Here is a 72089-nt window from a genome sequence, read left to right as displayed (position 1 = left end):
TTAAATTTTATTGGTCTCAAAAAGTTCTTCAAAGCCTTTTTATTCATCTATTAGCTTCTATTGCAACTTTTCTGCTAACCAAATTTAAGACATTTTAGAGGGTTTTTCCTCTTGCCTCTTTTCTCTTATATAGAGCTAAAAATTTAAGTCAAATTGCAAAAAAAAAAAAAAAAAAGGTGAAATTATGAACTCTTTGTTAAAATACTTTTGTACTACAACTTCTGCTGTTTTTATAACATGGGCAACCTATATTCTACTCATGTGGTTTTCAAAGAGGAAACGTTTAGTTTCCTCATTTGGTATGAAAACAGTATCAAAGTGAACAGGGTTTGTTCTCAATTTCTTTGCACTATCTGATCTTTGTAAGTAATCTATAAAGACTTAAAGCCATAGGACATGCAGGATACTCAAGTTACAAGTGCCCTGAGGTCTTAAGAGATCTTGTCTGTGTCATACTTTAGAGTTAGAAGGAGTTATTGCCCTAAATAGGGAGCATGTGAAGCTCAGTGATTTAAGTCTTTAAATTCTGGCATTTTAAAGGTAACCATGTCACTATGAGTAGGACCAACATTTCATCTGTCTTCTTCCATTCAGATTTATTTGCCATCTCTATAAGTAACCTTCATTTCTGGTCATACTTAGAATACCCAAAATAGAGAGAATTCCATGTAATTCAAAGCCTGATGGAGTTCTATCTTTTTTAACATTAAAACATGATGCCAACAATCAAGAACAAGGTTAAAATATTTTTTAAAGTATAAATAAAAGAAAATACATCAGCAGGGATAGAAAGTTGTTCTGAAAGAAGCAGCAAGTAAAACTTTATTTTAAAATACCTTGTAAATATGTTTATTTGTTTCAATGGAAGAAAATCAGAAGCTCAACCATTTTTCCAGTTATAGATGTATATATGTGAGAATCTTGAAAATGTAAGTTGCAGAGCAAAAGCTCAGCTGGTATAGATCAGCATGGTTATTGAAGTCAGTCGAATGATAGGAGGGTTTCACCTTTTCAGCACCTGGCCCTCACACAATTGTGAAAGGTAAAGTACGTATGTACAGGTAAAAGAGACATGCTGAACCTTCTGTGTATGCCTTGTTAAAAGTTTGTGGCTTTGATTAAAGTGAATGCAGTGTCTGCTTGAGAAGCAAGATTGACAGAACAGGAAACCGATGTCTTCCATTAGCTGCAGCTAAAGGCAAAGGCAGGCAGATGCAGCTCCCTCCACTCAGGAAGGGTTTCCTTTAGGACAGAGTGAGCCCATTAGCTTTCAAAGGCTTTCACTCCTTGTGATGAGAACGCTCAATATCAGACCAGTCATACATGAATGTCTGTTTATCCCAGTATGCTTCTTTTTCTTGTTAGTAGGAAATGTTTAAATAAAGAGGCAAGGAATGCAAGTAGAGAGAAAGCCTTCCCCTTGTGCCTTCCTGGCTTGTGGCAATCAGCAGTTTACAGACTTGCTTTGCTAGACACAGCATCTATGATGCCAGTAATGTATGGGACTACCCTGCATTTGAAACATATTCATCTTGTAAACTTGTGAATTCAGAATATTTCAGAGCATAAACAAACACAATTGAACCAACCACCACTTCATAGCATATGAATGATTCAACATTTTAGCCAGATTTTATTTCCTGATCAGTATTATTCAATTCTGTACCCATCAAAACTGTCTCTTGCAAAGTCTATTCTTGTCAGTAAGGAACTCTTGTTATCTAGGGGCTTTGGGGATATAAAAGTCCTCTATAAATAGAAGACTTATTGGTCTTCAAATGAGGAGAGGACCCAGTTCTGCCTGATTTCTTAAATCCAGCTTTCCAGAGCACATATAAGATAGCACAGGTAAGCCAAACTCTTCTTAAAAAATTGGTGTGTGAGATAATTTTTCATTTGAAATGCTGTTTACCATTGCTTCTGGGTTTTTCTATGCATAACAAGAATTCTGCAATCGCTTAGGAGAAAAATGTGAAACCCTGTTAACAGCAATAAAAGCCTATTACCTTTTAAAGATTTAGAAGAAAACAAACCTAATTTTAATTGGATCTTTTCTACACACTCCCATGGGCTAGGTTGTTCGTTCGTTTTTTTCTACATGTTTAATGGGTTAAAGGATAGCACATGCCATTCTAAGGAGGCTTTATGAATGTGAAACCCAATAGATTTAAAAAAGGAGTTTAACCATCATTTTAGTGACTATCTTCATCTGAGTCCTTTAGCCAGTTTTCATGGTTTTACTGCTGCTTCATCTAGACTGTTCTCTGTGGGTTTGTTTTCCCTGTTCTTTGCCATCATACGCCAGACTAGCACAAACAATCACAGCAAAGAAACAAAGACTTTTGCCCATGAAATGCTGTATAAGTTAGACACAATATCATAAATAAATAGAGCAGGACCAGTAAATGAGGAACAGAGGAAATCAATGACAGAAAAGGGAAAACAGTCCTTTTCTTTTTACGTGTACACTGTAAATATTTATTTTGGTCTTTTTTCCAATACAATCACAGGTGTAAGGAAAGGTGGTTTGTGCCAACCTAGAGCATATTGACAAAAAGCTAGCTGCTGAAAGTGAAAGTGGGGGTTTAAGGAGGAATCTTAAGGAGGTGAGCCAACACTGTGGGGGCTGTTTACTGAGCCAGATTTTATTTGCAACATTAACCACAAGAGTTAAACTAATGACGGTATCACTGTGGTTGAAGCTGTGCTGAAGCTATTGGGCCAGGAAGTGAAATTTTGTGCCATCAGACTGCCCACTGCCATGCGCACACTGTTGCACTGGCCACTTCCCAGCATATAGTCACCTGAACCACAATGCCTCAGAGGAGGAAATAGTAAAGGTACAAGAAAGAAAAAGCCTCCTCTGTGGGTCTTAGAGATGATATCCAGAGGGGTGGAGGGCAGGGTAGAGAAAGGCTGAAACGGAGGAGGGTGTGTGATGACTCAGAACCTACCAGTAGAGACCCTAGTGAAAACAAAAGTTGCCTTCTTCTGATGTGGCTATAAATAAGCTCGCTTTTGGGCATAATTGGATGCCTACTTCTCAATGCAGACCAGAGGATATTCCTGAGGGAAGGAAGGAGCTTAATATGTCTGGCCTAGCACCTCTATAATACTTGGATGTCTCAGACATGCATTTTTAGGATGCTATGTTGCTAATAATACAATGTTGCTAACAATATATTATTATTCAAAAAACCCTCAAACATAAAAACCCTCACAACCAAAAAACAAAACCTCTGGAAGGTTCATATTCTTGCTGATACGTGAGAGCTGTAAAAGTCATAATTGTAAGACATAAGTGTCAATGCCAAAATACAAATCTGGAAGATTGTAAAGTATGGATGTGGGAAGCCTTCCAAGGATTTCAGCTGATGAAAAGGGAGTAGGTGGTAAGAGTAGGTTAATTGTCCTTGGTTTCTTTTGAAGAGCTTTTTATAAAATAAAATTATTAATAATATTGCTCCAACCAAAGCATTAAATAAAAAACATTTATAGCCATCTGAACTTCAAGTTGATCACCAGCAATGTGGGACATAATAATTCTTTTCTATGGTAGATTATACATTCTGTTTTATTTTCATAAATATGCATGCATACACCACCACATTCACATGCTCTTAAAATAGCAATACTACTTGTGTATAGTATGCACCTGCTTGTCAAAACAGTAGTTCTCACAAAAGGAACTGAAACTAGGACTCTTCACATCCTAATTCTTAGCTCTTTCTAGCTTATTTCATTTATATATTTATATTATACATTTATATATATATATATATATTTATATATATATAAATGCAACTTACATACCACACAAATGTAGGACTTCCTCTGCTTATTTTAATACCAGTGTAAGACATAGATTTCCTTGCAGTCACTGAGTAATTTCTGTTTGACACTGGGCTATGTCAGTGAAGCTAAAAGAGCTTCTTTCTCTGCATTCTTCCCTTTAAAAAATCCCAGATGACATCCCATACTACACTTTTGCCTCTATAAACAAATCATGCATTCACATATATTCATAGATCTCTGTTGAAGGAAAATGCTGTCTCACTGATGGAAGAATGTGCCATCAGACTTCCTTCTAGTATTTCAAGTACATTACCAATCCAACCAATTACTCTGCATGTAAACCATAACAGGCACCTGATTAGATCTTAAGTCTCACTTATTTCTTATTTTTACAGTGCCTTTTGCATAAGAAATAAGACATTCCCCTAAATGAACCTTTTATTTGTTCTTAATGGAAAAACAAGAGAAGTCAAAGTGATTTGGGTTCATTTGACCAAATATAGACATCAGCATCTTAATCACCATAAATCATAGCGTAGAGGTAGTTAACATCTGAAGAAGTTTCCCTGTGCCCTCATTTATGTTCAATGAAATAAAATAAGCACTTCTAGAGTATGATTCATCTCATCCTAAAATAGATGATGAAAATAGGTCAAATGGCTCTTATCCTTAATGGACCTATTTCTCTCTGTTGGTTTTATGGGAATCTTCTGTAACTTCCTCAGATACAGACACCTGAAGTCTGTGAATCCCACACTGTCAAGCTTACCAGTGATGTTTATGGCTCTGAATAAGGTTCATTAATTTAGAACCTGAAAACTGTGAAAAGTGTCATATTTCTTTAAGACACCTAGGTACACACATATCTGGGTCTTTGAGTATAATTCATTTATGATCTTCATGTCATGCCTCTGTTCCTTTAGTTCATTGTGATTACAGCTCTGTTGTAAAAAAGAAAAGAAGTAGGCCTGTGGTAAATCTCCTATTACATCTCAAACTGAGTATTTGAGAAGTAATTTAGGTAAATTAATCTGAGGCGCAATCCTTTTGCTTTCATATGAGGATTATACAACATTTCTCCAAACTCTATGACCCAAGAGCTGTTTTACACTGTCAGGGGCAAAGAATTAATATCTTTAACAACGTTGTGATGTGCTTTTCTACAATGCCAGTGAGGTTACACAAATGGCTAACATCGCTTTAGCAAAGGATTAGCTCTCTTAATAATGTTCGGTGCCTGATTACCTCTGCCCTCCCAAGCCACACCCTTAATTGTATGTAGATGTTAGAATATCTGTCCAGCCAGGGGCTGATACTTACATTTCATATTGCGTTTGTTTGTCCCAGCATGTTCCTGGGACAAGTTTAGGAAAAAGGCTCTGCGTCTTCTGCAACAGATGAACCTGAATTCCTCTGCAAAATTGTGAGGTTCAGCCCATTTTTGTGTTCAGAAGGCTGGCCATCTGGAAGTGCTTTACAGCTTTCATTAATAGAGAGATTTATTGAATGCAGTAATATAAAATACGAATAACAGAATCAGAGAAGCATTTTCTATGTTACTAACACTGACATTAAACTCAAACAACCGTATATTTTCATACTTTACATCTGACTTTCCATAGTTTTGCAGTGACAACACATTTATCACCCTGTTTTGCTTGATGCATGAGGTTCCATGCAATGTGCTGTGTGAAGGGCAAGTATGGACACCCCTTGTAGGGTGTCAAAGGAGGTGGATATCTCCACTGGAACTGACTGTGGAGGGGCAACACCATAGGACAGAGCTGTTTTACAACACACTCTATACATGGTGGCCGATGCAATCCTTCTCTGGAATGCGTCTCAGAGAGAAAATCAATGTGTCTCAGGAGCAAAAGAGAAACCTTGTCACCCCTAGCAAGTAATTGTGCAAGACATAGTAGTACAACTATGTTTGCAAGCCTGGCAGTTGACAAGCCTGACAATAGCTGCCCTGGAGAGGTTGTTGGGGAAAGTTGGTGGGTTTTGGGAGCTAGACCATGGGCACTTGGAGCTTTTAGCATTTTTGAAAAGGATTTTGTTTTTTCTGTCATCTATGGGAAGGACTTCAAACAATTTGAAAGTCTATATAGCTCTTTGCATCCACATCCTTGACAAAACTCCTTTTTAGATGTTTTTACCTCATTATCTGCTGCCTGATGCAGCTATGATTGATAAGGACTTCATTTTTTCACACTTGGCAAAATGATAAGTGACATGAGATCCCATCCACAGAACTGGCGGGGCCTAGTTCAAGCCAAGCATTAGATCCCCAGGGATGGATTGCCCCTAATGCCCAGGCTCCCTGTATCAGAGAGAATCACTGCCTGTAAAAGGGCTTTGAAGATGCTTAAACTGTAGGTAGAAATTTGGAATCAAAATTAGGTGGACTGGACTGTAGGCTATATTCATATTTATACTGCTGTCTTTACAGTTCTGTAAAAATTGTTAGAACCGCATCAGCAGGGGACTATATCTGCCTGGCTGTAATGTGTACTTTAGATGTGGGAAAACAAAACCTTAGTGGTTTACATACATTTCAGTTTGGAAGCTTTCTCCCTGCTGTAAAATGATGAGTCCAACGGATACAAGTGCAGTTCACAAAGTAACGCATGAATAAAATAGCATTTTTTTTTGATGTACAATGTAATTATTTCAGAGATCAATAAAGCAGCTAAAGGAAATTTAAAAGAAGGCCAATGGCATCCTGGCTTGTGTCAGCAATAGCGTGGCCAGCAGGGACAGGGAAGGGATCTGACCCCTGTCCTCGGCACTGGTGAGGCCGCCCCTCGATTCCTGTGTTCAGTTTTGGGCCCCTCACTACAAAAAGGACATTGAATGACTCGAGCGTGTCCAGAGAAGGGCAACGGAGCTGGTGCAGGGTCTGGAGCACAGGTCGTACGAGGAGCAGCTGAGGGAACTGGAGGGGTTTAGTCTGGAGAAGAGGAGGCTGAGGGGAGACCCCACTGACCTCTACAACTACCTGAAAGAGGTTTCAGAGAACTGGGGATGAGTCTAACAAAGTAACAAGAGATAGGACAAGAGAGAATGGCCTCAAGTTCCACCAGGGAAGGTTTAGACTGGATATTAGGAAGCATTTCTTTCCAGAACAGGTTGTTAGGTGTTGGAATGGGCTGCCCAGGGAGGTGGTGGAGTCCCCATCCCTGGAGGTGTTTAAGAGTCGGGTTGACATAGTGCTGAGGGATCTGGTGTAGTTGGGAACTGTCAGTGCTAGGTTAATGGTTGGACTGGATGATCTATAAGGTCTTTTCCAACCTCGATGATTCTGTGATTCTGTGAAATTTGCCTTCTATGTTAGCACTGAGATATTATTCACTCTTTTGACTATTGATCTCTAATAGATGTGATTTTTTTTCTCCTTTTGATTCTTTTGGACACTGTTATAACTTTGCCTACTCTGAAACATATTATCTGAGACATGTGAGTACCAGTGTCTGTTATCATTAGTAACAGTAACCAGATGAAAATTCTTATGATTATTTTTTATTCCGTTAATTTTGAATCAAATCCCTCAGTTGCTTTGGACTATGAGAGACATTTCTCATTCCATTTGCATATACTACATGAAATCTCTGGTACTCTTCTTCAACCTACTATGAATTCTTTACATTTAAAATGTGAGGATTATGAAGAAATACACCTGTAGAAGAGCCCCGAGGATCAGGTCCAAACTGATTCATTTTTATTTACATTTTCTCATTTTTTCTGGGTTTCTGTCCTACAGTTAGTTTTCATGGAGTTCCATATCAAACCATTCCAGTTTTGAGACTATCTGTGGGAAGCTTGAATGATTTTAATGTATCCTACCTAAAAGTTACAAATGTACAGCCTTTGATACTTGATATATTGCTCTGTTCACTACAGCTACTGTTGAAGCTAGGTTCAAGAGAGCAAAGAGGGAGTCAGTACTTGTATTGTCCACATCTGCCTTATTTTGGATCCCATCTTTGGAGAGACATAATCACAATGCCTTTATTAGGTGCATCTAGCAGGTCAACTGAATGTAACACACCTAAGCTTGACAGAAATCAGTGCAGAATAAGGCACTGCATAATGTAAACCAGTATGCCTGTGCTCCCTGTGTAGTAAAGCAAATATGTTGCTCAGGAGAAAAATCTCACTCTCTGAATCGGGTTATATTCATTTCCACATTCTCATAGCATGCTGTCATTCCTAAGAAAAAAATGGCATTCTAAGTTTGTGCTAAAGCAGGGAGTGTCTGAACTCTCACACCAAGCCTAGTTTTAACCTGCTGTCCCAATTGCCTGAACATCCTCTCCTTCTGATCATGTGGCACTGAGTGCCCAAGCATCATTTTTATGCAGATGTCAGAGATTTTTATGTTGTGGCCCAAGAGCAAATTAGACTGATAACCATGCATGACTGTCTGGCCCTGTAATGCTAAACATGATAGATGTTTTCTTTAGCATTGCTCTTCTGTATTGTAACATTCCACATTTTACTTGATTCACAAGTGTAAGCTAAAGAAGTGCAGGAATGATCAATAACAGATGCTAAAGGATCTAATTACAGAAACTGACATAGTCACATTTTTAAATAGAAACACACTAGTTTATTTAGAGACACACATGCGCTTTATATTCATTAGTCTTGAATATGCACCAACATGGATTAGAAAAATAAAACAGTGTGTCCCTTGTGATCTGATTTCACTGGTACTGTCTTATATCATGTTTTGGCCAGACAACTCCATATGGAATTTTTTTGTAGGAATACTTTGTGCATGTCCACTTGGTAAAGTTTTCTGCTTTATATGTGGATTCAGTTTTGTAAAGCCATAAACTGAACTTATATTTAAGTCTTCTATGCGCCTTTTGCTTACCACTTAGAGGAGAAAAACTAAAAAAAATGTATTTCTGGCCTCACAACACGTTTAGCAGGTTTTAAAAGAATTCCTTATGATGTCATTTTAAAAACTTGTCATTCAGATAGTTCAGGAGAGGTTCCAGTTTATCTAATGCAGGCATGCAACTGATCATTTTAGCTGCTGGAGCAGACAGTATACTCAAAAAAGTAAGTAAGTGTTAAAGTCTCTATGTGGTATATTTGAAGACATCCAGATTGAGAATCTGAGTGCCCCTACATTAAGGTCCCAAACTGGATACCTAAGCCTCAGCAGCTAAAATCTTTCATAGGTGCTCAAAGCCACCCATTCTTTTTTGTTGACAGTGTCCTCACAGAGTACATATTAACTTTTGTGGAACTGCTTCACTGGTTACCTAAAGTAGAGAGAAAAATCAGTTGTCCCATTGCATAGTTAGGATGTCACCACGTACTTCTAGCCTGGGAATTCCAACATATTTTACAACTGGATTTTAATATGTATTTTATATTGCACATATGTACATATATATATAGATATATATTTTTTATTTTTTTTTTTTTTAAATGCTGCAGGCCAACACTTACAAAGAAACTAGTGATTTTGGACTGTACTTGGGTTTTGATGCACAATTTTGATGCACTTTAAAGGGGCTGAACTTTCCTGGGGTGGATTGTCACTTCTATATTCAGACCTTTACAGTTTCTCAAGCTTAACACTGTAATGCTGACACCCACTGAAAGCAGAGGCCAAAATCAATGTCTTCTCTTACCTGGTCTTGCCTCATGTCTCTTTTCATATGAACATCTTAATCAATATTAATCACATTTTATTAAACTAAAAGTAGGAATTTGTTTCTGTGTATATTATAGGCAGTCAATGAGTTCATCATAAGCTACTAAATGGACAGAAACAGCCCTGTCCACTGTGGTCATAAAACATGCATTCTTATGAAGCATCCTTTTAATTCAAGTGAAAGGCTTTAATATTTTTGGGGTAGGAGAAACTTGAGTTCCCTCCTGCTGTCATTGTAAAAGTCCTACTGGGAAGAGGGAAAATTAAACCCACCATAAAATTCCACAGAGTTTACAGAAATATTTTTACCTTCCTAGGCACCTCCTCTAATTTTCATATTCTTTAACTGATTCAAACTCAGTCTTTCCAAGAACACATTTTGATACAAATTACTAGTAGAACCTTTTTAGTGGTGATCAGCCTCTCTCCATCCCATTGCCTTACAAAGAAGATATAATATTGTTTGTCAAACCGAAATGTCTTCTGTTTTCTCCAGTCAAGCTCTCCCTGCTTTTAAACTTTCTGTTGTTAATAATAATTACAATTATAGGATCAAATGCTGCTATACCTATGATATTTAAACTTCTGTGTGATGAAAATCAGCAAAAAGCAACACATAACATATTAAGTGGATGAGATGATAACTTGGTACAGAGTTTTTGGATGTGGATTCAGTAATATACCTACTGTAACAAAAGATGTTTCCTGGAAATATTTTAGCAAAGGATGTCTCCTGAAAGATTCCATCTTCTTGTAAAGTCTCAGTATTTCTTTGCTGATACATCAATAATTTTGCTAACACATTTACTTATACTACCACTAAAAAAAAAAAAAAAAAAAGTAAAAGTAAAAAAGTTTACTCTCTATTTAATTCCCCCTTGCACAGATTCTTTTTCCCAAAGGGAATGAATTTGCAATGTAATTATGGTGAAGTTACACTTTCTGTTCAGAAAAAAAATGTGTTCTGCAGCAGAAACAGGATATTCCAAGGTGTCCTGCCCCTCAAATGCTTGCAAAGATGCTTGTTCTTAAGCAGATGTAGACAGGAAACAAAAATAGTTGGCTTTGCAGAACATTAATTTATAAGTGTTGACCATACTTCAAATGCATTTTTTTCCTACCATCTAGATTAGATTCGTCAGTAACTAATCTAAATGTCTAATTGAAGAGTAGCTTTGTGAAGAGTCTGTAACTGTCACTTGGCTTCATCCTTCTCTGTTTGTTCCTAAGGTTTCTTTCCTCTCTTGTTTTCCTTCTGATACAACAATGCACTCTATTTTGGGGTTGCTAGTCATGATTCCAGGAATGGGAATCCAACTCTTGAGTACAACAGGCTTTACATAGTAACTTCTTGGCAGAAATTCAGAAATCCTTTGACCAAAGGGAAGAAAAAAAGGACCCAGAATAAGGGTAACTTGAAATGAAAGACACACACAAAAAAAAAAAAAGTGGAAAAAAACCCCAACATAAAAAATACCTTCAGAACGTGAAAGACTGAAGAACTGAGATAAACTGTGTTATTTGTTTTTCATGCTTAATTGAAAGCTTTTTGCTACTCTGTCATCAAGTATCATGAATACTAAGACACTTCTCTTCTAAATGTGTATGTGTATATGGGAACATTCTAACCCCAAGCTTGCCAAACATCAAGTCCTTCTGTTTGCTCTCTTTTTAAAATTAACTCTTGATGGAGGAATGGTTCCATTCAGCAAGGGAAGGAGTTTAAGGTTTTCCTAAGTCTGGGGAATTAGCATAAGAATGGTCCTGGAAATTATGAACTGTCTAAAAGATTATTGTGCTCACAAACAAGTAGTCCACTGTTTGAGGATACCTGCATGGACCCTGGTTCTCTCTCCTATCCCCCACCTCCACCCCCCGCAACACTGGAGAGATGTCTTTGGAGGCAGAGCAACAGGAGATTTTGGATTTTAGCACCTGAATACGTCTCTTTATATGTTTTCCCTTTCAAATTCCTTTCCCTCTTTCTAGTTATTTCTGACTATGCTGTGCCCCACTAACCATGTCCTCTTATTGAAATGACTGTCTCAGCTGGCAGGATGTGGACAACTAATACGGTGCTTATCTCACACCTCACAAGGCTTCACGAAGTAGGTACTCTTTCCAGTTCCGTACTGTAACAGTACTTTTGGGGTTTTAGAAACCCCAGATCCCTGTGATATGTCGATCTACCTTTCCACTTTCATCTTTACCTTGCTTCCCTCCATCCTCAAACCAGTTAAGGGAAAGAAAAGAAACACACGGGTAACAACAAAATACACTTTTCCAAAGAAATGACACACCCTGCTATTGCCAAGGTGAACTGCCTCTCTTCTTTCAATGTTTATTTATCTGTTGCTAAACACACCAAAGCATCTATCATATTTTAAACGTAGTCTTTTTCAAGCTATTTAATAAAGTGTACTGTGTATTTATGACTCCTTAACCAGAAAACCATACCCTAATGGATATATTTCAAGTTCCTGACCCAAAACCCTTAATTAACTGTAAAACCAACATTCTTATTCTTCTTCAGAGGAGTATTATGTTAGCAGATTTGGAAGTTAGTTCTGAAGGGGACTGTTTTTATAGTACCACAGATCCTGAGGGGGGGAAGTCATTTTCTATTCCAAGAAAACATCAACCACTAGCACCACTGAGAAGCAGAACTCTGTGTTGGTTTTTTTTTTTTTTTTTAAGCCCTAATGACTAGTTTTTATTCCATAATCACAGAGCGCCCCTTTCACCTGATGATTTTTGTTCAGTCTTCAGTGCACTTCCTTTCCTCCTTCATCATTCATCAGCTATGAGGTCATTAATTTTAAATGGGAGACTCTCAGTAACCAACAGAGAATTTCATTGTAAATCAAAACTTCTCCAGCTGATAAGTTAATTTGTCAGTAAGGCGGCTCAGCAGCCCTTTTGTTTTGTATGGAATTTTCCAGACAGTCCTCTGGGCTGACACCACAGACATCAGGATCGCCATTTACTATGGGCCTTCAGTCTTGAGGGAGGTCCTAAAAGAAAACAGAGATGACATATTTTCCCCTGTGCTCCCAAGGTCTCTATACCTACAACTATCTCTGTTCTACTGTCTGCTGGGATATGTTTGATCATACTGCCAGTGTATGGATACATGCCAAAAAAATGTGTATGGCCATTAAGGAACACTTGTTCTCTGGCTGAAAGGGCCCCTTTACACATGTCTGTCCTGAAAAAAACTTGCACAAAGCTTAATCTCCAAGATATGACAGCTAACAAACTCATTATAATCCATATGGGGGAGGGAACAAGGGAGATGCAACAAGGAGACCAAGTAGCTCAGATGTCTACTAAGTCTTCACATCAAAACAGCAATCAGAAAAAAGCTTTGGAGTCAGTAATGGAACCAGCTTTTTATCAGACTAGGTGTAGATAGCTGTCCTAAGGAAACTCCACAGCACAAAGCAGGATCTGGTATGTGGAGCTTCTGCTAAAAATCATGTGGAGCCTGGTGAAGCTCAGCAAATTGAAACATGCTGAATTAGCACAAAGTCCTCTGTCCAAAGCAGTTTTACAGGCCAGATCATCTTCTCTGTTATGACCTGGGTTTGCCCTGTGTGAATTGTAAGGTCAAGGAAAGGGAGAGGAGCAAGCATGTGCTTGCTTCGTCAGTGCTCTAACCACATATAAGCTATGCCAGTTAGGGCAGCCGAGCTTCAGTTTCAGTTGTTCTGGATCTGGCCAGAGAAATTGGGAGAATGATGCTTTCTTCATTCCTCCTGTGCTATGCAGAGCTTTGCTATAGAGAGATGCTTCGCTTAGCACACAGGCTCCAGAAACAAGATTTTTTTTAGTGAGGGTCACCTCTCATACCAGCGTATGTGGACAAGTGATGTCAAATAGCTTTTCTATTTGGGACACTATATTATGACAGCTGTCCTGTACAGCATTCTCCAGAGTTGCTCTAACAGTCTTAAAACCAATCCTTGCTCTAATTTGTGCTGCTTTATATGCAGAAGGGACTAACAGGACTTGCCAGGAGGAAGAATGGATGGAGGTAGAAGTTTGGAGAGCTGCTGCATGTTTGGGTTTTCACTTTGAATTTCCAAGAAGAAGGAAAAGCAGAGCATGTGCCTGTGCATTAATTCCTGGGAGACGTCACTAGTGATGGTAATGTGTTTCGAAGAGCAGCAGTGACTATTTTGCAAACGTGCATCTGCTTCCACTACTGCTCCCTCACTGCTGCTCACTCTTTACTTTTGATCATGGCATCCTCACAGCTGTCCTTTTTCTTTCTCTTTTTCACCTTGCAAACAATTCAGTTCCCTTTTCCAGGTGATGTTTGAGGCCATCGCTTTGATTCTGACAAGCTACAGAAGTGAGAGAACCAGACTTCCATTCTGACAGCCCTGCCTCTGCTTCCTCTTGGCCTGGACCATCAGGATTAGAGCCGAAGCAGCCAAGCATTAATTACAGAGCTGTGCAAGACAGCAGACCCTTGGTACTGGAATTACTGCTCATATCACAAAATATTTTGACTGCTTTTACCCACAGGGCCCAATCCTGTCAGCAAGCCACATGTGGACCTCCCATTAGTTCTATGGGTGTTCCACAGGCAGTCAGCTGGGGACTTCCAGCCCCTCTCAGAAGCGTCTAACAGATCTGCATAGGACTATGAATGACACATACCAACATGAGATTCTCCACATGTAACAGAAATTCAGCCTTACTGCTGAAGTGTTGCAGTAGTTGGAGGAACACTCTTCTCAGATCCTTTCCCAGACTTTTATGATTCAGAGTAGTTAACTGGAAATGTAAAAGCCAGTCAAGTCGCTGGGTGGCTGCTCATATGGAATTTTGATGCATCTGTAAAGGGGAGACAAGTTGGTGCGTAGCATAGCTTCTGCTTTCAAAGGCATGCTGGGCAGTAAAGCTAATTGCATTACACTGTGTTCAAACAAAAACGTTTGAAAGCAGTTCTGTCTAGCTATGTGAATATGTGCACAGACCTTGTGTATGTGACTGTTGCACTAAAGTGAAAATGTCTGTCAACTGGAAAAAAAAAAAAAAAGAGAAAAAAAAAATGCCAGTACTACCTCATGGGGAATTTTCCACAGTTTCTAACCAGTAATATCCTCCACTCATTAGCCCTTTAAGACATTTACAGAGAAATGGTTTCTTGATCATAAAAAAAATCACAACACAAAAAGCCCCTACCAGAACAAGACACTCCATTGCACATGTTACATCTCAAGGGAAAGGATGAGACAATAAACAGCACATAACAGATGTTATTCACGTTGCTTCATGCACTGTTGGAAGGCTCTCAGACACGACAGTTCTGAGCATGGTGAAAGAGTCCATAGATGTAGAGTAGGCTCATTAATGATGTATCTTATTTAGGACAAGTTTAAAAAAAATATTATTTGTGTATTCATAGACAAGGTATTAACAAAAGTAATAATCCTGAATCCTTTCTACCCCACTACAGCCCTTACAGTAAGATATTAATACAATCTTTCAAGAATCTGGAAATTAATAAAGATTTCAGATTATTTAAAATCTCTGAAGTAAAATACATATGCAAAATAACAACCTTGGTAACAGCTTATAAGGAGTATCTGGAGCCATGATAGCTTTGAATCATGGAGTTTCAAGGGAATTTTTTATTATAGTTTTGGCTCCCGTACACTCACACCATGTGGGTTTTTGCTTTGAGTTTTAAGTTTGAATGGACCAAGTACTTCAAAGCAAGACTCTAAATCAGGAAAATGCACTGAGTTTCATATGCTTTCCACTCAAAACCATACCTTGGCCCAGATTCCCTCACAATGGAGCCCAGCCTCACTTGAAACTCAGCCCACATTTGTTGAAACCGTTTACAAATCCCATCAAAACTGGCCTGAGTTTCAAGTTTGTAATAAAATCCAAACCCAAGAGTTCTGCTTGGCTTCAAATGTCTCTCTGTTCTAGTAATTTCCACTTGTTTCTGTTAAAAAGAAAAAAAAAAAAAGTCTAATTTGTGATGATTTGTGCCTATTGCACAGGCAAACCTGGAATAACTCCATTAACTCATCAAGGTTGTTTCAGATTTGCACCAGGGTAGGTGTGAGCAGGTTGAGCAGAGGTTTTATTAAGATGAAGGTGGGAAACTGCGTATACTCCAAGGCCAAAATTCCAAAATGCAATGTGTGTCTTTCTGTCGAAGTTAACAAAATGCAACTACAGCCTGTAAGCTTTTTTTGAGTATAAGCAAATCTTTCTGGTTCTGAATGTGGCATTCAAAGTGTCTCAGCATGGTGCTGTGCCAAAGACCAGCGTCCACCTTGCCGAGCCCACGCTGCGGCAGCTCCACTGTGCCCCACCACACCATTTAGCTCCCTCCCACCCTTTCTGTCAAAACAGGCCTCTGCATGATGACCAGGTGAGCAGGCTCAGGGACTGTCATTTGTTTCCAGCTGCGCCCAGACTTGTGACCAAGCAAGACTTGAAGCAATAAGGTTGACTAAGAGGATGGATGAGGAGCACACAGCTGGGGACACCAGCATGGGTGGGAGCACCAGAGTCTGGATTTAATTGGTTTAAAGCACCACAAAACCAGCCCCAGGCTTGCAGAAACAGGATTGCATGAATACTAAAGCCTCTGCATTTGCCAGAGTTTAGTATCTTGCTGTACATTGCAGATTTGCCAGTGTGTAATCTATTACGCAACATTAAGAATTACATCACTGACACACCTATTACCTGATCTGCCACCGGATTGTATTGTCTGAGGAAAGCCTGCCACGATGAAACAAAAGAAGCCTGCAGCTATGACACACAGCAAACCCAGCCACCAAACCACAGTAGGGGGCTATCCCATGGACAGATCTTAGTAAGAGCTAGAGAGACGGCATCACAAAATCCACATAGTGACTTTATGGCTGCAACCTGATTTTAGACTGGAAGTACTGAGACGTTGCAGGGGTGTAATACAGCAAGTAAAATGCAATGGCAGACAGATTTTTGCTCTGGATGCTCTTAGACTAGTTATTGCTTTTGCCTCCATCATGAATCCTCAGGAAGAGAACTCACCCTTTTCCCATGGCGTTACTACAAGCAGGGCCCAGGCTTGCAGCAGCCTTCCTTGCAAAGCCAGTCCCTTTGCCTCTGCTTTTCACCCTCTCCTTTTCTCTGGGAAAACTTTGGGAAAACTACGCTAGAGACTGAGGAATCAGAAATGCGTGTTGTATTTGCATTCTTCTTAAATGAACCTGTTTCAAAAGATAGGTTTGCTCTGTCTGTCCCACACCCTTTTCCACCTCACTCTTCGTTACCCCGAATGATAAATTAAATAGCTCACAGCTTCGAATAGTGCCTTCTGATCATCACAGAACTATTTCCTAGCATTGGAAGGACTCTTCACTATCTCCTGCAGCTTGATTGCTCCTGCACTTTCTTTTCATCCAGTGACAGTTCAGACGCAATTTTGAGCTGCTGCAACCCACCCGGGGCTACTCTTGACCCTCCCTTTGCCAACCCTTTTCCCCTGGAGAAACACCGCGGGCTGGAAAATGGCTACCTGAGGCCCCAAGCCGTGAAAAGATGTGGTTGGAGTGCAGGGAAAACAAAGTAAATGCCATGAGAAGGCAGTCCCCTGCTGCCCCCCCTCCCCGCCCCGGGCCCACCAGAAGAGGCCGGAGCGGGAGCCGGCAGCCGGGCCACAGGGCTGTTTGATTGCCTAAGCCTGGTGGCCAGACAATAGGACCAGAAAGAATGGCTGCTTCCTTCCTTCCTGTCGAGTGTTCTGCCTGAGTGAGCAAATTCAATAGCACTTCGCTTCGCAGCAACACCAGGCTCTCTCGCACAGGCGAAAATCAACAAAGAGCCATTCTCGGGCATTTCCAACTGCACCTAAGCCAAGGCACTGAGCTGTGGAGCCATCCGGCCAGGGGAGGGGGGCGGCCCAGGCGTCGCTCGAGGGTGTGCGGCCAAGCACAGTAAACATCCAGGTTATTGTTTATGGCGAAGGACTGCCTTATTACTTTTTTTTTTTTTTAATGTCAGGCACCGGGCGGTTTGTTTCCCTATCCCACCCCCAATCCTGCCACTTATTTGTTTTTTTTTTTTTGAAGTGCTCCTGCTGAATTCGTTTTTAAACCCCTCCATACAGGCTGGCTGAAGGGTGCTATGAGCTACTCAGGCGTAACTAAACTAGGAGAAGGTGACACAAGGGTTGCCGTGTGGAAAACATAAGCCTGCTGGTTTCTTCAGATTCAAGCAGTCACACATTTAAATCACAGGATGACTGAAAATAAAATAGGTGCCAGTCAAGGAAAATATCTGAGAAAAGCAGGTAAGCAGATGAGCAGGACTGTGCTCAAGTGGGTATAAATTGAAACATCATTCCCTATAAATTCCATAAATAAGAAGGTAATATAATAATTATGGATTGCAATTTTTATTGCTATCAGGCTCTTTTCTGTCTTGCAGATCCCTTTAGTTCAGGGTGGTGCCAGATTAAGAAGGAACAGCGTGTTGTTAAAAAAAAAAGGACCTGGGATGCACATGCCCAGAGCTGCCAGTCAGAAGTCACACTCTTTGTAAACACCGAGTTTCTAGATCTTCAGGGCTCCTGAAGAGGGTTCAGTCCATGAAGCTTTCCCTGTGCGGAAATAAAAAGTACACTCAGTTTCCTTGCTGTCTGTGCAGTGCAGTTTGTACCTCACTTTGCAGTGCAACAATCGGTCCCGTGGGATTCCTGTACATCTGCAGTGAGGCATCTCCTTTTCTTGTACATGTATGGCATAGGACATGGCTGTACCAAGGGATGTATTCTTGTGAACATCTGGGCTTGTTGATTCAGTGTGTGTGGGAAGAGGAAGGGGGAAGAGCAGAAAGTATCTCAAAAAAGAAAAGTTTACATGGGATCTTGGGAGTGATCTCTCTCTCTCTCTCCCCTAAAAAGCTAGATTTTTGCTTTTTGTCTTTGAAACAAGCAAAGTAAGATTTTGCACTTGCCTGCTGCATCTGTTTTCTCAAGCAAAGACCTGTTTGTTTTTCCTATTGTGTCTGAACCATATTTGAAACAGACCACTGAGCCAAATTACATCAAGCCTGTTTCTTTTCTTTGCTACTTCTGAACTATGACAGATTATCCTAACCCATCTGCAGTCATGATTAAAAATATGAAAATAATTTTTACTTTTCTTTTGAACTGTCTTTGATATAGTATTTGCTGTCAGATAATCTATAGAGTTTTAACATCTGGTAACATAAAATGGTATGTTATTGCAGCTGAAGAAAGAACCATTTAGATATTTTTATAGTGAGTTTTTTGTGGCATCCAAGATCGCAATTGTGGCTTCAGTTTACAATAAAATTGTGGTGGTACAGTTATAACTAAATTATTCATTTTTATGCATCAGAACATAGTTTATAACCCGGGGGGGGGGGGGGGGGGGGGGAAGTAGCACAGAAGATCTTTATTAAGATATACATACTGCTTACACGATTACGATAAGTGACGTTCAGATATGTCATCACGTAATCTGAGGAAACTAGCTCGGACAACTTTCTATTAAGTAATAACCTGTAAATGACAAAACAATATCTGTTTCAGTCATTGCACAGTGAAGGCTAGATTATTGTAGTTGAAAGATTTTTCTCTTTCTTCAAGAGCCTTCAGAAGAAGAGAAAAATTAACAATCAAAGTAGGACAGCTATACAGACTTTCATCTTTGAGAATATGACATCAATGAAAATTTGTAGGATTTATAGATACAGCTGATCTAGCTGTACCTGTTAATGTTTACGGTCTGCTTCCCTACAGGAAGATAGTAGCTGTTAACTTAACATGAGGCCTACTCCTGGTTCGGTTTGCTTTTGTTTGCCCTGGTTGTTTTAACCACTGGAAGAAGCTCTTGGTATCATGCAGTTGGTTTACTGATAGCAAAAGTAATAACCTAAGAGGATAGGGTGTGCATCCCCATTACGTTTTATCCAAATTCCGGCAAAGTTTCCCTAAGGAAGCATTACATTATTGCTGTCCTGTGGAAAAAAAAAAAAATTGCGACTAAGGGTGAAGAAAGTGATTTAGATCAAAGAACACCACTGGCACTTTGTATTCTGATTGTCCAAAATCTGGTATTGTAAGAATTTTGTTCATGCTGTTCCTTACTTGATATCCTCTAGAAGTGACATGCAGGTACCTTCCCCACTCACTTCAACCAGAAGTGTTCATCATCATAAGATTTCAGCCTCAAGTTTGAAGATTCCACATGTTCAGGTACCTCACATTCACTCTGAGGGCAAAACCAAACAAATTGTCAGATTATGGCATCTGGGAAGGTGGCTCTTGGCAATCAGCCACTTGTTATAATCCAATCCCCTTCCTTTTAGCACCTTCTGTTCTTTTAAAATGGTCTGGTGCCTTTTTTTTTTTTTTTTAATCTCCACTGTAGTCAGGCTAGAGAGAGGTCAGATGAGTCAGACATTGGTTAAACCAATAGAACCGAGATAATTTTTGACAGTTATATAACCTCCCACCTTCATTTTAGTGGTTTGCTCATTCCTCTAGCCATACCCACTAGGGCTTCCCACAAGGTCCCAGGGAAAGTTGGGAAGATAACTATTCAGTGTATTTTAGACTATAGTCTTTAGATACATTTATGTTCAGATTGCACCTGTGAGGTAGACAAATACTTCTACAGGTGAGGAGCTGAGACACAGTATACACTGCAGTTGGGAAATGTGGCAGCAGCGAGGACACGCGTAGAAGAGATAGTGGTAGCCAGACTAGCTCTGACACTCACAGAAGTGTAGACAAAGGAGCTCAGGATGCACAAATCTGCCTGGGACCCTCAGCATTTAACCCACATTGAAGCCATGCCATTGGAGTGATTCTCATCTGCAGTTCCCAATTTATAGTAAGTGGTTTGTTGAATCATATAAAACAAAGTTGTCACAATGGTGCTTTTGATTAAAAATTTTTATAGGGGGCCACAGTGGCCTTTGAAAACAGTGGGGGTTGACAGTGGTCTGCTGGTGCTGCTAAAAAGTTCAGGAATGCTGAACTTTAAGGTTAGGTTGTCTGATTGCAGTGCAAATATATGCTAAGTGACTTGCCCAAGGTCATTTGTATTATGATATCTATAGTAGAGCAGGCACTGAACACTGATTTTCCATAGCTGTGGTTAGTGCTCTAATCTCTGCTATGAAAAGAAAAAATATTTTCTAATCTGACTAAGTATGTTGAATTGTATTTTAGGCAAAGTTTAACTGGCAATACAATATACATAAGTAGACTAATAAGCATATCAGGAATCTCCATCTTCTTCCCTATGTGAACACTTGAATTGAAATAGCAATTCATTTTAATTTACACCTTCTGATATTTTGGGGGCAGACCCTAACCCAAGAACCAAAATGGGACCCACTTGTTCTCAAGTAAGAGGAATTGCAAACAGGTTTGATCAGAAACAATGAGTGATCTGACTTGAAACCACTTTTCTTTCTCTCTACAGAAGAAAGTTGCACTGGTTAACTAAAGGTTTAAACTAATCTAGTTAAACTACATTAAATGGTGGGTGGAGGTCTGTTATGCATATCCAGACTAAACAGAGTTTACAGCAGTTTAACTGGGTCACTCTTGAAAAACTGTGCGTGACTGTTCTATAGACAAAGACTGCCATTATTAGGGTGCACATTTCTGTATAAACCCAATGTCAGACCTGGGAGGAAGCTCTTCTCCTTCAGGTTTATTTGCTGCTGTAGCTCATGAAATTTCACTCTCTTGCTTTCAATAGACTAATAAACCATGGAGCAGACTGCCCTTCTCAGAGGCCTGTCCATATTGATAATACACTAATATTGCAAAATGACTTATGATTACTGAAATAAATATTCAGTCTCTTCTCCAAAACAAGCTGATCTTATTGATTGCAAAGGATTTCCAGTATCTGAGAAATTGTAAGAATATATATATATATATATATATTATTTTTTTCAATTGGAAGGGAAGAAAGTCTACTTTAGGATGATTTCATTTTGAGTGGGTCTTGCTGAAACAGAATTTGAACATTTAGAATAAATTAAAAGTCTGGGATTTGTAAGTAAAGAAAGTAAAAGGTAATAAGAGCAGAAACAGCAGTGGTGTGTGGAAGTTCACTCAGGAGATGTAAGAGTCTAAAGGAGGAGCCTTTTTCATAGCCAAGAGACTGCTGTGCAGTCACTAGTGGAAGCCTACACAGAACGAATGGATACTATATAGACCGCAGTACCATTCTGTAAAATGTGTCATAAGCGAAACATTAGCGGGTAGGTTCCCTTTCATTTTTGCTCACAAAATGAATCATGGGCATGAATTTGAAGATCTAACACTTATGTGCTTAATTGTATTACAAGCAACTTACACCTGCTAAAGGAAAATGTCCCTTTTGCAAATTCTTGGGTGTGGAGTTGTGTGAACTACTGTCGTGCAATAATCCATTAAATAGAAAATGACTGCCTACATGCTTTGTTGCATCAGGTACTTTAAGCAGTTGTCTGGTTTACCATGTGACAAAGCACAACAAGCTGATATACCCAGCAGCATGAAATGAAAGTGCTTCGTATTAAAAAGTGCAAACAACCAAACCATTTTTAAATATAGACAGAATCTATAATAAGTAGTAAAACACCCATGCCTCTCACGGCTAATGAGTATTCCCATCTGTAATGGTCTGCCACATCCCTGGTTAATTAGAAACTAAATTACTAACATCTCTAATTATTCATAATGACATTCTTTTACGTCTGTTAAATTAGTTATAAAATGATTAGCATAAGAAATGCTCAGCTTTGAAATACTAGTCAATAAGTCAAAAAGCCTCTGTTTGCCTATTTAATCTAATGAAAGGTATTTTATCTCACATGGCATCTAAGAGCACAGGCAAAATTAACCCTGTGAAAGAAAATGGGTTTATCAAACAAAGCTGAGCTGGGTTGCACTGCTATTATTTACATATACAGACTGTTTCCCCTAATAGACGTATTTCAGAATAGTATAGTCACTTTGAATAAGCTACATCATTTTCAGGGACATTAAAAAAAAAAAAAAAAAAAGGCTTTGAAAAATGTATGTCCTGTTTTAATATATTAATAAAAAGATGACCCAACTGTCTCCCAGGCCTTCCAGACACTTGACTAACCTATTTGCTTAAAAGGTGTGTATGAACAGGCAAGTTTTCACAGGGTGTCATTTTCCATATAATCAGGAGGGCTTTGTGTTAAATTGTATAAGAAAGCATTCAGGGTTAAAATTCAGCATGACTCTCCCCCAAACAACCCTTCCTGCACCTTCACCCCCACTCCCACTTAAACCCTTTTGGAGGTTCCTGCCCTCCCCTCCCTGTTCTCCTCTTAGAAGCAAACTCATCACCATTAGCACACAAATGCAAAATAACCAGCCTAGGCCTCTTCCCAGGAATACAAATTAGGGGCAGGTAGTTGAAGAGCTTAGAAAGCTGAAATAGCGAAGTTCACAATGAAAAGGATGAATAGATGAGAGACTGAAAGTGGGGTAAAGTGTTCAGCTTTTGTCATTTAAAGTGACGTCTTTAACTCTTTGCCTTCATGAGGCTGCTCTTCACAAAAATAATAATGAATTGCAATTAAGACCTGAAGGACAAAAGGGAATTATATGGGAGGAAAAAAGAAAAGGAAAAGAAGAAAAGAAAAATTATGATGACAAGAAGAAGAAATTTTTTTTCCTTCTACAGCTTATGAATATCTGTCAGGAAAGTAGAGGGGATAGTTTTAGAACTGTCATTGTTTAATGTGACAATGGTGCCACTGTAGATAGCGAAACCAATGATGTCATCAAAGCAGCTGGAGAAAAGTTTGAGATGGCTCATCAGATCTTCTAAATTTATATCCACTCATGAAGCCCTGTAGCTACTTCACAATCTGTTCTACTTTTGGGGACATAATACTGTTTCTTACTGAACTAAGGGATATTTTAGGTATGAAGTGCTGCTATGTTTGAAGTTATTTGTCTTTCAATTATGCAAAGCCTTTGGGAAATTAAATCTTTATCTTCTCAGATTCAGCTGCACCTCTGGACTTGGCTGCCACCTGTTTGTCCCCTGCTAGCACAAAGTTCCATTTTATAGCATAGACCTATGCTCAAATCATCGTGAGAGTACGGGCTTTAAAAGACTTCTTTAAAACGTATTATTTGTGGATATGGTATCCTGCTGTCAGTGTAAAATGGAATGGCTCTTTGATCACACTGAGGACAAACATTTCTTTAAAGCAGTCCTCTGGTCCATCTGAATGTAGAGTTTGGATATAGACCAAGTTAGGTGCAAAAACTTTGGTCCATATTTTTTCTTACTTCTCAAGTTATTAGAGCTCCTTGGAAAACTTGGGAAAGACCTTTGGAAGAGTTCCATAAATCCCCTCCCATTTATTACTGCTGCAGTATTTCCGAACAAAATGTGGTCATCAGTCCTCTGTATTCCCCCACAAAAAGCACAAAACCAAAGGTAAGCCAGCACTGTGACAGCATGCAGCAGACTACGTAGGATGGATCCGCAGACTAGGGACTGCAATATTTGACACAGGGGTGCATCAGTACTTAAACAGCAATTGTTACCAGTAGAATGTGGAAAAGATGGCTTTTAAACATGGAAAAGGAAGAACCAAACTGCAAAAATAAAAAGAAATAATGAACCCTCAAATATTTATGATAAAAATCTAAGTGAATAATATTGGACAGCACTACTCTAAATGACTACTGAGGATTATACATCCATCTTCTGTTTTTACCTGGGGTGTTCTTTTTTATTATCAAATAAATCAATGCTTTTTAATACACTGTAATGGCCATTTTTACTTTGCTGTATTACTGAATTCAGTAAGAAGTATACTTTGGGAAAATTTTGCCAACAGACACATTCATGCAACACTTACGACTCTGAAGTATGGAATCTTATCCAAAGTTTACCAGGACCTTTAATTTCATGAAAGAAAATTGAAAATTTCACAGGCTCTCTTGTACTCCTTGTACCAATAGCCAGTATTTCTTGTTCACATTTTAGAAATATTGACATAATGAACAAAATAAAAGGTGACGGCACACGGCTGAAATAAGCTTTTCAAGAAGAGTTTACGTCAATTCCAGCTATTGCACTTGCATGACAGTTTATGGGTGTGGGAGGAAAAAATTCTTATTTATTTGCATTGTTTTACCTGTTCTCTTTGTTGAGGATTTTTTAGGTCCATGATGATTGCTTGACATTCCATATTCATTGTTTACTGTGACATAAATAAAAAAATCAACTATTTAGCAGCTTTAGGGTATGTCTACAGGGACAGGTACAGACAGATGCAAGCTTGTCTGTCTGTTCTTCAAAATGGCCAGACATGAACCAGCTCTGATCCAAAGTCATATATAGACACATTCACATGGATGGCACTTGTGTTTTGAGGTAACAAGCCGGGTTGAGCAATCCAACTGCAATTACTTGATTTTGAAGAGGAGCTCATTCTGACTGACCAGGTCAGGGCATAGCCAGAGGATCTTGGGTCATCTTCAGCTTGTCTAAGTAGTCACGCTGCAAAAACCTTCCAGAACAAATAGAGGCACAACAGTGATAGTTGAAAACACTCAATGTCCTTATAATGTAAAGGATAAAATCTTAAGACCTATTTTCTTTATGGTAATATGAATTTGGATGCTTTTCAACAATCTCACTGAAGTAAAAAAATGAGTTAAAGCTTTATCCTTTATTTACATCTTAGAGATGGTACATCTATTGAGAGATGTTGTGATAAATATAATTTAAAAAAACCTCCTGAGAAGAAGTTTTTATGGCTTTCTTCATTTCACCATTCCTTTGATTTCTTAAGCATATTTTAGTGATTTGTCTCTTTCTTGCATTAAAAAAAAAAAAGAAAAAAAATCAAACCAAGATGCTTAAATTTTGTTGTAGCTGATGGAAACATTAACATTTATTCAGAACGACTCATTTTCCTTAGTGTGCCTAAATAAATGTTTCCAACACTGTGGTCTATTCCGGCCTGAAATTCCCCACCGAAGTCAATAGAAACTGAACACACATATCAGAAGACAAACTTTGCCTCTTTATGATTTCTAGAGCATCTTTAAGAGTCTCTGAAGGAACACCCATATAAAATATATTCTGAGGTAAGCCCCATAAGAAGAACAAAAGTGGGTATTATTTAACAGCCTCACCAAAACGCAGCAGATCTGGAATAAATCAGGAAGAGTTTGGAATGGATTTATTGGAAGGGTGATGCTTCTGTTTAGCTTTCCATTTTTTACGGGAAGAATTAGAAATGTCATTTGGCAGATGTCTGTAATGTTTTTGGAACTGGAAGGAAATTTGGCTTTTCCATTTGGTGTGGGTGGATGTTCCTCTAGGCCACATTTAACATGTAAAATGAGAGAGGTGGGTTTGAAACCCTTCCTAAAGGGAGACCTGTAGCTGCATGTTTTGCAGACTTACCTTAGAAAATCCTCTGCCAGCAACCTGCATACCTGATCCACGTATTACCCCTAGGGAGATGGCCCCAAGCATCAGTTTCACCCTTTTTGCAGAATAAAGATTCAAGCCAAAAAAATCAAAGTATCAGGATTCAGAGCAACAAGAAATCAATAGACCAGATAAACTGGTTTATCCTCCTGTGCAAAGGAGTTATAAATATGGTCTAACCAACTAGATTCCACCAGTGCATCTAACCTTATCTGCGTGTTTTGTACCACTAAGTACATCTTGGATTTATGCTTGACATTATATTTAATGGCTGTCCTGTCTGTCCCTCTGTCCCTCCCTGAGCAGGATGCAATTCTAATTCTGGATTTGGGGGGGGGGGGGGGGGGGGGGGGGGGGGGCTGCTGCTGTAACGTTAATAATAATAACTGACACAGAAAAAGGGAAAACTCTTACACGTTGCAAGAGACCATAGGGAGCTTCAAACCATACCACACAGTGCTAGATGTAAAACAAAACTGCAAAACTGCAAAACTGAATAAGGTACAGAAGGACTTGAACATTTCAGCAAACATTGATCAAAAATCTAAATTTATCATGTCCCAATACTGAGGTTGGTCCCCCTCCCCATGAGAAGAAACTGTAAAAGGGTAACTGCTGCTACTCATACATTTGCCCTACAACAAAAAGATGACACTGCCATGATTGTTGTACCCTGCATCATTCTTGAAAATTATTGCAGGAATTTGAACTGCAAAGACAAGGAAACCAATCTGGTAATATTTCTTTTCCACAACTTGACAAAAGCATTAGCAGCAACAGCAGCATAATAAATGTCTACAGAAAACAGTGAAGCTCGGTGCCGAGACCCTAGAAGCGTATGTACTCAGTTAGATGAATTCACTTTGTGCTGCACCTGAGCTAATAACCCCTGCTGAGAGGTTCATAGTACAGGTTAAGTGCTGCAACACAATCAAGGAATTACAGATCAAAGTATAGACCAGGCAGGGTACCTTCAATCCTCATAAAGATACTAAAATACATCTATAACAATCAGTTTGCAAGTTTTTAGGGTGAAATTAATCTTGCCTTCTTTGGCCAGCTAAAAGCTAGATTTCCAGGCTAACGATGGAACTCCTTGCTGAAGGATAGTATGGAAAATAATTTTAGAGTGACTTAAGAAAGTAGGCTTTAGAAATTAACAGAAAGGTCATTAAAGGCCATTAAAACACTAGATTGGATGCAGGAAGTTTCTGGATTTATCAATTATGGGAGAGTGTTCCCAGGGTAGTATCAATACCAGCTAGTATATTTTTATATATCTCCTACTTCTGTAAGGAGTAGGATAAAGGGTGATATGGATTTTTGTCTGACCAAAGGTGGCTGCTCTTACACTTTTGTGGTGAGACGAGGTCATGATGTTCCACTACAATCAATGCAGACATAAGGACTTCCACAGGATGTTCTAGATGTAATCACCATAAAATGTATGTACAGCTGATTGAAAGATATTTTTTTTCTTTTTTTTCAAGAATCAGAAGCTTGTAGAGAGAGGCAATAACAATCTTCCTGTACATAGTAGGTAAAATATTAGAACAGGGACTCAGCAGGAAACCCTTTATTATGATTGTTTAGGAACAGATTAGGTAAATAGCTGCAAGGAATGGTTGCAATACATTTACTCTTTCTTACTGTACATAATTACACTAAATGATCTTAAGTAATTCTGTACAGTCCTGCCTTTTTCTACATGCCTGGAAAAATGTCACCAACACTGTTACTGGACAGTGTATTTTATAAGCCATGAAACAACTTTTTACTGAAGCTCCATGTTATGCTCCATGTTATACTCCATGAAAACTGTGCTCAGGGAATTATTTTTGGCAATAACAGAACTGTTCAGCCCCAGAGATACAACTGTGAGAAGTGGGATGTGAAGTTTTCATCTATATTTAGTATATTACAGTAAATATAATGACCATGGAAATCTGTCATAATCATCAGAACCATAAACTGATTATACATATATATTATATATATATACACATATATGTTATATAACAGTTTAAAAAATGGCAATGCCATTAAAATGGATAAAATAAGGATTTCACATTCTATTTCTGAATTAATATGCCATATAGTCACTTGAAATGATTATGCAGTGGTTAACCAAGTAAGAACAGGATGCAGTAATTCAGTAACAAGGAGCGGGATTCTGTTCATGATCCAAACATCTAAATTTAGGAAGCAATAAATGTAAGTGTCTAAGCTAAGTCAATGAAGACCTGGTCAATCCTGTCAAAGGAGTCTAGAGTGCTACTCATCTAATCAAATTTAGAGATTTTCTTCAAGATGATTTAAAAGGTATACTGAACCTCCTGACTCTGTTGATCCTCTGACTACTTAGTTGCCTGTGTACAGGTACCTAGTGCAATACCTGGACTTCACCTGCCACTCCTGACGGTCACGCCAGACTCATGCAAATATCATGCTTGTACAACAAATGGCACAAAGCATTCAGCTGTGAAAACTGAGTAGAACTCCCATTGACTGTAATGGAATCTTAGACATCTCTTTAATGTATAGACATATGCATTTAATATAGAAACTTGCCCTGAATTAAATTAAATCAGAATTTAGAAATATTCATATTTTCATTTTTGCATCTAAAAGGCCCAGAATTTAAACATGTTTCTTAGATTTGGTTATGGAATTATGTGACATATCAAATAGATAAACAATGTAAAAAAAGACAGGGCTTACATATCCAAATAATGTACAGATTAAGAGTTAGTAAAATAGTTTCAGTACAACATCTTATTTATATGAATATGGAGAAAAAAAAATCTTATTGTAAAAAGAAGTATAGCATCAGATTAATTTTAATAAATCTTTAAAAGTATAGATGTCTCCATCTGGACTGGTCACATACACTCCCTTCTTAATCAATTAAGTTCATCCTAATGTAAATCAATAAAAATTAGACTGAATGGGCCATACAGCTTATACACTCCAAGTTCATCTACACTAGTTATTCAGTGCATTGGAGGGGTGTTTTTTGATGCAAATTTGTCCTGAATCTATATTTGGAGTCTTCTGATTTACACAGTTGGTGTGCTTGAAGCACTTTTGCTCCTGATGGAGCCAAGGGGGACATTATGCCATGGGGTGCCATTCACAACACCCCACTTGCAAAATGGATCTAGGGTCATTCAGCAGTTACTGTTCTACATAGGGTAGGGGGTGCTGGGAGAGGAGAGGAGAGGAGAGGAGAGGAGAGGAGAGGAGAGGAGAGGAGAGGAGAGGAGAGGAGAGGAGAGGAGAGGAGAGGAGAGGAGAGGAGAGGAGAGGAGAGGAGAGGAGAGGAGAGGAGAGGAGAGGAGAGGAGAGGAGAGGAGAGGAGAGGAGAGGGAGAAGGAGAGGAGAGGGAGAAGGAGAGCCTCAATTTACACTTACAATTCCTTTATCAAGTAATTAATATTTCAAAAAGGTCTAACTTTAGAAGAAATCTGCTTCTAAAATGTAATTTCTTAATGGAGGTGTGGGAAGCAAAAATTTGGGCTATAACGATTTTAGTTTTTGTCAGTTCAGCCAATGGTCTGAGGACTAGGTATTTACTCATTAAAATACTATTGCTGAAACGGAAGAGTAGGCTTAGGGCCAGTCTTTCAGACAGGAAGGCACTGGGTGATCAAATCAAAGTCCATCGTGGATCTCAGTGTTCCTTTTACAACACACGTGATTCTGACCTGAACAAAACTAGACCTTGAGAAACCATAATTTTCTCTCTTGCTATGTCTGCACATTAACTTTGTCTCACATCACCACTTTTCTGCCCAGGGAAGCTAATGTGTAGAAGTTTAGCCTTTAAACAACTAGGACTGTGCTAAAATATTTTCCGATATCTTACTTCTATATTTCAACAATATCACCCCACTAAACAGGTGTTTATATTAAAATTGTGACCAATAGGATGTGTTTTTATCCATTCAGCAAAGCTGCAAAGTACTGTACTATTCCTTAAATATTGACGTATCAGAGTTTATATCTTTTCTGGATGTCCCAAGTCTGATGTTCTGGGCATCAATGCTTACTGTCACCTAGCCAACTTGCTAACCTTGCAGAACCATCCATAAACTACAGTTAAATAGTTGTGTTCATGTTGCTGGGCTTTCTGAGGGACACCAGTTGCAATGTCTCATTGACTTAACTGTTTGAAAAGCTGAATTTTAGTGAAAAATCCTCCCTTAGACCATTTATCAATATATTTAGCAGAAGAATTTTCATCTTTGCCCACTGTCAGCTATGTTCATTCACAGTGGAAAAAAATCATAGATCTAGCACAACTCCATGAGTTGTTTTTCATTACTTCTACACAAGTTTTCCAGGAGAACCAGATGGAGATGATGGACAAGGATGGACAGCCATCTGAGCCTCAAGACACTGTAGTAAACTGCATCTGAGTGACACACAGGCAGTCACTGTAATTCCCCTACAACTCCTTTAGTATAGCCCAAGATAATTCAGTCTTGCTATGAAATTCTGTGTCTTCAAAATGTCTTAAGAACATAGGGACTTCCTATGACCTCAGAAAAGTAGTGCATATAGCCCAGGATGTTGTTTCTAATGGTGACAAGTGATTCTATTTAGGGAAAACATGCAGACATGGTCACTGTCTGCAGTTCATTCCCTTCCTACCTCTCCCACATCCACCACTGTTGTACTGGAATATTAGACAGTACACCGCCCCACCACTTGTTTTAATTTCTGTTCAAGGATCTATTGTCTATAAAGCAAACATTTCATAGATACATGAAAGGTGCTTGTCTCACTTTTTAACACAAAATTTACAAAAATGAAGGTTTTTCGTCCCTGGAGATTGCCTTATGCATCTTCTCGACTAACTCCTAATTACGGATGCATCTCAGTTTGGCTGCCACTTCTTGAAAGTCTCCTGAGAGGTTTCTAAATAAATCTATCGGCAGGCTCTTCCCTTACTGGATGTCTTCTCCTTTCTAGTCTTTAGCTAGCAGGGAAATACAGAATATTAGTTTACTATAGTCCTTACAAATGTATAATCCCAAAAAAACTGTTGGTACAGTCCCTATAAATTGACGGAAGTTGAATCCAGGGTTTAACCATGGTCAAGATTCCGTTCTGTGCAGGGCAACGAGGATCTGAAAGCAGAGATGGCTCTGTCACAATCACACTAAAAAGTAAGGATCAAAAAATGTAATTACCTAAAATATTTACAGTCCTGTGGCAAAGTTACATTGCTTACCAAAAGGATGTTTACGCATCAGGTCCTCTACAATGTGCAGTGAAGTGTGCTCCTGCTACTTCTTCCTCTCTGCAGCCGGGAGGGAGGTTCTCCCTGTCCCTTCCTGCTTCTAGGCCAAAAATCAAGTGGATCCTGCTTGGGCAATGAAGTGGTGAGTACCTGGACAAACTCCTTGTAGCTGGTCAGATGGGAAAGAAATGTTGGGAAATATAAAAGCAAAGTCTCTTTCTTTTTAAGACATATATGTAAAATGCAAGATGGCTAGTAACATCTTCGAAGGTGTTAACCAGAAGCTCAGGTCTTAACTTCTCTAAGAAAATTGGTTGGGCAATGGTACTTATATGCTTGTGTTTTTTTAAACAAATATTTTCTACTAATCAGATGGTAAAATCACAGTGCTAAGAGCATGACTGTAGCTTTTAACTCATATTGGTAGAGATGGTAAACATTTTCTTGGTAGTGCAAGTGACCAAACCACATGCACTGAAATTCCAGCAGCTTTAACCACATTAACATTTTACCTTATGCTAATGATCATGTGTGAGCAAGCAGTTGGTAAAAAACATACACTTATTTTTTCCTTACCGGTGTGGACACAAAGACAACAGCCTTCTTCACCCAAGATAAATTAATTGAGCTAACAGAATTAAACCATCTACTTCTGCTCTCTTTTGGCATGCTAAAAAAGGGGACAAAATGTGGACTTCTGAGGCATCACATATATGAAGGAGGAACTAATTTTCCTCCATCGAAGAAATCCACAAATTATTTTAAAATCTTTTTAAAGTTGTGGAAACGTGGTGACAACCTAAAGCGGAGAAGGTCAGTACCCTCTCTGACTGGAATGGTAAAAGCTTGGTGGTGAACAGTGACCAAAGCCCATCAATTATCTGAAAGCCCTAATATTCTGTGGAAACCAGGATCTCAGTCAAGGTTTAGGAGCCAGTCCTTGTCCTTAAAATGAACTGAACTTTGGGTATGAGCTAGAAACTCTCCTGTTTTTTAAACTGTTATATTCTTATTTTCCATTTTATCTCCTTGTAAAATTATAAACCAAATGTAAGTAAGGGCACCTGGATATTAAGCACTGCTGCTTCATCTTATCTCTAATGCAATTAGGGTGTATTATGGAAAAAAAGTGAGAAGTTTGTGTATAGGCCAATGACATTATATAGGCATCAGATTCTTATTTTTTTGTAATATATTCTGTGGTGGGTGAGTTAGTCTGTCCACTCTTACACCAAATAATGGCTTTCATAACTCCAGATACAATCATTCATGTCACCTAACTTAACTGAGGAGACTAGTCAAGAGGTTCTGTAATGTGTGAGATTGACAGAGTGATTCTCTGTAATTAACTACATGTGCTCAAGACCTATAGATGGCTTTCTACCATGATTAATCCATTAACTCTCACTAAACAGAGCTGATAGTTCCCTAAATTACAGACCTTTCCTACCTCTGAATCTTGCAGAAATGGCAGAATTATTCCCAAACAGCCCAACTCAACAAACAAGCAAAAACCATATCATGCCAAAACACAGGATCCCATATCAGAAGAGCAGTTGTAGTGGTTGTGTGGTCGTAAAGTCACAGCTTTCCAGAGATGCTGGCTCTCTCATGTATCACAGCTATGTGAGATTGCCCACAAACCTCCTTCCTCAATGCCCTAGGGCTCAGGTATTTCTGTCTCTTTTTTTCATCTTGGATTTGTCAACATCCCACCATCCCAGTCTAGGAGGTATAGGAGCTCCCTTTTGTTTGATGTGAGCTGAACGCCCAAGGGCACAGAAGGGGTTAAGTGGAGGAAATTCTTGTCAACTTCAATAGAGAATCAGGCATTTTAAAGGATTTTCTGTAAGAAGAACCCAATATGTCTGACATCAGAGCCACAGCACATCATAGCGAAAGAGTAAAGTTTTTACTTAAAGGGTTTTTTATACTTTCAGAGTGGAAAATATTCATATTGTGGTTTCACACTAAAAATAAATTCTTCCATTCACAGCCAGCAACAGGTAGCTGAGGTTAGATCAAACCACTAGCTTACTAATGACTATGAATTGCAGCATCTATAGAAATGACCAGAATTCAAGGCAGCCTCTAAAATAAGCCAGATGAATCATTCTTGAAAAATATTATTCACTCCATAATAAATAGGCTCAGCATAAATGTCTGCCACACAAAGCATGCTTTAAGTATTTTTTAAAATGTAAAACACTCTTGTGTGTAAATTGAAATGATCCGTTTTCTTCCTTTTGTAGGGGTTCTGCTTTTTTCATAACGAGTCTGGGAACACTCAAGTGATTCCAGGATCCTAAAGTTAAGTGACTGAACTGAAAGCATTCTTTTTGCGCAAGCATCTTGAACATAATAAATAATAGCTCTTAAAGTATTAAGGAATCTGAACTGTCTTGAGTTATAGTGAAAGCTATTGTTCAACAAAGATTCAGTAAGAAACAAAAGCTGATAAAATCTTTAGATTCTTATTCTACTTCATAACACATTTTTTTGGTAGCAATTTACTAGGTCAGACGCTCTGGTAGTGCAAATCACCAAAACATCACAACCACTAGTGAAGCTTGGTTGATTTAACCAACTTGAGAATCGGGGCCCCAGTTAAATTATTAAAAAACAAAAACCAAAAATCACAAAAAAAAAACCCACAGTGACAGCAACCACTTGTCCTGCAATACTATTACGTAAGTTTCTACTGGGGTATATTTTCATATTTGATATCAAGTGTTATCTCATTAAGGCAAGGGGGTGATCTATGCCCACAGGACTGGCAGACCCTGAAGAGAGCTGAAGGAGACTAGAACCTTTAAGAAAGAAAGACCAAAACAAACAAACAGTGGAAAAAAATCACCACTAACAACAGAAAACACCCACCCTACCAAGGAAGCAAACACCAAAACAGCAAAAACTTTCACTTTGATAGTTATTTTTGGTCTTGGGTGTTTCCTTGTCACAGTAAGCCTTATTGCACGTCTCTGAAATGGGTACCAAGGATGGCAGTTTTTTCATTGCCATGCATGCTGTAGCCTGCCTTCACCAGAACAAAACCTCAACAAAAAAACACTGACGGAAAACAGTTCTTTTCATGCTGTCAACATTACATGTCTAAATCACATGTGGACAATTCAGGTTTGAGTCACTAAATTCAGAAATGAATGTTTTTTGTGCCTACTTAGTGTCTGTAGTACTGCGGAACTAAATCTCTCAGTAAAGCCAAACCAACAGTAAACCCAACAGTCATTATTTCATGGCCATTGCTGTTCATGGCTGTTGCTACTACAGCTCTCATGTGTTTAGCCAAGATACGTTTTTTTTTTTCCCCCTCTGAAAACCAGAATACAACTTACTTATAACCCCAACTACTTTATTTGTAGCACAGTTGAGGCCATAGAGGGAAACTGGTAAATTGTGTGCCCATACAGAAAAAACCATTAATCACTGGGTTCTTCTGCTTCTCTGCATACACTAAAAATTTTCAACATTTCAAAAGCTCCTATACTTTTAAAGAATATTTACAAGATTTGGCATGATCAAGATACCAAGCACATACTTGGTTATTTAACCATATCACATCTGTGCACTCATCCTCCCTTTTGCCATGCACCCTCTGATGATGTCCTCTCCCAAAGCAGTTTATAAGTTGTAAGAGGCTGGGAATCTTCCTTTCTGTGTGTTTGTGTGAGTGCTTATATCGGTGCTGTTTGGGGGTTGACAAAGCCTTTGAAAATTGGCATATTATGTATGATCAGCATTAAGAAAACTAACATCTTCATCACTCATTTCTCACTGAAAGTACAGAGGGGAAAAAAGCTGTTCTGTTTACTGGACCAACATACCACGCCTGGGAGATTTCAATATACAAAGTACAGAGTACAAGGTAGATGCACTCCACTCTGCAGATGTACTCTCTCAGGGGTGGGGGAAAGGAGTGCCTTTCATGGTCTCATTTGGAAACTAGGGGAGAATGTTACAGCAAAAGCTGATACTTTGAAAGAAGAATATTAGTAACAGTGAAACATGATAATAGGAAGTAGTTTATTTCCTTCCATTCCTCATATCCCCTAAAGAAGATGTAATTCCGATGTGCATATATATATATACACAGGGAATACAACGTGCAATACAGAAATACATACAACTGTAAAAATATTTTGCCCATCTTAATGGGCATTTTAGATAAAAGCAATGGTAGTGCATATAGACACTTCTGACTGAGAGGAGCTTGCTGGAATTTATTTTAAGCATGCTTTTGCTCATTTAACTTCAGGTAGTGCTTACAGCTGATTTAGTAATACTGTCACAAAACACTGTGCAGATACTCTTAGTATGAATGAGCCTATGCCAATTAACCAGACCGTCAGCTAAACCAAATTAATACTTTCCCTAGACTTTCTTGCAATAGTTGAGCTAAACTGAATTCACCCAAACTGTTGCAGCTTCAGTATACAAGAAAGGTTTGATAACAGTAAGCTGAAATAAGGGGAGAAGAGTCTACACACAAGCTTGTTTTGGCACAAGTCTGTCAGTAAAAAGCTTAACAGGCATCTGCAGCACCATTAACGAAATTAAATCCCAAACAGAATCTCTCAGCAAAATCTCAAAGACTGGTGCCTAAAGAAAGCAACTGCATATATACTACAGCAGTGGTAGGAATAAATTATCTTAGTCATAGAGTAAGTTAAGTAGGATCAGAATGAAGGTTAAAAATCCTAAAGTAAGGTGCTATTCCTTGATTCAAAAGTGTGTCTCATGCAATTATAAACTTTTTTTATTCCCCTAGGCAGCTGGGATTTTCCCAGGATACCCATTCAAGTGTATGTTCAATCAGTACATATTCAGGAATTCACCTCTTGTCTATACAAAGTTTCAAGGAGGTCAAGGAGAATTTTGTCATTGCCTCCAGTGAGGCCAGGCATTTCACCCACCAGTCTTGCAGCTGAAGTGAGGTCTTTGGATAAAAACTATGTGAAATGTAAACAGCACAAATCCTGGCCACATTTAATAAACTGAACGCCTATCCACCTAATATTTTGCTTAGCTTAATTTATCAATTAAAAAAAAAAAAAAAAAAAAAAAAAAAGCAACAAACCACAAAAAAACCCAAACCAAAACAAAAAAGTTGACATTGTCTCATTTTTATAAAGCAAAGATTTTAAGGGGTAGATTCTGAAAGTCCTTTTCTCTCCAGCCATGTCTATCAGACTGTGTGTATATAGAAATATATTTTGCATACACTTAAAATACTTTAGTGAGATCTGTTCTCTCAGATGCCAAGCTCAATTGCAATACTTTACACACCTTTTTTTCTCTATGAAAGTCTGCAAAATCACTCAGCAATCACAAGGTTCCATAAGCCACCTACTCTATAACCTGGGGGCTAAGGGAGCATGGGGCTGAAAGGAAAAAGAGAGAACACTTTCCATATCTTGTGGAAAGATGAGAATACAGTGATTATCATGGGAGGAAACTATTTTTAGTGACTGCTTTCTTCAAGATGTAGGTAACTTCCAAAAGTAAGATATACTTTATATATTCTTAAAAATTAAGTAAGTGCTGTGACCTATGAAAGCATGCTCGTTAACGAAAGATAAATATAGGAAAAAGTCTATTTTTATAACTTGTCAGTAGATACTTAAGGAATAATTTTGTAAAAACAAAAAATGCCATTCCCCAAATCAAACAAAAAATTACAGATTGAGGTTTGATACAAAATATCGATATATAATTTTAGGTAGCTACTCTAAATTGGAGCAAGAGCCCCTATCACCTAAGCTTTGCAAAATTCTAACAAGCTACATTGCCAACTGCCTTACTCCTTTGACAAAAACTGAAATATGCTAGTACTGTGCAATTAAATTACTACTTGGGGATTAGATTGTGTCATCCTAACTCATGAGAATGTCTGTCTTTGTGAGTGAATTTCCCTTGAGATGAGATTTGTGGGAGGGATCTCCTTCCTCCTGAGTGGCAAATAAATGTGCGCAAGAACGTTTCTGGGCATCACGTGCCAGCTGGCCCTGAAAGGACAGCAACCAAGCTGGACAAGTCTTCAACCTCTAAAAGAGGGGAGCTGCTGGCAAGCGGACTTTTGGGAACAGCCCTGGAACATTTTAGCTCCTGAAATGTGCAGAGGACGATCTTGGGAGAGTCCTTTTTGGTGTATGGTTAACTCACAGCAGGGAAAGTCTTAATGCTTCACTAGTGTGGGCAATTGAAATCCACTGTCCAGGAACACTTCCACCTACTGTCTGATTTACTAGTACAGGGGTGGCCAGGGACACTATCGCACTGTCAGACTTTGTACTGTGATTGTATGCATGTGGGAGAGAACTGTTCAGGCACAGTCCTGATGTAAAGTTCACTTTTCATACCATTACTTGCCCCGCCCATAGAGATTTCAGAATAATTTAGACAGTCTTTTTCTTCCAGTTGAGATGGAGGGGTCTGAGGAATGCCTTGCTCCCCAAGAACAGTATTGAGAGTAGTAGGCAGTGTGCAGTTAGATAGCTTTCACATGTAGATGCAGTATTATGGGATCCTCATGCACTGGTTTTAAAGTATGGACACAGTGTTTCTCCCACAAAAAAGTCATTTAGGGATAAGAATATACACATGATAAACAACCACATAATCTCCATCTGTAGAGGTAGAAGACAGTAAACCTGTTGCTAAAAGGTACATTGTATTCAATGAGTTCTGCAAGAAGGCATTGATGCTCTTGCTTTTCTATACTACTCAATGTAGCTGCAGTTAGGTGAAGTTTCCAAAGTGCATTCTTGGTCCCTTAACTGTTCTACTTACATACCTCATGGTGCCAAATACACCAGGAAAAAAAATCATAAAACTAACACTCCATTAAATTATCACTCTGGCTACAATAATTAAACAAAATGCATAAACAAAATTACCCAAAGCAAACAAAACAATTTTCTCTTCTTGCAAGAGCTTATGCAAGAGAAACGAGAGGCAAGAATAACTTTGTTCTCTTTGTGCATTTGACAGCATTTGTGGTACACCAACTTTTACATGTCTTACATGGTAACAAGAAATAACATCAATGCCTTAAGAAAAAGAGTAATTGATAAACACTGCACTACAATGGAAGCTGACAAAGGTCTGAATTGGTTTTTACACCTGAAGTAGAACTGTCTGCCTCTAATTAAAGTAAGTTTTAAGTATAACCAATTAGTGCATTTTACTTACAGTGCAACTAATTTTGAAACATGGATTGCTATAGCCCTGATGTTTGACTTCATTTCTGAAGATGACGTTACGTTTGACTGGTCATTTAGAAATTTTCCATTTCGGCGTGTTTTTTGAGACACACTGAAAGAGCATCCAGATATTCTTTTCTCAGTAAACATATTGACAACCACATAATTTATGATTGGTTCATATACACTGCTTCTTGACCAAAATAAAAGTAGGGTGAAAAAAAAAATTAACACCCCCACTCCCTCCTCCCACCTCCCCCCCCCCCCCCTTTGTTCAATGTGCTCTCTATGTCCACAAACTGGTGATTCATCCTGATACAGTCTTGTGTACTGGCTCAGACTCTCCAAGTTAAACCTGTGCCTGCGACACCCGATTTACATCAAGTGACTTCTCTTGTAACATATCTCAGGTGCCTGAATGCTTTTGTAATTATATGGCAGGCTTTCAGGAAAGCAGAGCTACTCTGATTATACAGTTTCTTACGTTTTTGAAACAGATTATCTCCTTTGGCAAGATTGTTTTAATATGTAACTCAAACTCCTAAGTATTAAAATATCCATAAATTATCCTATATAATAGTAGACTACATTGTCAAAGCTTGTGATTATTGGTAACTTCTACTGAAATGGGAACCAATCCATTTTAGTCAAAAAGTTTGAACATTTTAGCCATAAGCCTCTCTAATCAGCGTGCAGGATTTGAGTCAGGGCAAAGAGAAAAAAAAAAAAAAAACAACCCCACAAAAAACCAAACACCTTTCCTACACCACAGGCAAACAGAAACTTCGGATACATAGCACAACGTCTGTTACCTGTCTGTTACCTGTTCCCAAGGTTGAAAACACTGAACTTCCACCCTGTTTCAAGAGAAATTGTTGCTACTCATGCCCAAAGGTAACAGCATCAGCTCTCTTCTGAACAATCCCTGTGACAGAGGAATAGCAGATTATGCTTTTATAGTAGTAAGACTTCTGTCTCTGTCATTTGAAATACAGTGCCCATAGGTTAAAACAAAGGGGAACTCTAAAGACACATAACGCCTTCTCGAGTAATAAAAATCACACCAAAGATGTGAAAATAAAATGTTTTCTGGAACTGTGGATTTCAATGTCACATGAATGGAAAAACACTTTATATCTCTCTGAAATGCAGGATAAGTACAGCAAGGTAATAATTTTTTCCACCTTGTCTTAAACTTTCAGAGACACAGAATACTAATGAGAAAAGCATGTTTCATCCTCCTCTTTCACCTTTTGTCCTAAAAGTGGCACTAAACCTTTATGTATTATAGCTAGGAAAGGTCAAGGGGGGGACAGGGACCAGAAAGAAATATAAAGAGAAATAAATAAGATTACTGCATAGGGGGTCTCCTCAGATTAAAACAGTATTTTTGAAAGAAAACGATACTATATATATACACAGTTTCTGTGTCAAACTCTCCTGATTTCAAAGAGATATCAATTTTTATTTCTAAATTTCCAGTTTAAAATCGGATTGTGTAAACAGAAGAAAAACTGAGTATTTTCATTGGTAAGGATTTGGTGTGCTTTGTCACAATGTAGTCTACCTGCAACCCCAACCTGTAATTGATTTATTTAAGATGATTCAATACATTGCTGACATTTTCAGAAAGAAATCTATCCAGTACTATTCATACAGACATTACTCAGTCAAGCGTGCTCTCATAGTCAGCCAATTTCTTTCTGTGTCTCTGCTCCAGTGACTGATTGAGAAATTAGTCTCAGCAAATGAAATCATTATTACTTACTGTACTTGCACCCATCCAGGAACATCTGAGACAAGACAGACTGTTCAAACCCATCTTCCCCAACAGTTGATTCCTAAAAATAATTTAATGTTCTACTGCGGCACAGAAATGCATTCTATTCTCTCCCTGACATTTCAGAATAAGCCTTAGGATTTCACTTATCACAAAAAAGAATTATTTTATATTTTGCCAAAAGTGAAAAAGGTAATACAGGTAATTCTGTACGTTTAAAAGAAAAAAAAATAAAAGCAAGTTATGCATGCTGCTGTCAAGTCATTTCCACCTCACACACGCTGACAGTTTTGTAAGAAAATGTAAAAAAGCTGTTAATCATCATGACCACTTAACTATAGCACTTCCTCATTTGGAGAATTTTGTCTTTTAAAGACTGATTTGGTAACTTGCTTGAATATGTTAATACTCACCTGAGTATGATCTCAAATCCTTTAAGAACACATTTTATTTCCATCTAAAGTACTATACTTTTTTATTCTCCACTTGAATCCAAATTTTCCTTTTTTTTTTTACTGCTATAATCATATCTCAAAAAAAGAAATTATAATCAAGCCTCAAACCATTAAAGAGCAAAATAAAAAATTTGATTGAGGATATTAATAGAGACATTTCTAAGTTACTGTACAAGCAGATTTGATGTATTTATTTGTAGCTCACATCATATGGAAAAATAATTGGAATATTTGCTTCCATTGTTACAACAGTCAACTGTCAGTCCAATCCTGCAGGTCTCTAACTTGAAGCAAACCTTACATCAGAATTTCTAGGAGGTTAACAGATCAACACACTAAAGCAACAACACAACAAATGGAGCAATCATAGCTTAATAGCTGTCTAAAATCAAAGTCCTCTATGGTGCATATCTGGCATGACTTTCACAGTTATCCTCAAAACCTGTGTATGGAAAATTTTCCTTTCTTAGACCTCCACTTTCCTATCTCAAAGGACAAAGTAGGCATGCCTAATAACATTATCTCAATCTACTTGAAAAGCCCTTAATTCTTACTAAAACAATATAATCTGTTTGAGGCAAGATTTTGGTTTTATTTAGAATAGTAAACCTTATCTAATTAAGGGTAACATTAGGATGTTAACTAACACACACAAGCTAACTTTTAAGTGTCCACTGCACACACACACTAATTCATACTAAGTGAAGCATAGACCCCAGCACCACAGTGAGCCCAACAGGCAGTGCCCAATGCCATCTTCAATCACAAGTGCCACATGTGCAACGCAGTTCACTGGTAGTGAGCTTACCTGGTGTGCGGGGCATCCACTATTTATTCTCATTAAAAACCATGTAGAAGATGACAACCAGTGTTTAATGATAAGAACAGCTTCAAATTTCAGTATCAACAAGAAGGTTTTCCTTTTCCCTGAGAATCTAGGTAGTCAAAGAATTTGCTATAGTGCAAAATAAAACACACCCACAATTTTAGTATTGGACTTTACCTAGTAGAACTTAAAGAGTTGCACCCTCCTTGACTGCTACACTGCTTAGTCATACTGCAGTTTCACCTTCAGATTACCTTAGAGGTATCTTCGTTGACTGAAACATAAATCACTGAAAAGACAGGGCTCACCTTCAGTATTGTCAAGTTTGTCAGTACAGTGAATAGACTGGATTTACTGCCTACTGAAATCAGTGGGTTTATGGTTTTTCGAAATATAGCCTAAAGGTCAAAGATTCTCCCAATAAATGAACTATTTGATGATTCCCATGTTTGTTCTCAATCAGCAAGACTAACCCAGGACAGTTTAGGCAATAAGCACCTAATCAAATTCAAGAATTACATTCAGTGAATGGAAACACATGACGGTTACCAACCAAGAACAAGATTTATATTAAAAAAAAAAAAATAAAAATCTCTGTTTATCAGCAGCCAAATACAATCTCACATATATGTTCCAACACTCGGTCACAATATACTGATGAGCTTTAAATATGGACAAATTACTCATGTAACATAAGCCACCTTCTTCCTGGCAAATTCCACTCATAAGGCTAAATATATGCTGCATGTATTTGTATACCAAAGTATCCAGCCAGCTGGTGCAGAGAGGAAAACAAACCAGCTTACATTTTTCACCAGAGAGGTAAGTTAAAAAAAAAGAGAACAAGGCCCATGTATCAGCTATTTTTGTTTTGCAAACTAGCTCGGGCTTGCATGTTTTAATTTCACTTGATGATTGATAACCAATACACACTAACACACGGTGTAAGATTTTTGAGTACTACAGACCTATGTAAAATAGCCCAACCAGCAGATCAGAGATGAAAATTAGGGGCAAAAAGATGTAACATTTACTCAATGCTCTGGTTTTCAACTTTTAGTGAGTTCTTAATTTATTAGTTATAACTTGTTTTTGTTGGAGAGAGTTCAGAAAAGGCTGTGAGATTTTTCTAAGCGTCAGCTTAAAAAATACTTACAACTGTTTCTTAAATGCCAGCTTAAGAAATGTATAAATAAAATCCAACATTAAGACCTCTAAACTTGGAGAGACATGCTCAGAACAGGAAATGATAGTTTGTTAATAAAGAAAGGTAAATCATTCTCCAGGCTTCCGGTGGGAAACTTGGCAGCGAAAGGATTTTGACCTCAGTGGAAGGTAACTGCCACAAATGACAGATCAAGCAACTTTCTTCTTACAAGTGAGGCAAATGTTTGACATAAGGCTGGACTGCATTCAGATCTATCATTCCCTGTGGCATATTCTTCGACTTTTAACAAATAATACTGCAAGCTTTTTGCACTGACTGTATTAATTTTCTTTTTTTTTTTTTTTTCTCTTTCTCTCTGAGTAAAGCTGTGCAAGCCTAACAATTTTTGTCAATGATTACTTATTTCCTATTTGAGGCACAAAAGCTCATCACTTATAGAATAGGTCAAGCTTTCAGTGCCTATTAGCCCTAGTCTGGAACAAATTAATGCATTTTCCTATGTTCATTTTCCTTTTCTGTTGTAGGGACAGCATATGGGACATTTGTGCAAAGGAAGGAAGCACAAAATCCCACATTTTTTTCAGGTAAAGTAGTAAACAACAAAAAAATACACTTAAAAATTCTGGCTTCGTTTTCATATTAGACTCACTGTGACCATATCACTGTGAAATCTGCAATTAGAAGTACCAGTTTTCCCAACTCAAAACAATAAATGGGGGGAAAAAATGACAAGTAGCCCAGTTTAATTTCAAACGTTAATATATTTTCTATTTTATAGTGAACATATGCATCGTTCACCCCTTATTTGCAGCAACTATGACGTCCTCATAAAAAGGGGTGACATTTGTAAGATGCCTCTTAAAATAAATATTTCTTTTTATAAAATAATAAAACTTCAAATAAATATTCTTTACACTAAACAATATGTTGAAAAAATTAGAAAATAAAGGCTGAATTTTACTGTAACTGTACAATATACATGAAGTCCAAAGGGAAATCAGAGTCTTGTAATAGAAGGTTTCCGTAAGACAAAATACAATCTAAAAACATACTGATTGATTCACATTCTTCCGAATGTACAACATATTAGTATAATATTTTGTGACTGTGCCATGTCTTATGACACCACTTATTTTTCACAGTTGAAAATATTATTGTATATACAAAAATATAGCACATTATCTCTGGCAGAAAACAATGAAAAAAAGGAGTCATTTGCTAATTTACAAACTTTGCAAGTACTATTCACAAACAATACAGTTGTCTAGGAGTGTCTGTGTTGCTTTAGCTTATGCAATATGTGGGTCACAATGTACTGCATCCCTTTTTTTTTTTTTCTGTATGCCACTAGCTGGATTCTAACAAGCGTATCAGTTAAGATGGCACACACAGAGAAAAGCATTTCACTGCAAACAGCAAAGTAGATCCCCAACCCTTCTACTACAGTGCCAAGACCATAGCTGCTTAGTTGGTTGCATACGTAGGTTTAAGTAATCCTTGTTACTTTAGTATTTCTGACTAGTGATGCTATGTTGGCTTTTCAAAGTTCCTGGGGGGGACACTGGGAACTTTGCAGCAAACGGTGTTGGTGTGTTTACAGCGGCACCCAGGCCGATTTACCCGGTCATAACAGCCCTGGCACAACTTAAGGCAACCCTTGGCTGGTAGATAACACCACAAGCAAGGCAGAAAGAGGGACACCACGCCCATGGCGGACCATCTAGTGCAGCAATGCGACTGGCTGCAGGAGCAGGGGTTGTCAGCACAGTTGTCCTCATCATCGTTAGAGCAGTGATAGAAGAGGCCCTTCACACAGCAAACGCAAGTCCCGTAATCAACCACGTTCTGGGCTGAGCAAAGACACTGCTTGTCACAGATCCAACATGATGGGAGGGTCCTTGGATAAGTGCACTCCTTACACTTACACTTCCCGCAGTCCTCACACCTGTAGCTGTGCGCTCCCAAGTCTTCCTTGCTCAGTGGCTTCAGCTCGCTTGACTTGAGCTCAGACTTGGGCTGCATTCGGACTATCCCGTCGGCAACTGGCCCCGAAGATGATCCTAGAAGTCTCTGTTCAGATGAATTACTGCTCGTACTTGTCCTTGTACTGCTCCGTGAACCTGTGCTGACTGTGCTGATGGATCGGGACAGAGGCGCCCGAGAAGAGGCATGTGTTTGCGTGTGCTGAATCCGGCTAAAATGACGATGCTCAGGCAAGCCATGGGGCCTTTCATTTTTGGGTTGGGTTGCTAGCCGAGGAGCAGACTTGATCCCTGGCCGTGGAGCCACCGTAGGTCCCTCTGTGTACTCATTCGTGTTTCGGATGGCTCTGATCTGGTCCAATGACAAGACGTGAACCTGCTGCATCAGGACATCCCGCAGGTCGGGCTCCCCGTGCGGTCTCCCACTGTCACGCCGAGCCTGTAGCAAGGCCTGCGACCCGCTGCCGTGCTGAGCTCTCGTCTCCATCAGTGCCCAGAAGCGTGCTCACCCCGGCAGGCTTAGAACACATCTGAAATCCTGGAGCAACAAAGAGAGGATTCACTATTGCAACACATCTCATGCTCTCTCCAGCAGCTTTTCAAGCCTGCAGGATCCCACAGCACCGCACACAATCAAGTAATGCATCAGCCATTAAAAAAAAGGAGTCACATCTGGGGCGGAGCGCAGGTGCCGGTCAGCTGAATGCACTTCCCTTGGCCTGTCCTGCCTACTCCTGTGGAGAGCTTAAAGAGATTCTGTTCTAGGTCCATGCGTCTTAACTTGTGGCTCTAGAAAGTCTAGGTATTGCGCCTGCTAACCAAGGCTTCCCAGGCCACCTTCTGGTTAGACCATGGCCTTTAAAGTGATTACATTTCAGCCACTTGGAGTAACTCTTCTTTTCACATCAGACTACTGAAAAGTTTATATTTAAAAAAAAAAAAAAAAAAAAGCCTGCAAGTATTTAGCAAGTGTAATGTGACCTGCTGATGACAGACATATAATTCTCCAATTTTGTTTAAAACTGGATAATATTTTGGTAGGCTAGTCTCTTTACACATTAAACTTTACATGATGTAAATAGGAAATTTTAGTTTAATACCAATGGTCCCAAGAAAAACACTAAATAGCAATAAAATGTTTGAGGTTAGACATTAAATGAGTTAGTGCTACCAAAAACTTCAACAGCACAAGTAAAAATATCTCTCTCCAGTATTTTAGTGTGTGTCATACTTGTGTACACCGCTGCGATTGTTATTTTAAGGCTCAATACTACAAAAGCAATGCTACCACAGTTTTATTTTTTTAAAACGTGTAAAAAATTCCATAGACTACATTTCAAATTGTAAATATTGCCAAGAGTGGCTTGTGGGACAGAGGCATGCATAATATAATCAAACAATGCCAGAATCCAAGAGTTTACTTGATTGCGAATATTACTTTAAAGGATCATTAACTACAAAGTAGAAACAGGGACTTTAAGAATTTAAATGGAAACCCAGTGAAAGACTCAGAAGATGAGAACTTGTAAATAACTAACTTCCACACTCAGATATGCAAAAGTTTCAAGTACTGCCCTCTAAATTAGTTAATATTTGTTTTGCCTTTATCATATCTTAAAGTGGTTCCAAAATCCAATTACCTACACAAAAATCCAGAACAGTATTTTACAATTAGAACGCAAGCAGGAACCAAGCTTCTTACAGGGACCACACAATGTCTCCAATTATACCTAGAAAGAGCACCATAGTGTTACTCTGTACACATCAGTTACCAACAATAATACTATACTGCAGTATAATAAAATATAGCCAAACAGTTTAACAATGAATATCTCAAGACACTGTCTTTATTCTAACAGCAGTGGAAAATATTTAACCTTTTAACTCTTGGCTCCCTCCTCTCAAGGGCTTTTTCTTTAAAAAAAGAATAAAAATCTAACTTTTAAGAGGGACCACCTATTTTAAATATTGCCATATCCTGGCTTTGGACACAGAGTGTATACCGTGGTATATATCCCCCCGCCCCCCCCCCCAGCAAAAAAAAAAAAAAAAAAAAAGGTCTTGCAAACTTTGCTTGAAACATTGCTTACGTTTTCTTCAAGTTAAAACCTTTGCCATATGAAAAGTTTCAACCAACAGCCTAAGTAGACGTTTCCTCATCTGAAACTGTCTGGAGATAGAAAAAAAAAGAATAGAAAATAAAATACTTTCCCCACTCTTGAGAAGAGCTAGCAGCCCTAGGTGCCCTCCACGTCCAGCTTCTGGCCAGACCGAGCCAGCCGAGGTCCGCCGGCTCACCCCCTGCCTCTCCAGAGATGACAACCCAGCGCAAAAGCAAAGCTGACCCTGACCTGCAGGCGCTGAAGACGACACCGGTCTCGGTGTGGCGGAGCCCCCCTCAGACGCCGAGGCGGCAGCTGGAGGAGAAGCCTCCGCGGTTTGCCCCCTTCCCCTTGCCCGGCTCCATCCCGGCGCGGCGCGGAGCGGAGCGGAGCGGGCGCGCAGCAGGTGGGAGGCGGCAGCCCCCGGCCCGCAGAGGCGCGGCCGCAGGCGCCGCCGGCAGCCCCGCAAGTGCAGACAACCTGGAGATAACCGGGAGACATCCTCTGGGCTGGGAGGTGGGTGGGAGGGGGCTGCTGCAGCCGCCTTATCAGGAAAGTCAAACCCATGTTTCCTTTTCAACTCTTCCCCCCCCTTCCCCCCCCCCCCCCCCCCCGAGAGATGCTCAAGGAGCCTTCCCCTCCCGGGTAAGGCAAGGCGCCCTGCAGACCGTCTGAGACAGCACCTCCGGGACAGCCGGGCAAAAGGCAGATTACCCCCTCTCGCCCTGCCATAAGTACCCATTCAGCTTCACAAAGCCAACCGCTGGAAAAGCTCCTCTTATTTTACGCATATTCTGCAAATTGCCTCAACTTCAGTCCGCTCCCCTCCGCCCCAGCCTGAAGGGACCCAGAAGGCATTTTCAGCGGGACACCGGTCCGAGCAAGGCGATCCTCCTTTTTTCTCCCCTCGACAGGTCCGCTAACAGGACCAGAGGCACACCTCCAGCACATTTACTTGCAAACATACATAGTTGCCTGAAAATTCTTACGGGAAAGCACGTCTCTCCCTCCTCTGATCTAGCACTTCTCCCCTTTCCATCCACCAAGAGCAGAGAAGCAGCATTTGCCTTTTCGTGTGTGATAAAACGATTCCCCACTTCCAAAAGCCAAAGTCCACTCTCGCGGAGCTCAAGTGCCATGATTGTTAACTTTTCCTAGCTGGGATTGGCAAAAGGGCGAGCAAGGGGGCCGGGTTTCGCGTTCGGCACATTTGGGAAGTTTAAAACGCAAGGGGCTTCTTGCGTGCCGTGGAAAAAACCCGTGTCTCGCTGGCTGGGAGAAGGCGAGCCTAAGGGGGAGAAGTCCTCCGCCCGTGAATTTCTGTTTTGTGTCCGGAGCCTGTGCAAGGCACCCCCACCCCCATCCCCACCGCACACACACCAACCACCTCCTCTTCTTTCAAAGTGCTTTGAAACCCCCATTAAGGGCCGAGTGTGTGATCAGACTATGGATTAGGGCAAAAGGGACTTTACCATCGGGGTGGGGCAAACTGACACACAAATAGCTTGCTGAAAACACCAGCAGCTTTTTTTTTTTTTTTTTTTTTTTTTTTGGTGGGGGGGAGGGAGGGGGGTTGTTACAAAGTAAACCCATCAAAGGGGGGGGGGGGGAAGTAAAAGCAGAAATTAAGTCCTTCCTTCCCTTCCACACATGCCCTCTGCATGGAAGAACCTGGGGAAGAACTTTCCTCGTCTTATGGATCGAATTAATTTCATCACACGCGAAATACATGTGTGCATACACACACGCACACATATATATATATACTTGTGCCAGACGTGCACTCACTTCCGAATTGTACGGATCTCCCGACGCCACTACAGACGGGCGTAAATCACGCACTGAAAGGCGGGTTGCTCGCTCTCCCCCAAGACGGGGGGGGGACAAACAGCCCCGGCGCTCGCCAACCCCGCAGCGCCCTCCTTTCACCTCCTCCCGGGGCTTGTCGGAAACCCACGCGTGCCCGGCGAGGCAGCAGAGCGCAGGACCGCCCGTGCCCAGCTCCCCGCAGCAGGGAGAACACGCCGAAGTGCGTGTGTGTGTGTGTCCCGCTCGCAGCCCCCGCAGGCATGCCTGCGCGCCCGCGCAGCCCTCCGCCCCCCCCCCCCCCCCCGCAGCCTTCCGCCCCCCGCGCCCCCGAGGCACCCCAGCGGGGCGCAAACGCGGTGCAGCCCGCAAACCCCAGCGGAGCTCCCCCCCCCCTCCCTGGAGAAAAACCGCTCCGAAATCCCACCTCCGGCTCCTCTCTGGGAAAGGAAGAAGAGGGGAAGGGGGGAGAGGGAGAACCTGTGCGAATGGAAAAGGGATCGGCCTCAAACATTTCCACGAGTTTTCTTGGAGCAACCAAGGGGGGGGGGGGGGGGGGGAGTGTTACTGAAAAGCTTGTTTTGCAAAGAAGGAAAAGGCTCTCACCGTGATCGCGGCGCTGCACCAAACCCCTCTCTCTCTTGTATTTTCTTCTTCCTGCGGTTTGCAAATAAATCCAGCCCTAAAGCAAAAAAAAATTCTTTTCCAAACTCTGCTTTAGTCCAACTTGCAAATTAGAGTAAGAATGATCACCATGTAAAAAAAGTCCAGAGCAAAGTTAGGTCCCTCTCCCCAGACCGATTATAAATACGTGTGTGCGCGTATATACTACAATAATAATAAAAACACCTCTCCGGATCGGGGTGGGTTTTCTTTGCTCCTAAAAAGAAATTACTCAGTCTCTCACACACACACTTTCCTTTTTTTTTTCCTCAATGAACAGGAGGCCGAATCGCCAATAACAAGTCACTTTTTTTGTTGTTGTTGCAAATGATCAAGAGGAAGGGGAAAGCCAAAGAAAACAAAATAAAGTGGATCTAAAATAAAATCCCAGAGCTTTCTTCCACTGAGCTCCTCCAAAAAAGCAGCTTGTGCAATGTAGCCGTTCTGCTGAGAAGCTGCTTGCTGCAAGCTCCTCTCCCCTCTCTCCCTCTAGCTTTCTCGCTCCCTCTGCGAGCGTGTGTGTGTTGCAGGCAGCTCTGTGGTTTGCAATCGGGGGGGGTGGGGGGGGTGGGGGGGTGTTTTGGGAGCGCAGCGGATTTGTGGTGGTGGTTGTTGTTGTGTGTTTGGAGGAGGTGGAGGAGGAGGAGGAGGAAGATTTGAGATCTGAGCTGTAGGGGCTCGGCGTTTTTCTGCTCGCTCGCTCTCTCCCTCTCTCTCTTTTTCTTTCCGGAGGAGGTAGGGTGATCTCTCTGCAAAAGCAGCAGTAAATGGCGTCATGTGGATCTGAGGAGGAACAGAGCAGTTGTTGTCCCAGAGGATATATCGCATCCGGTCCCAGCTCATTGGCTCTGCGGGGCTACATTCACTGCCGCTCCCAGCGCCCTGCCAGCACTCCGAGCTGCGGGAGGCATCCAAAAGGGCAGCGCCGCCGACACGGCCCCGGCCCGGGCCCCGGCCCCGGCCCCGGCCCCGGCCCCGGCCCCGCTCCGCGGCCCGTCCGCGGCGTTGCGCTGCGCTGCGCGGGGCGGCGGGGAGCCCCGCGGCCGCGGCCTCGCCGCAGCCTGTTTTCACAGGAGGCTCCTCCGTGCGCGGTCACACGGCGCTGGGGGTTGCTTTTGTGCTCCTGTATTTATTCAGAGGCGGGCAGCGACAGCTCTGCCGGGGAGCCGAGGGCAGCTCGCCTCTCCCGGGGAGGAAGGCACGCTCGCCTCGCCGCTGCGGGCTTTCGGGAGACCCCTTTCCAGGTGCTTCCCTGCCCGGGCCCCCCACCCCCGTGGTTTCTTTAACCGAGTGGAATAAAAGTTTACACTTTCCCCCCCGCCCTTTTCAGCAATCTGTTCCCCGGCCGCGCAGGGAGAGGGAAGGGTGATTACTTGGGGCATTGTCCCACGGATTAGCGCGATTAGGCGGCGCGAGTGGGGGGAACGGGGGGGGGGACGGGACGGGACACGACCGTGGCCGGGCGGGAGCGCGGAGCGGGGCCCGCGGGGCGCGGAGCGGCGTGACAGGCCGCTGACAGCGCGCCGCGGTGCTTTCCGCGCCTCGGGCGGCTGTGGGGTTCGCGGTGTCCCGGCCAGCAGCGGGGTGTCCTCGCCTGTGCGCAGGGGTGGGTTTTTTTAGGAGAAAAAAAAGAAAAAAAAAAAAAAAGAAAAAAACTTTGCTTTAATTAATTCCGTTCGTGTGGGGGACACGGTCTGCGAGCAGCTCACAAACGTGACTGTTTGTCTTCTGGGCGGTTCCTGACACGGCCACAGCTCGGTCCCTTTTGTACGACGGGGCCACTGTCGCTGGGCTCGGGCATCTTGAGCCTACATGTATCTTTAAGCGCGCAAAGCAGCGTATCCACGTAGGCATGCACTGAGCACGAATATACCCGTATCACGTGTGGCACTGCTTAAAATACCCACGATGTGTAAGGCAGCAATGCATTACGTTATTTACATGAACGATCCTCAGCGCAAAAACCCCACCAGCCCTTTTTACTACTTGAGGCGATTTTGCAGGCACTTCCTCTTCTACACCTGCTAGTCACTGCTCTTTGGAGGGGGTGGTCATTCTCAGTAAAAACATGGCAATAAAAAGGGCACCGTCTTACACGGGCGGCCTTCAGGTTTTCGTATTTTTATACGCAAATACCCATTCTTCCACGATAATGTTCTGAACCTGCATGTTATTTTCCACGGTTGCTCGGCAGTACGGTTCGCCCGAGTTACACGGGTCTAACATCTTCTGCCCCTTCCCGAGGGCTTCCCCAGCCCCTACCCTCCCCACAACCGCCGCCGCCTCGGCGGGAACGGTGCTGGGGGCCCAGGCGCCCGTCCCGCCCCTCCCCTCCCCGCCCCGCAGCGGCCGCAGACGGTGCAAAATGACCGTCGGGGCGGGGGCAGCCCCGCTGCGGGAGCCGCAGCCCCGCGGCGCTGGGTTTCATTCAGGGCTCCCGGTGAATGGACGCGGGCGGCGGCGCGGCCGCTCTCCCCGCCAGAGGGAGCGCGGCGCCGGGCGGGGGGCGGCGGCGGCGGCGGCACCGGCCGGCGGCTCAGCGGGGCAGCGGCGGCTCCGCGGGTCAGTGGCCCCCGGCGCCCAGGGCAGCGCCCTGTGCGAGCAGGGGAAGGGCGGCAGGAAGGCCACGGGCCTTCCCCCGGGCTCCCCCCACGGGAGGGGGCACCTGGCACCGCGGCGTGGCGCGGCGCGGCGTGGCGCTGCGGAGCGCGCCGGTGGATGCGCGGAGGGCCGGCCTGGGCATCCTCGGGGTGTGCCTGCCCTTGGGTGCAGGCTGAGGGCACCCGCGGGGTTCGGCTGCAAGGGAAAGAGAAGGCGCGAACTTAATTTCACTTCACGGTGAAAGGAGAAAAATCACTTCCACATAGCAAAGTCAAACATAGGTGAAGAAGCCTTGATGCAAGCCTATACACATGGGGAAGGTCTGTTAGATTATTTATCAGTGTTTATACTGAGCACACGAACGGTGCTTAAAATGGAAAATTCATAATACCATTTTAAAATCTGTCGGTTGAAAGTGCAATTGGCAATTTATATGCCAGTTCTCACGTACAGGTGTATACACTTAATATAGTGAAAGTGTCCCAAAGACAGATATGAAAATAGTGAACCTATTTTTATTCACAGTGCCAGTAATGTGTGCAAAAGGGTGAAATGTCAATGTCTTATAGCAAAAAAACCCAAAACAAAACAACCAACAAACCAACCAACAAAAACTCCCAAGCATACAGCATCCTAGTACTGCCGAGTTTGAAAGAGAAGAACCAAACCTGCCAAAGATTTGTGCACTAATTTAACTGGCGCACAGGTAATAAGTAAATAGTGCACAAATATGCAAAATTAAGAGCACTCTTTTTCGGTTTGTTTGTTTTCGGGTTTGAACCTCGAAGCTGAATTCTCAGGCCTTTAATTTGGTGATAACCTTGGAACCGGCTTTTGCAGGATTACATGTCTCACAGATTTCTTGTCGTGGACGGTGGCTTTAATGCATGTGACTATGTTTCCCCTAGTGGTTTGCTCTAACCACTGCATCGGGGTTTTGCCTTTAACCCAAGCAGACTTTTTTTTTTTTTTTTTTGAGATTAAGGTCTTTATTTGTTCATTCTCAGCATAGGAATGTAGCTGTTGTATATATATATTATACGTATAGGGGTGTGTGTGTGTGTTCGTGATATATTAGAGTAGTAGCAATTCCAGTGACTTCAGGTAAAGAGTTAGGCAGAGTGAGATCTGTGACATGACAGACACTCATCTGAAATAGTTGAAACTTTTCTGCATCATCCGGGTGTTGTCCCACAAGATTTTACTTGATTCGATTTTCAGACCCAGGACCTGAAAACAAGCAGTATCTCCCCTTTTGTAAAAGAGAAGGAAGTTCATTCATAAGGAAGTTCTTCTTGCAAGGGAATGAAAGTGAAGTAAATTTGCTGACTTTCAGAACGTTTAGTGCATTATCTCATGAGTTAATGCAGTGATATGAGGATATTGATTCTGCACATCCTGAAAGGACTAAGTTGGCTGCACACTGCTTCTAATGCCCGGTATTTCCTTAGAAACGTAAACCTTTAATTGATGGTCTTTCATGTTTGTAACTCTGAAAAAGGTAATGTACATAAAAGATAAAAGAATTATAGTATTTTTTAAAAGTGATTAGCTGTAAAGCTTTTTGCCCACCGATACTTCATTGAGATTTTCAGTGCAGGCAAGGACACGTAGATAGATCGTAGAGAGAAACAGAAGTCAAACTGTACTGTAAACAGTTGGACATTTTTTATTAAGAAAATAAGGTCCTGACTCAGTACCATTAGTTTTGCTTTTGTAATTTGCATTATAGGTTATCTGAAGGAAATCCCAGAATTCCTTAAGAGGGGAAAATGAGCAAAGCTACTGGGAACCTGCTGTGGTAGGACAAGGAGCAGCACCGATAAATGTGAAAAATAGAATAAATACCTGCTGCTCTGTCTGGGAATACACATGCTCTACAGCTGCTGCAATTTGGTCTCCTGATTTTAGTGATTCCTAGATCTCCTGGGATTAAACTACTGTTATTCAGATCTAGCTAATGATCACCACCTTCCTTAAAGGTGATATAAGCCAGATCCTGTGTAAATTTATCCCATCTGATGATTGCCCCAGTATATGGAGGGACAGTTGCCAGGAGTATTTTCTTGTTGAATAGTAAATATACTTATGTAAACTTAAAAAATAAACAAATCCCTTTCCTGATCCTTCTGAAATTATTCTGAAGAATACATACATTTAGTACTTAGAATATAATGTGGAGCTTTTGCATATAAATTGTTCTAATGAAGCTAGTATGCTCTTTGATGTGCCATTCAATATTATTTGGTTATATTTGTGTCCTTGATAAAATCAGCATTGGTTTTTTGGAATCCAACTTTATAAGCCTTTCCAGCTTATACAATACACTTTATAATGAGTTCTCTCTTCTCAAATACCTTGAGACCAAATGTTCGAAAGTGGGACAATTTGGCATGGACGGGACTAAGTGCAGTTTGTTTGCTAAACTGGTATTATAGCAGGCTTTTTATGGTGTGTTTGTTTGTCCTAGAATATTCCTCTTAACATTTTCAACTGCTTTGGTAGAAGTAATCATGAGAATGACAGCACAGACAAGGCATGTCTGTCAGTGTTTGAAATGCTGCACTCTCGAGCCTCATTCAATTAGAGGCTAGGTAACACTGGGCTTGACTATACTAGAATTTTATGCAAAATTAACTGTTTGCCTATTAAAATTTTAGTAAGTGCATGCTAGTTTGGAAATTCCCAAAATACTCTGTAGCAGGATGCAGGCATTTGTGTGTTGATCTGGGATTAAAGTGACTCAGAAGAAATGGAAGAGATCAATGTTAGCAGTTACGGGAAACTTGGGAACAAGAAGTTTTTATTAAGAGACTTATCACATCTCTGCTGTGGTTTGCAGCAGTAGTTTTCAAATTTCTTCAGTCTGCAGACTTGTTCATGCTTTAGAAGAGATTAAAAAATCATAAAGGTAGTGCAGACTTTTGGAAAAGTATAAGACCTCCCATTTAGAAGTAGTCCATAGGAATCCACAGATAGGATTTCTATGGAAGCCACTGATGTAGAGATACCCAAACTAGCTCTAAACTACAGTGTAGTGGAAAGGTAAATGAGTATCTTTGGGTACTGTAAACAATGGAGCTGGAAGAGTGAGGATGCCTGCTCCTCTAGGAATTACAAGGTAGTTTGCATGAACCTCCATGCTATGACAGCTACTCTGCTCCCAGAATGTAAGGTTGTTTTGCTGATTAAGGATACCAATTAAACTCAGACACCAGAGTGAAAAGAGTAGGTGTATTTTACTAGTGATAACCAAATAATGTAACAGTGTAATACAGAAAACATGCAGTAAGGAAAGGCAGAATAGTTCACCTAAAGCAACAAATAGGAAAATACGTGGTAATGCATCAAATCATTACTACACAAGAGAAAGAATAGTGATTAAGAAAGCTCCATCACCACTTGCACACGTTACCATCACCCAGACCCACAGTGGCTGGGCAGCCCCGGTTACAGCGAGGGTTTGTGGAGCCTGTCCCGGCAAGGGGGAAATCCTATGTGGTGCCTCCACCCGTAGGTGAGGCTTCCAAAGTCCCTGTGAGCGGGCCCAGCCTTATATACCAGAGATGGACAAGCCAGAATAGCTGGCACCTTTGTTTTGAGCGGAAAATTTCTGGTTTCATTCTCCTGCTGGATTCCACCCAAAGCCTGGCCAGGGCTTGGGGGGAGAAACCAAGAGAATTTCTAACAAGGCCAAATACTTGGGTTCTCAGCCTTGAACAAGGCTAAACAAGGGAAGTTGGACACATTCTCTCAGCATTTCGTCCTCACTACTGATTATATTCTAGGCTGCATCTTTCACTAGCGAGTTTACATGCTTTGTCAATGATTACAGACTAAGTTAGCAGCTTCGGCTCAGGGCCTGTCATTCAGGCTGCAGTATTTCAGTGCTTTAGCACTTTTTACATCAGCACAAGTGGTTTGTTATAACTTAGTACAATACCTACTAGCACAATGGTTATCAGTTATAAAATATACAGGATTCATCTATAATAGGTCAACTCTGGCTTGGGCCTGTTGTCCAAGCCTTATAATTTCAAAGGAACCTTTCTTCACTGGAAGCTGGAGTTAGACAAATATCTCTGAGAAATTAACAACTGGTAGCATATGGCTTGCTAGCCAGCCAAGGCATGTGTACAAGCAAGACTTACAGATTTTGCTGCAAACCAAAGCAAGCAGATTGAGCAATTGTTAAAAATTGTATCATCTTTCTCCCATGTGCTGAGATTTTGCTTTGCTTAGTTGTGAAAGGCTTGTATTCATTTGAGTGGCACACAACCACGTCCTGAAAGCAGAGGTGACATGTGCAGAACAGAATCGTTTCCTAGGGATGAGTGTATTCTGCACAAAAAGGAAAATAAAAACTGGTGTTTCCCCATCATTTGTCTGAAAACCAGAGCACACAAAAAATACTGTGTCTATAGCTGTGTCAATCAAAAAAAAAATTAAAAGACCCTGATCCTGTTGTCAGATCTGCATAGGACCGATGATTTCTTCATTCTCCTGATTATAGGGGCAATATCAATTATAATAATTAAAATGCTGGATATTCTATCACAGTTTTCTGCACAGATCTCAATATAGTTTTTGAGATGTTGCCATGTCCATTTCATAGCTGAGAAAACCCAGGGGTGAATGAACGAAGTAACTTATCTGAGAAAAGTAAGAACTAGGAGTCTCAGGTCCCAGTCCCGTCTCTCTGCTGTGTACATGTTGCTTGTCATGGAGACCTATGACATTGTATTTCCTTCTGGGCTCCAGGGTCTTTCTGCACAAATAAAATTTCAGGATCTGTATCTAATAGAATCGAAGCACCTTAAAAGGGAGTAGGAACTGTTAGATAATTATACTTATCTTACTTAGAGAGGGAAGAGGACAAAATGTTTGGTTATCTAAACAAGGTTATCTCTGCAGGAACATCCACTCCCACCACTTGATTAAAGAGTTCCTCTAAACTTCCATCTCTGCATCTGGTGTAGTTACTCCTATCTTATTTGTGGTTTTGTAATCATCTTTTCCTGTATTTTAAGCAGGCCTATTCCTTTCAAAAGCCCCACAGAGGCAAAGGCAGAAATTAACTGGGAAGCCAAATCTCTGAGCTGTTCCTCCTAAGCAGGCTCCTGACACCTTCTGGAGCCCAAGTGAAAGTCTGCAGTGCTCCAGGTCACAGAGGGAATCCAGCTGCCCAGAGCGACTCCCAGGATGGTGTTCTGATTAATGAAAGCTAAAGGAAGCACTGGAAATGGCATTACAAACATATGCAATAAATCCACCTAATCTGACAGAACAAGCTTGCAAAATAAGCCCACTGGAAAACATCCTTCATTCTTGAGGTTAAATGTTTAAGCCGTTTAACATATTTTGAGTTTTCTTATTGTTGCTTTCTTGCAACACAATTCAAACTGACATAAATTATATCAACTTCGGATGGTTTACGTTGTGTCAAAGCAATTATGTTTTCCAAACTATGTGCTGTTCAATTTTTATTTTCTTTCTCAGCTCTGTAGGGGTTTTTTTCTCCACAGGGACACAGATTACAGTTCTATAAAATCCATTGTAGCTAAGGAAATGCCTGTTAAAGCATTATTCAAAGTCCTATGGCAGACAATAGAAATAAAGGTAACAACCTTCATTTCACTGGATAGATTTTGCATCAGGTTTGAGAAGACATAGTCTTTGCAGAGTTAGGGAATATGCATATTTGGACAGTCAATGTGTAAAATTATAGATATGTACGGATGGTACATGCTGGGCCGCAGCCTGGGCTAGCTTTAGTACTTTCGTGTTTTGTCAAAGCTGGAGCTTAAGCACCAAAGGCAAAATTCAGCACAACTTCAAACCCAAGGGTTTTTTTTTTTTTTTGTAGTAAAAAGGGAATAGGAGAGCTATTTTCTCTGCGGTGAGGGGGTGGCAGGAGGAAAGACAGCTTCCTTTTGCAGAGACCTTCCCGGCTTTAGCCTTGCAGAAGCCGATTCTGAAGGCGAGTTAATGAAATACAAACGGGAATTTCCTCAGCTCTCCTTCCTGCTTCTATCTTTGCCTGTCTCACCTTTTGAGAACCTGATTTGTATTTGTATATATGTGTGTGATCCCGATTTCATTGTTTGCCTTTTCACACAGGCACTTTCACCTACATCTCCCCCCCTCCCCTTCCCTCCCTTCCTCTCATTTGGCAGCCAGTTGGGCTTCTTCCTGCCTTGAATACCACATTCCCTGGTTATTCAAGCTCAGTCATTAGCACCCTGTCCCCCTACTGAAATTATGAATGAAAAGCCTTGTTGTTCTTTACAAATAACTCGGGCTTCCTCAGTCAGTCAAATTCAAATGGAAGTGACTGCCAGACAAAGCGCCTGTATGATGGACAGTCCTCTCAGCAAGTGATCAAGGCATACAGGAAGTTTTTAAAGGCACAATATAGGTAGCGCAGCCCGGGCGTCCCCCCCCCCTCCCGCCCCGATATCCCGGGTGCGGGTTTGGGGGGGGACACACGGGACACAGCAGCCCCTCTCCGGAGCGCCGTTGAGGACGGCGGGGCTCTCCCGGCGCGGAGCCCCCGCCGCCCCCTCGGAGCTCGCCATGGAGGCACCGACACCTTCGCCCGGCGGAGCCGGGGCCGGGGCCGGGGCCGTCGCGTCCCGGTGCTGAATGCCGCGGGGGTCGCGGGCCCCGAGCGGCACAACCCCCCGCCGCCGGGGCGCATTGTCCGCGTCCCCCTTTTCACAACGGGGGAAAAGGTAATTGACAGCCCCATTGTCCGCCCCGGCCCCCCGCGGCTTTAAAACACTCCGGGGCCCCAGTCACACGTTGTCAATAAGAGCTGTCGGAGGTGACGAGTGAAGAAGGGCTGTTCAGGAAACAGTTTGAGCCCTTCAAGTGGACAGGCCTCAGTGACTTCTCCGGCACTCTGGCTGCCACAGGCAGCCCCTTCAAAAATAACCTTAAAGCAATAAATCAAACGTGTTTCCTGCACTATACAAGGAACAGCTGGTTATTTTTCCTCACTTCCCTCCAACCCAACCCCCCACCCCACCCCCCTTTTTTTCTTAAGCCTAAAAATTATTTAAGTACAGGAAATCAAGCATGTCAAAGTTTGGCAAAGCAGTTTGAGTGATTTAGCAGTCACAACACTTCTTTCTCTATTAACCAGTCTTCGGGCTTTGACTTTTATCTCCTCATTTCCACTGATTTCTGAATCTGCTCTGAGGGCTGGGGTAACTCATCCCGTCTTCCACGCAGCAAGGGAAGTGATCTACTGCAGATCTGCATAGTTTGCGAGGAGACGCCACGCGCCCTGATTCTCCTCTCTCACAGGTACTCCGTGTCCTGGAGTTCAAAAACATGGCTTGGGCTTAGTCGATCTGTTTATTTAGGAACACAAGCCTCGCACCTGAGAATTACTGAAATGTCTTGCCATAGGCAAGTCTGGACATCTATGGCAGACTTAGTGTTTTACATACGCAGCGCTCGTTGCCCATGTCTATCTGATGCAGGCAGTGTTGATGTATCAGCACACATGACACATCATGTATGATGTGTGTGCATAACGATATATAGGATGCATTAAATTTTAAATACAATTCCAGGTTTTTCTCCAAAGCCCTCTGCAACCTTAGGCTCTGTTACTGCAGCTGGATCCACATGGGCCAACAGTTGTGTTTGCGCCGAGCCCTTTTAGGAGCCCACCTGCCTGGATCTGATTTCAGCCTTGGAGCTGTCATTTCCTGCCATCACATGAGGTAGTTACACATACTCTAACTAACTAAAATCCAAATCTGTTAGATTTAGTGCTGTCATTTAGCAATGCCCAATTCTGCTAATATGTTCAGTGCTTGGCACTGATTATACACTTAGGAAATAAAAGGCAGGGGTCAAATATTCTTTGCAATAGTCTGCAATGTCCATGCACTGTGACTGAAACATTGTATTCTGGCCAGAAATGTAACACTTCAAAAAACTGACAGTAAAACCAGAGACTGAATTAAGGAGAAAACCAAACTTTTCTGGAGGTTTGGGCTCTGTGAAAATTGAGTTTAAAAAGAAAGAGCTAGCAAATGTCCAGCAGCATTAAAATCTCCTTACGTAACATGGGATATGTTCTTATTTCTTTATCATGCCACCTATTAACAAGATATAAAGAACATCACTGTTCACCTAAGGGTGGCCAGAGGGTATTTAAGCGAAATAAATTGTCATGAGAAAGGAGGTGTGTGGCAGCAGGTTTATGTCTGTGATCTATAGATGCAGCATAATTTACTCCGTTGCGCTAACCCATCCATTCTGGCAGCTCTGCACTCATGGGTCAGACCATGGGAAGGAAGATTTGCAAATTTTTAAAAAAATTTTTGTAGTACTGTTATTGCCTATCTTTCATTTGCAACATGATACATTTATATGTATTAATATAATTTCATCTCCTTGTGCATCTGGTTCCAGTTCACCTATCCACAGCACATTTCTGCTGTATTTTAAAGACTAAGGTAACAAAGACTTGCTAAGTGTCTGAAACTAGTTTACAGGCAGTTTTAGCCAAACCTTGCAGCATGCTGTAAGACATGGCCTTCCTGAGTAACCTTGTGAAATCTTATGGGAGTAAATGCTGTTCAAAACCTCAGACCAGATGCTTTGTTAGGATCCAGTCTTTAGATTGCAAATTACTTCAGGCAAGGATCTCCTTCCTGTTTGGCAACTACCTAGAACACTTTTGCAGCAGAATAAATAAACAGCTGCTTATATTGAGGAGGAGATACTCAGCTGGGGTGATTTACCATTGCTAACTTCCATCATCTGAGAATCCAGTTCCATGTGGAAATCAAGGATTATCCATATCCTGCAAAGGTTTCACACATTGGGAACCCATGATGGGAAGATTTTGCTGTATGGACCTGTTTCTTTTACTCTTCTTTGCTGTGATCAAGGATTACACATTCTTATCTGTCACATTATACCAACTAATGCTTGTCTAAGGTCTGCTCACACAGTGTGTATGGCAATATTTTGCTGTTAAATTGAGTAGTATTTTAGAACCTGACATCATGGGTGCTTTAAGGTGTGTCTTCCGTGCTGGGTAGAGGTATAAAAATGCACAGTTAGCGAGTTTGCTATTGCCTTTGTCCACGTGGAAAACGATGGCTTAGACACCATTAGATCAGTGGGAAAAAAAAAAACAAACCCACAACAAAACAGTAATAATGACAAAAAACTTTGCTGTCATTACCTACATGCAAGAAAGCCCTTGAAAAGCCATTACAAAATATGTATGCCTGTTCCCCAGCAGAGCTGAATGCTTCACTTCTCAATTCTTCTCAGTTTTTTTGAGAGGCAAATAACAAAAACAGTATTTTGGAACACCATTGTCAGAGAAAGCCAGTGTTGGTACTTTCCTGACAGGCTTTTCCTTGTTAGCTAAGCTCATTTTTAATGGGGAATGAGAAGCAAGTATGACAAATATTTATCTTCCAATATACAAAGAGGTCTGTGAGCTAAGTCTGAATCCTGCCATCTGAAAAGAGTGACAGCAAGATGGCAGGAAGGCTGACATCACGTGATGAAAGAAGAGTGACAGCAAGGCTGACAGAGGATTTTAACTGGACAGTCAAATGTGAAGAAAGGGCAGCTGTAAGGGTGTCTGTAGATGAGAAGATGCGAGAAAAAAAGGCCAAGAACTAGAAACAGTCTGAATAGGAGAGTCCATTTTGTTTCTTGCCTTAAGGCCCTGCAGAACTGTACACCCTGTCCCTGGATTGCAGTGAGGAAAGCATTCTTGATTTTATTTTGCCTTTGCCTCAGTCTTGCAGTCACACTCCCTTAACATCTGTTGTGAAATCTAGACTCTATTAAAGTCAACAGAAATGTTGCCATCAAGTTTAGTGTGGTCAGGATTTTACTCAGTACATAACACCAGCAGTGTCAGCACTGTTGTACTTGCCTAGACCAAGGCTAAATTTGACCACAGGAAGGGAACATTTCCCACATTTCCCCCCATCCCTTCTTCCTAAAAGAAAGATGTAAGAGACTGTTGAAGGACAGATAATGGTCATTAGTCAGATCTGTCTAAGCAGTGAGGACTTGGAGGAAAAACGCCCATTCTGGAAGTTATAGACCAAACTCAGCCTGCAAATGCAATTTATCCAGCCTGTAATCTACTCTCAGTAGTTGTCTTATGCAGGGGAAACTTGGGAACGAACTGCATAGCACATTCATGGTTTCTGGGAAACGTGCTACTTTACATGCCAGTCCAATGGACCTCCATGTATACTGTACCTTGGGCTATGTGAGTCGTAAGGGCTGGGATATAAAGCTCTCCTTGGCTCTTAGAAGGAGCTATGTTACCCAGACAGCCAGAAAAAATTGGGGACTACTGATTTAGATGATGGTAGAATTTTCTTTAGAGATTCTTGTCAGTGCTTCCACCATTCAACCAGGAAGAAGTTGGGCTGCCAAATGAATTGAGGGTGAAACCTGTTTCTGAACATATCTCCAGTTCAGTAGCACATAAACGTAACAGATGAAGTTCTGAATCTTTTGAAGTCTATAGGAAAACTCCCCTTGACTTTGATGAGGTCTGAACTTCATCTTTTTCCCATCACCTCCTTCTTCCCCCTTCACTTTATTCACATCATAAAATAAAAACTGAGGCCCATGTGTATTTTTGTATAGCTCTTTAGATTCCTTGGAGCCATGCACTAGCATACAGGCTCCATTTGTATGTACAAAAGACAGCTATACATATGCAATTGCAGTAACTGTGCATGAGAAGAACCTCTACAACCTTAGGCCTCAGCTTATGAAAATCTGATCCCGGAAGCTTTATGGTTCCAGACTCTTTTAGGGAGAGTCAGGGAGCCAAGGGATGTGTCTGTCTGCTAGATTTTTCAATGAGCTTTTTACTTGGGAATAAAACCTGTAAGATGCTGAGTGCTGCTGTTTCCTTTAACAAGAGTCCCTTTGAAGGCATGGTAAAGTAGGATCCAATTCCCTGAGAATCCAATAATGAGAATCATGAGAAAGAGAAAAGACCTTAATTGACTCTGTCTTTAAGTTCTCTCGAGTCCTTTGTATGGATTTTCTAGTGCATGGGAGAGCTTAACACACATTTTTTCTCTGTCTGGAGTCTGGGTGAAAACGGTCCCTGCTTTGTCAGCTTCGCAAGTAGCACAAGGATAGTATGTTTCATCCTCAAAAGTTTTGCAGTTATTGGGCTTTGGACACATGGAAATTTTACCTGAGTAATGACAGGAAGATAAGGCTCATGAGGTAATTAATTTTCGAAACACCCAGGTCACACCTCTCTTGTAGTCTGTTGGGCACAGTTGTGTTGGATACATGTATGTGTACAAACGTGCCCTTTGGAAAAGGGCATCTCCTTTTTGTGCAGCGGCTGCTGTGCATAAGCACGTGTTGTGCCACTAAGGGAGGATGATTTGAAGGTACGTTTTTGGGATGCAATCTAGCCACCATGCCCTGAGATATCTTGCATCTCATCTTCATGAAATTTCCTCCCTATGTCTGCCTTGGTGTTCCAGGTGCTAGAAGTTATTTACAGTACTGCAGTCTGACACCTATGTTACTTTGCATCTGTATTCATGACGCGTAGAAAGGTGCTTTTAGCACTGAAGGTGTGGTCATAAAGCTTTTAAAACCTTTTATTGGGGGAAAAATTGGAGCAGAAAAGGACCAACCTCCCCAGTGTCAAGTGTGAAACCCACAAAACCCAATGCTCTATGCTCCCTCTGCTGGCCCACGGGCAAGCAGCTGAGCCCCAGGGCTGCCTCTCTGGAATGGACTAGCACACCAAGGCACTGACGCCATTTCAGCGTTAAATGAAAAACTCCTACATGTAATGTGGAGTACCAGCTAAATAAGTCACTTCAGGGGTTTTTTTGTTTTGGTTTGGTTTTTTTTTTCTCATTCTGTTTTGTAGAAAAGAGGGACTGAGAAAGAAATGGAAATCTTAGCTAGGTTGCATGATTTCTGCAATTTATACTTGCATCTAGCCAAAGACACTGCTCCTCATAACACAATCTACAGCCAAAAGGAGAAAAGACATATTTAGGGTGTCATTCATAGTGAACAGAATAATAGCACGTTATTATTCTTATTTCCCATTTCTTTTTCGTGAGAATCACATCTAGACTGAATGTTGCTATTCTCTTGAGTTCTGCTCTTCATTCTAGGTGTTTTGCAGGCAGGTTATTAATATAGCTAACCTTTTTATTTATATGATTTAATATTAAACAAGGCCTTTTTCTTTGCTTCCCTTTTAACAAATGGTAATACATAGTAATATTATCCATTAGTAAATGAACATTTGCACTGGATTAATGAGCTATAATTTATCCCATGTAATTTATTTCTTTTAACTGTCCTGACCTTTAAAGTCTCTCATTTCTGAAATTATATTTATCTACTTTTAACTGTAAAACTGAGGAAAAGTATGATTTTGCAATTAATTTTGTTATGCAATACTTTTTGATGATGATGAATAAAAATAATGGCAAGATGCTATTCTTTTATTTAGTACTTCTCTTATATGGATATGGATTTTTCTTGCAGTGAAAGAGTTGGTGAAAGTGAACAAGAAAGTCTTGGAGAGTGAGTTTTTTTCTTCCTTACACTATGTTTTTTCTAGCTTTAGCTAAGAAATAGTGCAAAACCTTTGGTTGAACAACTGAACCATCACTGATCACGTATCTCTTCAGGAAGAAGTGCAAAACTCCCCCGGAGGAATGGAGCAGAAGTGGCAGAGAAGGTCATGTGCTGGGTGCACACTCTATAGTGACTCTTTGGTACTCTCCTTGCTGGAGAGAAGTGATGAAGATGTTTGCTACCCATCAGCTGCAGTTCATTGTTCCCATCTTCTGCCACTTTTTTAACCATTTTGCTTTCTGCAAAGAAGGAAATATGTTTCCTTCTCTGGAAGGAGAGAGCTAGATCATCAGAGGTCAGATCTTTCACAGCTTTGCTTCAGGTAGAAAAATTGCAGTAGGAGCTACTTTGGTATAATATAGAGGCTTCAGTGTAGTGCAGGTAGGGAAAGCACATCTTATGCAGACAGGGCTAGCTGAAGACAAACTCAAGGTTGGCTAAGGTTGAAATATCAGTGTATGGGCACAGTACAGATCGCTTTACTCTTGAACAAATCAGGGGACACTCCCACCTTCAGACAACATCCTCAGATACAGTTCCAGAATACTCTGATTAATTCTGAAGGTTTGACTTCTTCCTAGGCCATGCAGTCTCTTCTCTCCAAAATCAATGACAGTGGTTAACGCCATGACCAAACAAACTTCTTAAAACAGAATCTTTATTTAGTACAGAGACACTTCAAAGAAAACAGATTTGAAACCAATTAAAGAAATATATGCATAACTAACTTTTCCCTGAGGCTTATCTCTCCCTAGATCTGGAAGGGCCTAACAAACTTCAGCACTCTCTATGAACTTTTCTCTCTCTTTCTCTTAGCATGTTTGCTTAGACAGCTTCTGACAAGAAACTACAGCAGGATGGGAAATGTTTTTCCTGTTCCACGGTGGGACAAGACTTTTAAACTTATATACACAATACACACAAAAATACTCCCCCTGCCCAAAGGTTATTGCTGAATAAATAAAACCAAATCACCAGGCATCTAATACAAACGTGATTTCACACTTAAAAGAATATGTAGTCCTTTACACCAAGCAAAATATTTTCAGTAGGCAACCATATACTGCTGAGATTCTTTAAAATGCTGCTCTGGTAGCTGGTGTTGAGTGAATGCTAGCGTTGCCCTGGCAGCTTTCCTATTGCTCTCTGCTCAGGGGATGAGTTAGGACCTAGGCAGACTGAAGGGAAAAATTATGTGTCAGTTAAGAAGAGGAAGCCTAGGGAAGAAGATGTGGGTGGAAGACCTGTTTTGAAGTTAAGCAGTTAGACAAAGAATAGTAAAATGAAGAAAATTGAAGTTTCAACTCAGCTTAGGGCTGGTAGATTGTATAACCTAAAGCAAAAGCTCATAGTATGAGCTTCTATTGAATTTGGAGGAAGCAGGCTGATGGGGAATTCTGAAATAGAGTGGAAAAAAAGGTTCTTTTAATTTAACCCAGATAAAGGTCCAAAATTTCTTTTATGAAACACAGTGTTAAAGGAGTCTGATTAGAGGGTCATGTTCTGAAAAAAAAGCAAGAGGAAAAACTATGTGAGAGTGCTCTGTTGATAAACCCTGTTACGCAGGCTCAGAGCAGACTGCAGTTTGCCTTCTGGTATAATGAGTTGGGATGTGATAGATAACTGTTCACGATAACGATTCGAGTCAGATGAGGTGAGTAGTTATTTGTACTTTACTTTCCCATATACTGTTCAAACTGGGAGGCTGTTGGCCTCTCTGTGGGTCACAGAATAACAGAATCGTCTGGGTTGGAAAAGACCTTGAAGATCATCCAGTCCAACCATTAGCCTAACACTGACAGTTCCCAACTACACCACATCCCTAAGCACTATGTCAACCCTGCTCTTGAACACCTTCAGGGATGGGGACTCCACCACCTCCCTGGGCAGCCCATTCCAACACCTAACAACCCGTTCTGTAAAGAAATGCTTCCTAATATCCAGTCTAAAGCTTCCCTGGTGGAATTTGAGGCCATTCCCTCTTGTCCTGTCGCTTATCACTTGGTTAAAGAGGCTCATCCCCAGCTCTCTGCAACCTCCTTTCAGGTAGCTGTAGAGGGCGATGAGGTCTCCCCTCAGCCTCCTCTTCTCCAGACTAAAACACCCCCAGTTCCCTCAGCTGCTCCTCATAAGACCTGATGATGCAGATGATGTTTATTTCTCTTATTTAAATGGAAGTTGTTTTTGTTTAGTCCTGAGAGAATTCCTTAACAATAATTTGATCAGAATCCCACAGATTTTCTGATAGGAAAAAGCTCCCCTCCCCACTCCTGTCTAACAATATAACAATATGACTTTTGTTACCAACTGACAAGTGCTTTCCAATAATACTCTTTTTTTTTTTTTTTTTTTTTTTTTTCCCTAGACTCCTTGGTTTTAAATAAACCTTACAACAGCTCATTGGAGACAGAATTATTAAAACATGCTGCTCACTCTCTGGTTTTCCACTGTGCACAGAAGTGTTTTCTTTGGTGTGATTATTTAATCGGTCTTACGTCAACCTTTCTTAAAGCCATTAAAAAAACCCTCATAATCGATGCTGATGGTATGGTAACTTAATTTAATTGACCAAATCACAAACATAGTTCCCAAAATCATTATTCCTCATATTTTTATTTATCAGCCTGATCAGTTGTACAACTGCCACAGGTATCATTGTGTTGTATCAAATGTCAGTCTGGCTCAAAGGTTTGTGCCAGATTTTGGAAGGAACCGTGATCATGTACAGGTTGCAATGTGAGATAGTATTACATCTCACAAAAGCGAACCAAAACCAAGGTAATTCTCTTTACATATGCACAATCAGAAGGCAAATCTTGCTCTACTGGTAGCTGAATTTTGGAGTGATGCTACAGTTTGCAGTAGCTGCTCAAGCATAACCTCAAATAAAATGCTTTGCATTCATCTAGCCCAGAGAGTCATGAAAAATCGATTTTATGGACAATATGTTATTTTGTTGTGATACTTAATTTAGCGTTATTCTCGTATGCTCATTAATACCCCCCACTTCATGGATAATTTAGAACAAAGCCATCCAACTGCTAGCCTAAGGGATATTGTGGCCCATACGACAGTTCTAGTCCTCAGGACAACTACAACATCAGATAAAAATTATTTGCCCTGAGAAAACATCTATAATATAATCCAGCCCACAGTAGTCAAGAAGTTGTGCAGCATGGTTAGATCAGTGTTGGGCGTCTGAACAGCTCACATAATATGCATCGTGCACATGGGGGAAAATAACTGGATTATGATGGGGAGAATGATTGAAGGATAAATCAAATCCTAATGAAAATTGTCCCCTACCTACAGGTGTGAGAGCCCTTACACAAACGTTTATACAGGTACTGTATTCACACAGTGTTATGCCCAAAAAAGAAATTTAAATGCTTGCATTGATAAGAAAGAAATAAGGGCTGTGCTAAGGCAGATGGACTGTGACAGTTGACCAAGCACATTCTCATTTTCAAGAGTAAGGAGCAAACACTAAGATAAGTGATGATGAAGGAATCAGAAAAAGGCTAAAGGGTTAAATGAACATTTAAAATTCTGCATACTACAAAGATTTTGTCTATCTTCTTGTTATTATTTTTGTTTTCTTTTTCCCCTTTTGTCCATTTTCAATAGCATAAATCATCTCTCAGACACTTAACCTTATATGTGGTTACACAGGAAATGTGGAATATAGCTTCAGAAACTTATGGTTAATGGAGAGAAACAGGCACTTTTAGAGTACAATTCACCAGCCCTATTTCAAATGTCTGCTACAAGTTAAGATGAGAGACATCACGCAAATGATCTCCAGTACCTATAAAGGAAACCAGGATGACTAATTTGGAGGTTGATGTCTTTAAACACTATGATACTTTCACCATGGATATATTTATGAGGTCAGGTGAAAAGCATTGTAATTCTGCTCCTACCTCTAGATTTCTTTGTAGCCTTGGATTGGGGGAACACTGGTGATAAACTCGTCTTTCATATAAATACATTGGACTGAATTGAGAGCTATATCCTGTATGAAAAAGACAGAAAAGACAAGAAGTATTTATCTAAATTAGTTCTATACCAGAGATACACACTGGAGCAATTAATATAATCCAGGATGATATTAGAGGTACTAATAATATAACTCTGGTCATAAATGTCTTCTTTACACTTGCAAATAGAGAAACTGATTATTTTCTTGGATACTTTTACTAGATTTAACCTCTGTTCTGTAGAGATGTTTATCCTCTCTGTATGAAAAACAACATTGACTTGTGTTGCAGTGTGCTGGCTGCTGGATCAGCTGTCACTAGATAACAATGTATAATTGCATACTGCCTACATGAGAACATCCTGTCACCTCGTCTCCAAGAATAACTTCACTGCAGAGTACATTGTTCTGCAGGGTCACTGCCAGTGAAGTAATATTCTGCAGACCTCCAAGAACTGGAACCGTTACACTAGTCCAAAAGTTGACATTTAAAAAAAAATTAAAATGAAAAAACCCAAATCCCCAAACAACAAAAAACAAAACAAAACCCCAAGCAACCAACCAAACCCAACAAAAGAATCCCACTAGTGAAATTTGTGAGGAAAAAGTTAAGAAGCTTTCTTTTCTTGACAGCCTTAACACTGTTTATGCTACAACCTTTAGTCATATGGTTACATACTGTATTTTCTTCTGGGCTTCTGCCTCATTTAGTGCACAACACAGTGCAGATCATGTTCACTGATTTTCTGCTTACTTGACATTTCCTAGGTGTTATTTCATACTACTGATTAAGAATTTTTTACAAATGTGTTGCAGTTTAGACATTCTTGTCCTGATGTTCTTTCTATCTCTTGCTAACACCAGTGGCAGTTGTAGGTGTCATAGCTGTAGAGGTTAAGGTCTTGCATGACTGTAAAGAAGTTGAGTACATACGTATGAGTGGGAAGACCCTCTCATATTTTTTCTTTCCAGTATTTTAAGTGGCCTTTCCTCTCACTGATACAACCATAGCACTGAGAAAATGACAGCCTTAAATAGTCTTTTATAGTTGCTATCACTACAAGAATAAAGAGGCAAAGGAGTAAGAGAGCATTTTCAGTGTGTTAGGGAAGAAATGTTATACTTGTATTTGGAAGCAGAGATATAAAAGTTTATATATTCTCACAATGGTAGTTCATTTTAATTTTTTGATATGTTTACCATGGATTCGCATTGCTAATGGAAGATACAATTGTCACAGTAGTATCTTATCATCTAAGGTAAACAGAGGTGGATTTTCATCACTTTTCTGTATCCATAGTGGAATGGTTAATTTTAGATTATTGGCTACTAGCATACAGTGTTCATCATGCAGGTATTACCTTAGTTGCAAGGTGGTTACTACTGTATATATATTCAATACACTACTATATATATATATATTATACTGTAATTTATATAAAAAACAGCGTTTTACCTAAAAGAAAATTTACAAACCTCAGACTTTTTTTTTAAACAGTTATTGTACTGAGTAATGCAGAGTGTTTTAGTAAGATCATTTCAAATTGAGCAAAATGCATTAAATTAAAATTTGTAATTTTAGACTGGGTTTCCAAACAATTCAGTGATACCAGTTTTCCTGTTGGTTCTACTGAGAGATGGATTATGCTGTCCTTTTCATTAGAAGATAATGATTATCAGGAAGATAAAGCAGGGGTTTTATTCATCAGAATAAAGTATGGCACACATACACATACATTACAGTCTCAGTTGACCTGAGACACAGGTCTTCTGCACATTTCTGCATGCAGCTGCTGGCCAATAGACATTACATGTGCTCCATTTTGGAGATGACAGAGCCCACCAGGGTGATGGTATGTCAGCAGTGGTTATGTCTTCCAATGAATATGCACTGTATTTTCATTCATGTTGATGGCTCCATCGTTTTCCCAGCACAGAGGCATTAAAGATGTTAAAGCTGTCTAAATAATTTCCTTTCTTCCTACTATTAAATACTTCTCTAAATGCACTTTTAATAGCTCACATCTCCGTAAAATATACAATCTATAACTTCTGAAAGCAATTAGAATTAGATTTTTCCATTTCGTCCCCTTTGATTGAAGATATTAGACATTGACAATATTTCCTAAGTATTTTATTCCTTTTCCTTGCCAATGTCAACTTTTTCTACCCATGTTTTTATTTTTTGTGTTGGCTTAACCAGTCAACATTAAGCATTTCTAGTAAGATATTATTTCAGAGGTTATTAAAACTTATTACTGTATGTTTTTCTAATGGTGAGCCTAATAATCATCTTTGTTGTCTTTTTTCTTCACTTTACTCTCTTAAACAACCCTACATAATTTTGCTCACTTTTCTGGTGAAGTCATACTGAAGTTCATGGGAATTTTGGCATCAGCTTCAAAGAGAGTGGGATTTCACACTTGTGTTTATCAAGGTGTACTTTTTTGAGTGAGGAAAGCTTATATTCAGTGGTTACCGTGGAATTTTGGGAGAGTAGGATTAGAGCAGAACTCAGCACAAATTAGAAGAGCAACCAAAAAGGGTACATTGTCCAGACCTAATGCAAGTATTCTTATCGTAAGGATGATACTCTATTTCTGTCATTCACAAAAAGTGGAGTTAAAAAATGGTCATCTGAACTTCTGAATTTTCTTTCATTTTGGGATCAGTTTTGTAAATAATCTGCACACTTTTATTCAGTCTCCTATCATAGATTTTCTAATATTAGGATTTGTCTCATCTGTTTAGACATTTAGATGTCTAAATCTAAATTAGGCTGCTTTTTCTACTCACAGGAGAAAAGTAGGTATCTTTGAAGATGATGTGTCTGACCTTATTCCAGAAGAAAGCCAATGTTATTACGCAGAGATTATGTCATGGTGTCTTGGGTTTGAGTGAGTGGAAAGGGTTTTGGCAGCAGGGGAAAGGGCTACATGACACACGGTTTAACCCCAGCTGGCAATTAACCCCAATACAGTCACTCACTCACTCCCCCTCCGATGGGATGAGGGAGAGAATCGGAAGAGTAAAAGTGAGAAAACTTGTGGGTTGGGATAAAGGAAGTTTAATAGATAAAACAAAAGCTGTGCATGCAAGCAAAGCAAAACACGGAATTCATTCACCACTTCCCATCGGCAGTCAAGTATTCAGCCATCTCCATGAACGCAGGGCCCCATCACAAGTCATGATTACTTGGGAAGTCAAATGCCATCACTCCAAATGTCCCCCTCTTCTTTCTTCTCCCCCCAGCTTTATATACTGAGCATGATGTCATATGGTATGAATCCAACTTTGGCCAGTTGGGGTCAGCTGTCCCAGCTGTGTTCCCTCTCCAGCTTCTTGTTGCTCCCCCAGCCTACTCACTGGTGGGGTGGTGTGAGAGGCAGAAAAGGCCTTGATGCTGTGTAAGCACTGCTCAGCAGTGACTAAACCATCCCTGTGTTATCAACACTGTATCCAGCACAAATCCAAAACATAGCCTCATACTAGCTACTATGAAGAATATTAACTCCATCCCAGTCAATACCAGCACAGGTTAATTTCCTGTTTTTCTTTGTTGATCATGAAAAACCTAAAGGAACTGGCTCAATTATATTAGATCCTTCATTTCTTAAGATAGGTCACAAGAACCACACCCTAA

At 40.6% G+C, this 72089-nt stretch overlaps 1 protein-coding gene across 7 annotated transcripts; it reads right to left on the bottom strand.

The window, feature by feature from the left end:
• Positions 1-43427: 43427 nt before the first annotated feature.
• SPRY2 (sprouty RTK signaling antagonist 2) lies at positions 43428-49721 on the bottom strand. 7 transcript variants are annotated; one of them, XM_074911600.1, is made up of 4 exons: positions 49165-49721; positions 46741-46820; positions 46291-46380; positions 43428-45188 (listed from the first exon to the last, which is right to left on the bottom strand). In XM_074911600.1, exon 4 carries the CDS (start codon positions 45135-45137, stop codon positions 44196-44198), a length of 942 nt encoding a protein of 313 aa, XP_074767701.1. In that variant the 5' UTR covers positions 45138-45188; positions 46291-46380; positions 46741-46820; positions 49165-49721; the 3' UTR covers positions 43428-44195. The 7 variants fall into 7 exon arrangements, with proteins under 7 accessions (XP_074767701.1, XP_074767729.1, XP_074767710.1 ...); XM_074911628.1 differs by having other exon boundaries at positions 46295-46380; XM_074911609.1 differs by lacking the exon at positions 49165-49721 and adding an exon at positions 47742-48076.
• Between the last annotated feature and the right edge of the window lie 22368 nt (positions 49722-72089).

Source organism: Athene noctua, chromosome 1 (genome assembly GCF_965140245.1).
Source record: "Athene noctua chromosome 1, bAthNoc1.hap1.1, whole genome shotgun sequence".
NCBI lineage: Eukaryota > Metazoa > Chordata > Aves > Strigiformes > Strigidae > Athene > Athene noctua.
The sequence above is the reverse complement of the archived record's forward strand: the minus strand, read 5'-3'. Positions and strand labels throughout refer to the sequence as shown.

What these genes read in the sequence shown, in the direction of transcription:
- SPRY2 (XM_074911600.1), bottom strand. Translation starts at nt 45,137, where the DNA reads ATGGAGACGAGAGCTCAGCACGGCAGCGGGTCGCAGGCCTTGCTACAG.